Source organism: Mytilus galloprovincialis, chromosome 11 (genome assembly GCF_965363235.1).
Source record: "Mytilus galloprovincialis chromosome 11, xbMytGall1.hap1.1, whole genome shotgun sequence".
Classification (NCBI taxonomy): Eukaryota; Metazoa; Mollusca; class Bivalvia; order Mytilida; family Mytilidae; genus Mytilus; species Mytilus galloprovincialis.
This window is the reverse complement of record NC_134848.1, coordinates 81,224,846-81,296,934: the sequence shown is the minus strand read 5'-3', so window position 1 is coordinate 81,296,934 and position 72,089 is coordinate 81,224,846. Positions and strand designations below refer to the sequence as shown.

General features: G+C 33.9%; 3 protein-coding genes across 7 annotated transcripts; 1 reads left to right on the top strand and 2 right to left on the bottom strand.

Moving 5' to 3' along the window:
• Nucleotides 1–21,454: 21,454 nt before the first annotated feature.
• On the bottom strand, nucleotides 21,455–30,655 carry LOC143051428 (uncharacterized). Its single transcript, XM_076224330.1, has 3 exons — nucleotides 30,122–30,655; nucleotides 25,903–26,089; nucleotides 21,455–23,550 (listed from the first exon to the last, which is right to left on the bottom strand). Exons 1-3 carry the CDS (start codon nucleotides 30,513–30,515, stop codon nucleotides 21,525–21,527), a joined length of 2,607 nt encoding a protein of 868 aa, XP_076080445.1. The 5' UTR covers nucleotides 30,516–30,655; the 3' UTR covers nucleotides 21,455–21,524.
• Nucleotides 30,656–31,315: 660 nt separating this feature from the next.
• On the bottom strand, nucleotides 31,316–40,342 carry LOC143051427 (perlucin-like protein). Its single transcript, XM_076224329.1, has 4 exons — nucleotides 40,073–40,342; nucleotides 38,651–38,745; nucleotides 37,036–37,123; nucleotides 31,316–31,600 (listed from the first exon to the last, which is right to left on the bottom strand). The coding sequence occupies exons 1-4, from the start codon at nucleotides 40,293–40,295 to the stop codon at nucleotides 31,383–31,385; spliced, it is 624 nt and encodes a 207-aa protein (XP_076080444.1). The 5' UTR covers nucleotides 40,296–40,342; the 3' UTR covers nucleotides 31,316–31,382.
• A 7,719-nt stretch (nucleotides 40,343–48,061) lies between these two features.
• Nucleotides 48,062–71,812, top strand: LOC143052887 (atos homolog protein A-like). 5 transcript variants are annotated; one of them, XM_076226045.1, is made up of 12 exons: nucleotides 48,062–48,400; nucleotides 51,461–51,630; nucleotides 52,362–52,558; nucleotides 53,343–53,477; nucleotides 54,996–57,006; nucleotides 57,580–57,696; nucleotides 59,225–59,301; nucleotides 60,765–60,885; nucleotides 61,324–61,482; nucleotides 62,852–62,920; nucleotides 65,267–65,433; nucleotides 67,027–67,092. In XM_076226045.1, exons 1-12 carry the CDS (start codon nucleotides 48,385–48,387, stop codon nucleotides 67,070–67,072), a joined length of 3,285 nt encoding a protein of 1,094 aa, XP_076082160.1. In that variant the 5' UTR covers nucleotides 48,062–48,384; the 3' UTR covers nucleotides 67,073–67,092. The 5 variants fall into 5 exon arrangements, with proteins under 5 accessions (XP_076082160.1, XP_076082161.1, XP_076082162.1 ...); XM_076226046.1 differs by lacking the exon at nucleotides 67,027–67,092 and adding an exon at nucleotides 66,947–66,994; XM_076226047.1 differs by lacking the exon at nucleotides 67,027–67,092 and adding an exon at nucleotides 66,387–66,847.
• Nucleotides 71,813–72,089: the final 277 nt, after the last annotated feature.

Below are 72,089 nucleotides of genomic sequence, written 5' to 3'. Positions count from 1 at the left end.
CTTTGACCTTTTGACCTTTGTCAAGGTCATTAGTCCCCAATGTCATTGCTGAAGACCCCATGGGTCTAGGACCTTTGGTTATATAGTAAAAGCTGATTTTGTCTTTTCAGAAACCTAAAACAGGATTTATGCCCCTTAAAAAAAGGTCAAATCTCTTCTGTCAAAATATAACAAAGTTGCGCCGTAATGACCCAAACATTTTCCACTATTTAAAACTTCTGTAAGTATAATGGTTTTTGAGTTGTTCTGATAACAAGGTGTTAGGTCAAAGGTCAAGGTCAACATACACATTTGACCTTGAGGTATTTTTGAAAGTCTCATGAATTGTTGATGAATGGTGAAGATCCTAGGTCTCTACGATTTACGGTTTCTGAGTTTTGGTGGTCCACCGACACCGGTTAATTTTCAAAGGGGCATAACCCTACCAATGAGTCGTTGAATCTTTTCGAATCAAATGTAACGAAGAACCGGGGTCTGGTCCTGAACAAATTTCACCCTTCGTTTTTTTTCTATCTATTACGGTTACGGTGTTGGAACGATAACAAGGTTTTTTGGTTTCGGAGGGATTACTCCGAACCGACAAAATATTTCGACTAACAGGGTGAGTTCCGGATAGGTATTCATGACACCGATACAAAGTGAGAACATGAAAGCGACACGTCTTACGGTTTAGGCTGCTAACTTCGTCAAAGTTTGGCGGAAAAAGAATAATAATTAAAATGTCAATTGTTCTTGAACAATTGAGAGGTCTTTCCTTTTGTAATGTAAAATACATGTTCCAATAGACGTAGAATGTATTGAAAAGCTTTAAAACACACTGAATATCTTTTAAATAAGGTAAAAAAAACATAATTTGCTATATGGGACATGACCTTGACCTTTGACCTTTTGACCTTTGTTAAGATCATTAGTCCCCAATGTCATTGCTGAAGACCCCATGGGTCTAGGACCTTTGGTTATACAGTAAAAGCTGATTTTGCCTTTTCAGAAATCTAAAACAAGGGTTATGCCCCTTATAGAAAGGTCAAATCTCTTCGGTCAAATGTCAAAAAGTTGCGCCTCATCCACCTCAACGCGTTTTTCACTATTTACTATTTCTGTAAGTACAATCGTTTTTGAGATATCGACTTAAAAGTTTTAAGGTCAAAGGTCAAGGTCAACCTTAAACAGCTTTAAAACACACTGAAAATCTTTAAAACACATTGAAAATCCCTTAAATAAGGTTAAAATCACTAAATTCGCTATCTGGTACATGACCTTGACCTTTGACCTTTTGACCTTTGTCAAGGTCATTGGTCCCCAATGTCATTGCTGAAGACCCCATGGGTCTAGGACCTTTGGTTATATAGTAAATGCTGATTTTGTCTTTTCAGAAACCTAAAACAGGGGTTATGCCCCTTACAAAAAGGTCAAATCTCTTCGGTCAAAATGTAACAAAGTTGCCCCGTAATGACCCAAACATTTTCCACTATTTAAAACTTCTGTAAGTATAATGGTTTCTGAGTTGTTCTGATAACAAGGTGTTAGGTCAAAGGTCAAGGTCAACATACACATTTGACCTTGAGGTATTTTTCAAAGTCACATGAATTGATGATGAATGGTGAAGATCCTAGGTCTCTACGACTTACGGTTTTTGAGTTTTGGTTGTCCACCGACACCGGTTAATTTTCATAGGGGCATAACCCTACCAATGAGTCGTTGAATCTTTTCGATCCAAATGTAACGAAGAACCGGGGTCTGGTCCTGAACAAATTTCACCCTTCGTTTATTTTCTACCTATTACGGTTACGGTGTTGGAACGATAACAAGGTTTTTTGGTTTCGGAGGAATTACTCCGAACCGACAAAATATTTCGACTAACAGGGTGAGTTCTAGATAGGTATATATGACACCGATACAAAGTGTGAACATGAAAGCGACACGTCTTACGGTTAAGGCTGCTAACTTCGTCAAAGTTTGGCGGAAAAAGAATAATAAACAGAAGAAATACAGTAAGGTCTTTCCCTTTTGTAAAAGGAAAGACCTTAATAAACAAAAGAAATACAGTAAGGTCTTTCCCTTTAGTAAAAGGAAAGACCTTAATAATAAACAGAAGAAATACAGTAAGGTCTTTCCCTTTTGTAAAAGGAAAGACCTTAATTAAACTGTCAATTGTTCTTGAACAATTGAGAGGTCTTTCCTTTTGTAATGTAAAATGCATGTTCCAACAGACGTAGAATGTATCGAAAAGGTCGGGTCAACCTTAAAAAGCTCGAAAACACACTAAAAATCCTTTATATAAGGTTAAAAACACTAATTTCGCTATCTGGGACATGACCTTGACCTTTGACCTTTTGACCTTTGTCAAGGTCATTAGTTCCCAATGCCATTACTGAAGACCCCAAGGGTCTAGGACCTTTGGTTAAATAGTAAAAGCTGATTTTGTCTTTTCAGAAACCTAAAACAGGGGTTATGCCCCTTAAAGAAAGGTCAAATCTCTTTGGTCAAAATGTAACAAAGTTGCGCCGTAATGACCCAAACATTTTCCACTATTTAAAACTTCTGTAAGTATAATGGTTTCTGAGATTATCCCATAACAAGGTGTTAGGTCAAAGGTCAAGGTCAACATACAAATTTGACCTTGAGGTATTTTTTAAAGATACATGAATTGATGATGATTGGTGAAGATCCTAGGTGTCTACGACTTATGGTTTCTGAGTTTTGGTGGCCAACCGACACCGGTTAATTTTCATAGGGGCATAACCCTACCAATGAGTCGTTGAATCTTTTCGATCCAAATGTAACGAAGAACCGGGGTCTGGTCCTGAACAAATTTCACCCTTCATTATTTTTCTACCTGTTACGGTTACGGTGTTGGAACGATAACAAGGTTTTTTGGTTTCGGAGGGATTACTCCGAACCGACAAAATATTTCGACTCACAGGGTGAGTTCCAAATAGGTATTTATGACACCGATACAAAGTGTGAACATGAAAGCAATATGGTTTACGGTTACGGAGGGAAATTTTGTCAAAGTTTGGCGGAACAAGAAGAATAATAATCAGAAGAAATACAGTAAGGTCTTTCCCTTTAGTAAAAGGAAAGACCTTAATTAAACTGTCAATTGTTCTTGAACAATTGAGAGGTCTTTCTTTCCTTTTGTAATGTAAAATAAATGTTCAAAAAGACGTAGAATGTATTGAAAAGCTTTTAAAACACACTGAAAATCCTTTAAATCAGGTTAAAAACACTAAATTCGCTATATGGGACATGACCTTGACCTTTGACCTTTTGACCTTTGTCAAGGTCATTAGTCCCCAATGTCATTGCTGAAGACCCCATGGGTCTAGGACCTTTGGTTATATAGAAAAAGCTGATTTAGTCTTTTCAGAAACCTAAAACAGGCTTTATGCCCCTTAAAAAAAGGTCAAATCTCTCCGGTCAAAATGTAACAAAGTTGCGACACCGGTTAATTTTCATAGGGGCATACCCCTACCAATGAGTCGTTGAATCTTTTCGATCCAAATGTAACGAAGAACCGGGGTCTGGTCCTGAACAAATTTCACCCTTCATTATTTTTCTACCTATTACGGTTACGGTGTTGGAACGATAACAAGGTTTTGGGGTTTTGGAGGGATTACTCCGAACCGACAAAATATTTCGACTCACAGGGTGAGTTCCGGATAGGTATTTATGACACCGATACAAAGTGTGAACATGAAAGCGACATGGTTTACGGTTACGAAGGTTTATTTTGTCGCAACTAACAATTTAGTAAAAATAATTTGTTGATATCTTATAAGGTTAATGAAAATGAGTGAAAATAAGCTAAAATCAAAATTTAGAATATGACCTTGACCTCTGACCTTGACCTAATTTTCATTTTTTTGGACCAAGGATCTTAAATCAAAAGACCCTAGGTCTCTATCACTTATGGTTTACCAGTTAAAAATGCATATTCTTATATCAAACATAAAAGGGGGGAAAACTCTCATATGGAATCTATATACGGCTTCGGTCAAAATAAAACAGAACATCCTGAGGATATAACGAGCAATTTGGAAAAATAAATTTGTCGGTTTCTAATACAGTTACGAAGCCTTAGAGATAACAAGAAAAACAGTGTTTGGGGAGATAACTCTTATATGGGAAAGTATTCGGTTAAGCAGAGTTGGTTTCAAAAGCGTATAAACTGTTCGATATCATATTCCAAAAATCTAAGCGACATCTTGCGAAACAAAAAAACAGCGAAGGAAAAAAATTAGGCGGAAGAAAAAAAAAAAAAAAATAATAATAATCAGAAGAAATCCAATAGGTCTTTCCACGGAAAAGTGGAAAGACCTAATTAAAATGTCAATTGTTTTTGAACAATTGAGAGGTCTTTCCTTTTCGTAATGTAAGATACATGTTCCAATAGTCGTAGAATGCATTGAAAAGCTCTCAAACACACATAAAACCGTTAAAAAATGACAAAAACAACAAATTCGATAATTTGGACATGACCTTGACTTTTGACCTTGTAACTTTTGTGAAGGTCATTGGTCCACAATGTCATTGTAAAAGACCCCATGGGTCTAGGACTTTTCGTTCAAGAGTTAAAGCTAATTTTACCTTTTCAGAAACCGTTAACGGCGGTTATGCCCCTTAAGAATATGTCAAATCCTTTCGGTCAAAATGTAGAAAAGTTGTGCCTCAGTCACCCAAACATTTTTAACTGTTTACTATTTCTGTAAAAGTAACCGTTTTTGAGATATCGACTAAACAGTTGAAAGGTCAAAGGTCAAGGTCAACCTTAAAAACATTGAAAACACACTAAAAATCCTTAAAATAAGGTCAAAAACACAATTCGCTATCTGGGACATGACCTTGACCTTTGACCTTGTGACCTTTTCAAGGTCATTAGTCCCCAATGTCATTGTTGAAGACCCCATGGGTCTAGGACCTTTGGTTATATAGTAAAAGCTGATTTTGTCTTGTCAGAGACCTAAATCAGGGGTTATGACCCTTACAGAAAGGTCAAATCTCTTCGGTCAAAATGTAACAAAGTTGCGCCTTAATGACCCAAACATTTTCCACTATTCAAAACTTCTGTAAGTATAATGGTTTCTGAGATTATCCCATAACAAGGTGTTAGGTCAAAGGTCAAGGTCAACATACAAATTTGACCTTGAGGTATTTTTCAAAGGTACATGAATTGATGATGATTGGTGAAGATCCTAGGTGTCTACGACTTACGGTTTCTGAGTTTTGGTGGCCAACCGACACCGGTTAATTTTCATAGGGGCATACCCCTACCAATGAGTCGTTGAATCTTTTCGATCCAAATGTAACGAAGAACCGGGGTCTGGTCCTGAACAAATTTCACCCTTTGTTTTTTTTCTACCTATTACGGTTACGGTGTTGGAACGATAACAAGGTTTTTGGGTTTCGGAGGGATTACTCCGAACCGACAAAATATTTCGACTCACAGGGTGAGTTCCGGATAGGTATTCATGACACCGATACAAAGTGTGAACATGAAAGCAACACTTCTTACGGTTAACGCGGATAAATTTGTCAAAATTTGGCGGAAGAATAATAATAATAAACAGAAGAAATACAGTAAGGTCTTTCCCTTTTGTAAAAGGAAAGACCTTAATAATAATTAAAAACCAATTGTTCAGAGAACCATTGATGGTCTTTCCACCAGTAATGATTTTTTTTATATGAAAATATTAAAATTTGGTTTTAAATGTCAATTTCAGCGTCAAATGACAACTTATTGTACACTGATTCCAAAAATATAAGGTTTCTATACAATAAAATATAAATAAGGGAGATAATTTTTTACATCCGGTTCAAAATATGTTACTTCCGGTACTGTCTTACAGTTTACTTGACGCTGATTCCAAAAATATATGGTTTTACATACTTTTCAAATAATTTTTTATTACAAAAATTAGCTACTTCCGGTTTACAAAAGGTCACTTCCGGTTAGCTTTTTCAACGTCATACTGCTTGCAACCTAATGCAAAAAGTCTTAATAGCTTTAACATGAATACATATAAGGTAAAAGCAAAGGTCAAAATCTAGAACGTTAAATTAACATATGACCTTGAGCTCAATTTCAAGGTCATGAACCAAGCACCTCAAATCAAAAGACTCTAGGTCTTTACTTTATATTGTTAATGAGTTATATTACCATACGACTTTTATTAGATATAAAAGGGGGAAAAACTCGCAGCGAATGTTTATGTACGCTTTCGACTAAAATTTATGTGTAACTACATGTCGCGACTATCAATTATGTGAAAATATTTTTTCGATATCTTATAAGATTTCTGAAAATAAGAGATAACAAGCCAAAATCAAAAATTTAATCATGACCTTGACCTTTGACCTTGACCTCATTTTCATTTTTTTGGACCAAGGACCTCAAATCAAAAGACCCTAGGCCTCTAACACTTATGGTTTTCCAGTTAAAAATGCATATCACTTATATCAAATATAAAAGGGGAAATAACTCTCATATGGAGTCTCCGGATAGCTTCGGTCAAAATAAATCAATTCATCCTGAGGATGTAACGAGCAATTTGGTAAAATAAATTTGTCGGTTTCTTATACGGTTGCGAATATTAAGCGATCACAAGAAAAACAGTGTTCGGGGAGATAACTCTTACATTGAAAAGATTTTGGTTACGCGGTGTCAGTTACAAAAGCGTAATAACTGTACGATATCATATACCATATGTCTAAGCGACATCTTGCGAAACAAAAAAATTGCGAAGGAACAAAAAGTTGGCGGAAGAAAAAAAATAATAATAATAATAATCAGAAGAAAACCAATAGGTCTTTCCACGGAAAAGTGGAAAGACCTAATAATAAACAGAAGAAATACAGTAAGGTCTTTCCCTTTTGTAAAAGGAAAGACCTTAATAATAATAATCAGAAGAAAACCAATAGGTCTTTCCACGGAAAAGTGGAAAGACCTAATAATAATCAGAACAAACCCTATAGGTCTTTCACCTGAAAGGTTGAAAGACCTAATAATAATAATCAGAAGAAATCCAATAGGTCTTTCCACGGAAAAGTGGAAAGACCTAATAATAATCAGAAGAAATCCAATAGGTCTTTCCACGGAAAAGTGGAAAGACCTAATTAAGTCTATTTTACAAATCAAAATATTACCCCCAAAAAATGTTCATCGAACGCCATCTTTGTTTCATAATTTCAACATGTAAAATATATATATAAATCCGGAAAACCAATTTAAAGCAATATTCAGACAGCAGTTGATCATATATCGTACTTATAATTTAAATACTTTTGTATATAATACACACAATGACACACATATGTTGTCTTTATTCAAGTCACAGCTAGATTTTTTCAGTTGTAATTATAGTTACTGTTTACTTAAAATCAAAAGTACAAAATGTTAAAACTATTAGAAAGGTTCTCATAGATTAGGAGTAAGCACATAATATATACTAGGGTGTAAGACACTTGTTTCGTATTGAAATCACTAATCAGTGACGTATGAATCAAAAAACGGATTTTGAAGACCCCCTCCCCTTCCTTCCCATAAATAAACATGTTAACTAGAATAGAAAGAATCGTAATAACCTCAATATGCCCCCCTTTTTTTTGAAACCAAACAAAACCAAACGAAGAAACGAAGCAAAACTAAAATAAAATAGAAAAACAAAACTATGAATCGTTAGTATATATATTGATTTTATTTGTTCGATTCATATTTATGGTGTGTAATAGAAACTTTCAAAAGCGTGCATTTTCGTGCAGTCTTTCCGTTTCACTACTCTAAATTTTATATAAAAGAGGGACAAAAGATACCAGAGGGACAGTCAAATGGTGCTTTTAAGTATTTTTGTGTCTTTTTATCTTGTTGTCAAGGTGTCTTTATCTTTGACACCTTTAGTGAAGGTAAATGCAGAAATAGTTCAAATTTTATGATTTGTACGTAAACGCAAAATTACATACATAGGAAAGCACGTATGTTGAAGGGCTGGTGAGTTTTTTCTAATAAATTGTCAATCGTTTGAAACGATTTAAATTGAATATCTCTTCACAGCTGATTCATTCTATCAAATATGCCATTTTCTTTTAAAGAAGGAAATGTCTAGCTGTCAACTGTTATAAAAATATATATAAAAAAGACTCAGTTAGCTTTACTACCAGGGTTTGACCCATCATTTTCTTCGTGAAATGCCTTAACCGACATAGGAATATGACAGTTAATTTTCATTCGCTCAGTTGATTTTAAACGTTTGATAACGTCAGTTTTTATAAACTTCCCTCTTTTGAATTTACCTTGGAACTTGAAGCATTAGTTATACTTGTTTACTTACCATTTCTGATAACTTTTTACGAAATTATTACAAACAAAGGCATCACACCAATTAACCATTTAAAACGGAATCGGTAGCGATTGATTAAAACTAAACAAATTTGAAATTTTTCACAACTTTATACTTTCAAATGTGTTGTCCACTTTCATAACATTTTTGTTCTGAATCCATTGTAAACAAAGTACACAAAGTTAGGAGAGGGCTTTCGGATTCGTTTACAATGATTGTTGTATGCATGAACATGAAAAGGGACGTGTTAGAGACTTTGATAAACGGTTTAGAGACTCTCAGTTTTAATGATCTGAGACCAAAACGTAGAATGTTATCTGTGTTTTTAAAATTGTTGATGCTAATTTAATGCATTGTCTACGTAAGTAAGTACATAACACTTTAATTTAATATTCATATTGACAAACATTTTGAATTTAAATCATTATGAAAAGCACAACTATTCGTTTGTTAAAAACAAAGGATATGGGGTATTCATTCACACACTAAATCAGTACATACAATGCAAAAAATAAAACACCACACACACAAAATATACATAAGCATAAATATCATGATATAGAGTAAAACTATTACAATGTATTACATTTTTGTAGTAGCCGAAATGTGAAATTTAAATTGCAATAGTGAATACAAAATATTTTCTGGAAAAATACTATTTAAACATGTATCAAATTACCTGCAAGCAGAGCAAAAACAATCAGAACCATTACAGTTATTGAGTTAGTCCATATTATTATGACGTCGTCATAACATTTATTTAAACAAGCCTTTTAGTACCGTCATAATCAGGATAATTATTTGGAATATTGTGTAAATTATTGTATGAATTTAAAGATTATATATTCGTTACAAATATTCGTCACTTTTGTGATGCCCTATGCTGTCGTTAATGGATGATGTTCGTTGCTATTCTGCGGTTTCAATGTTGTAACGACTGTGGTATTGTTTATTTGTAAGTTTCTCTGTGCTGACTATTCTTGGGTTTGTTTGTGCTGTATTTCTTCCACGTAGTATTGTCATTTTAGCGATCTTTTTTAATTATTGTCATATAACCGGGAGATTTAGCTTGCCATAAAACCCGGTTCTACCCACCGTTTTTCTGAAACATGTACTGTACCAAGTCAGGAATATTGCATTTGTTATCAAATAGTTCGTTTCTATGTATCATTTGTGTATATTGACGCTTGTTTTTGCTACACTTCAGTGTTTCTGTTGTTCCGTTGTTATCCTCTTAACGTTGATGTGTTTCCCTCAGTTTTAGTTTGTAACCTTGATTTGTTTTCTCTCAATCTATCCATGACATAAACAGTGGTATACTACTGTTGCCTATTTATATCACATACTGAACACTGCTTATACACTAGCCTTATGTTTTGGATTAAGTTATCCAACTTTTTTAATAAGATAATTAAGTATGAAATATTTTCAGAGTGGATAAATTCACCGAAAACAAGATAAGGCAACTTAGTAGTATTCAATGTGTGTTATAAAAATAGAAAATTTAATATTCAGTGCAAATGAAGAAAAATGGTCTCCAAATTCTGTACTCAGGTGCCTGTGATTTTAACGTGCAAATTAATACAAATGAAAGAAAAATGGCGATGACAATATTTATTACTAAATAAATTCGAATTTAAGTGCAGATCCATAGTTCATGGACAGGGGTAAAATGGTAAAAAAATATAGCAACGCCGTTTTTTGGAGGATGTTATTGCCCAAACTATATAAAAAAAAATCCGAGTTGTTGTAAAATAAACTACGTGTATACGGATAAACAGTTCAACAACCGTGAGTTCACAGTTCAAGGAACTCTGGTTGTCAAATTCACGTATATTCGTTTGACTTCGTTTTTATGTTGAAAAGATTTTTTCGTCATAGGATGTTAAAATATTTTTACAGTTTATTTTTCTTTAAGATATCTGTTATTGTTAGTATCAATTTATTACGAAAAGTGTTCACGTGACCTCTGGGCAAGCCTCGGATAAAACGTGTCAAAAAACCTCAAAATATTAGAAGTCTATATGAATTTTAGAACCATTGAAAAGATCCCGCACCCGGATGCGCTCCTCGGCTGGCCCCTGAAGAAAATTGTGCTTATTAGGGTTTTGATTGAGCACATGTTGCTCAGTCTTTAGTTTTCTGTGTTGTGTATTGCCTGTATCACATCAGTAATATGACAGTTGTTATCGATTCGTTTGGTTCGTTTGAGCTTTTGATTTTGAATTTTCCTCGGGGTTCTGTATTTTTGTTATCTTACTTATAAAGTATATAAAGCTATTTGCATTTTTTTTTTGGAGGGGACGGTGTCATAACATTGTCTGTTTAATTACGCTTTCTGAGTTGAAATATTATTTTGTTATCATAAGCATCTCTTTAATCCCATTGACACAACCAATTTCATTACTTTTTGGTGTTTATGCGATTTTCAACTTTTGTTTATTACCTTGATTTGTCTCATCTTAATCTATTTATAGATTACTGTCGGCTATGTCTCATTTTAAAAAAATTGTAAAAGTCCAATTGGAAAAGGCTTGATAACCCCCGAGCGTAATACTTCTTTCGTGTTTGTAAAGGCGATCAGAAAGTAACCTGTAGTCCATTTTTCTCAGTCATCAAGAAATAATGACAACCAGATATGCCGAACATAACCACAGAAGAATACAGTCATGTGCTTACGACAAATAACATATATCACAGAATATAGCTTTTCTCGTAATCTTTTTTCATTCGCGCACTTCTAAAAATCACTTTAACAAACAGAAAAGTAAGCAATATCTCTATGAGTATGTTTGTGTGTGTTTGTTCACGAATATCATACGTTGCACTTTTTAAAGTTGGCAGGGATATAAAACACTCGTTTAATAGAAATTTAGCAGTTGTTTTGAAAATCTAAGAGCTGTTTTCGGCACACAATGAATTTGATATCAAATATATTTCAAATAATATGTTTCTTTACACTTTATACTAGGTCTGCAAAAAAGAACGATCACCACTTTGCTTTTCCATGAGTCCAGTGCAGCGTCCACGACCGACATACCAAAAACATCGAAGGAAACTATCTCTACTGAATGGAATCGACAGGTAAAAGCTTGGTGAAAGAGTTACTATAAAACTTATCATTCTTAAATCGCCCTGTTTCAACAACAAAACTTTGTTCAGATTCAAATACAAAATATATCTATTATTCCGAGAAAATATTTGTACAGCTGAACTGGTTTACTTGGAAATGCAAAGAATAATAATACATCAGTGGGAACCAAACAAACACGAAACACGAGGTTAAAAGTAAAAGTATGCTGCATGAACAAATAGGAAAACGACGAAGATACAAACACTAAATCAACAAACATGTAGATAGGGCAATACACAAAAGACTTTGAAAAATAAAGATCTCCAAAATGAATTAAAAAAGGGGATATACATTTAAACTGATAAATAATTTAATTAACGGAACAAATGAAAATTTCTGATTTTGTACTGGCATTTTTGACAATAAGGGTGTGTTAAACATGGTTTTATTTTTGTAAACCTGGATTATATTCTAAAGGATCCCATTAAAGCTAAATGGTGGATATCTCTTGTTTGGTGCTTCCAAAGTGATGAAAGCATGTGCTTTGGTATGGAAAGCAGTATATGTATCTGTTATTTAAGGCTAGCATTACAGATTTACATAATCTTCATATGTTTTTTCATTATGCAGTACTGACTGATCATAACGATTGCCCTGTAGTTCACACTATTAATAGTTCTGTTTTATGCTTACATCTCGGCATTTAAGGGATGTTTTGTGAGTATCAATATTATCGGTTTTATTTTAAACTATTTAAGATCGATAGATTTGCATTAGGCCTATGCTATTTCCAAAATCATTATATTTTGGCTTGGGTTTTTTTGGTTTTGTTTCTTGGTTTTTTGGGGTTTTTTGTCATAAAAATTGGTAATAAATTGTGAAGACTTACTGTACCAAAAGAAATCTTCTATGTGATCAAAAATGACGACGGATATGTTCAAACTGCTGTTACAACAATCCCGTTTTATTTTCCTCGAAGGTGACAAACCGTATTTTTTTACAGATGTTGTACTTAAATTAGCATCACAATTGGGGCCACATGTGGAGCAGGATCTTCTAACCCTTACAGAGAACCTGCAATCACCGTCAGTTTTTGTGGGGATCGTGTTGCACTGTCTTTAATGATGTGCATTGTTGTTTGTCATGGCATTGGCAATTTATTTTCGATTTTTGAGTTAAAATGCTTCTTTGGTATTTATTTCACCTCTCTTTTGTATGTTTTAGATTTTCAAAATGCGAAGCCTGCTTTTTCATTTTATTCCTTAGTGCATACAACCCTAAAACAGTAAACTGCCACTGAAGACCAGTCAGGTATTAAATTTCCCAACTTATTCGATATTCACGAGCTTGCAGCTCCTACTCAGACTTTGTAAAACGTCATCAGTGTCTGAGGAGAAAGTTGATGAATCAGGCATATGTCAAAAAACTTCTCGTCCTTTTAAAACAGATCATCGGAAGGTACCAAGACCTTGTTGATAAATATTCCGTATCAACTTCACAAATAATACATGATGGTCTTGATGTATAGATTTTGTGTACTTGTGTTGTTTATCATCTTAACAACGTGTTACATTGTTTTTTCATTTGTCTTTGTTCTATTGATAATATTACTTTTGCTGTTGGATTGTTTTAAGTGAAATCCATTTAACGTGGCTCGGTGTTCAAACATCCCGTCAATGTGTTTTATTATCTTTCATTTTTTGCTGGTGTGTTTTGTATATGCGACTTTTTGTGTTTCTTTGGTTCGAATTATGTGACTCCGTACTTTAAAAGATCTCGTCAGTATGATATTGTTCTATTATATATCATTATGATATACTTCTATTATGAATTAGAAAATACGTTGAACCACAAACATCAAAATTATTCAATCGCGTAGTGGAATGAACTATTTGTGGATTCTTATAAATTCTATAGAGCTTTTGGACTATTTTAAATATCGGTCTATTTCTGTTATTGATTCTTACATACTTTTATTTTTTTAACCCTGTATGCTAACATTTCCCATGTGAAATTTTAAAATTATTTGTATAACCATTTTACGACAAAAATATGTGACGTATGAAATTTTCTGAAGTCAGACACGCGAATCAATGAATGTGTTTGTAGATATATGTTTTTGTGTTCTGTTTAATTGTTCCTTTTAAAATTGTTACACGATGATGACTGCTGTACCCATATTTTGACTATTTTATTTATTATGTCTGTTTAATTTACGCATCATTGTAAATATAATGGAATTTGATGAGACTGTCAACAAAGTGAGAGGTTTAGCGCTAGAAAACCAGGTTTATTCCACCATTTTCTATATTTGAAAATGCCTGTACCAAGTCAGGAATATGACAATTCTTGTTCATTCGTTTTTGATGTGTTTTGTCATTTGTTTTTGCCATGTGATTATGGACTTTCCGATTAGATTTTTGAGTTCAGTATTTTTGTGATTTTACTTTTTACCAACTTTACTTCAAAATATAGATATTGTAGAACGCTAATTTCAAATATAAATGTGAACTAATTGAATGTTGAAATAAAATAAGAATCACAAACTTCAAAAAATTCATTTCCAGCATCTGCAAAATCTGTAATGCAATATTGCCGGATATGCAATGAAAACATGTTTAAGATTGAAAATGTTTGGTTTGGCGCAACCTATATCTGCATATGTTTCCATGTTTGAAATACAATTGCAAGCTGTTGTATGTCAAGATAGTTTCTTTCCTGTATTTCGCTTGCAAGTTCAGTTGAATATGTTTTGAGATTTATTTCCACTGTTTGGCTACTCGTAAGATTTATACATGTATACACATGTTTGTTTAACATGCATTATGTTGCTGTACCCCTATTTTTGACATTTTTACCTATTATGTCTGTCTGTTTTGTTCACACATCGTTGTCAATATAATGGAATTGTATGCGACTGTCATACAGTGAGAGTTTTAGCTAGTTATAAACAGAGGTTTTATCTACCATTTTCGACATCAGAAAATGCCTGTAGCAAGTCTATATATGAATATGACAGTTCTTATTTATTCGTTTGATGTTTAAGCTTTTATTTTTGCAATTCGCTTAGGGACTGCCCGTCAAAAATTTTCTTCCGAATTCGGTATTTTTGTTATTTTACTTTTTACATACAAAGATAAAAGAAGAATGTACAATAAAACTAAGTTCAGAAAGCACTTATTTCTGTATATTTGTAGAGAGAACAAAAGCACATTATTTAAGTAAAAGAAAATGTACAGTATCAAAACATTTTCGAATATAATTTCGGTATATTCAAAAGTTCTAATAAATCCTTGGCTTTCAAATTTGGGGTGGACATTCCAGAGCATGGTTTTTTGTGTGTTGTATTGTTTTTGTATTTTTAGGATTATCCTACAGAAAAAGGATAATATATTCAACCGGGATTACCATATTTTTCATTATGTTCGCATTTTTGACAGTAGCACTTGTGTACTTATACAAACGCAGATCAAACAGTTCAAAGACCTTTGTGGTGCAGTTAGAACCATCTAATATCGTTGGTGAATCTGAAGATCAACAGAGCAATGGAGAGAATGTTTACAATGTTATAGATGATAGTGAGATTTACGATGACAACATCTTACCAAATATGTGTTGTCGTGATAATCATTCCGAATTTATACCTGATAAGTAGATGAATGTGGTTCCAGATATCTAAAACCTATTGCTTGTACAAACCTAAATAGAGAACCACATCCCTGTATATCTAGTGTAAAACGCAGAGACTCGGGATATTTGCATTCTTATCATTCCATTTTACTCCATCTTAGGGGAAAACCAGCCATTTATTCCAAATGCGAAATAGATTTATATTTGGAAGTACTACCTGATGTAGAGTCTGAATCAACGGAAGATGCAGCCCTTCAAAACATAGACATTTTATAAATTAACATTCATACAAGCTAAAATTAAAACCTATAGAGTTTACTGTAGCAAATTAAGTTTAAAATGGGATGTGTAACGTAGTCAGCTCAACTAAAGCAATTAAATTCTGCTGTACAAAGATGCACCTACCGTGTTTGATTACGGCGAGAAACTGAAAAACGATAATTAGCATTATGTAATGAAAAGATGTCGAGGATCCGCATTCTATTTGATTTAAACTGCATAAGAACTGTCGAATTTGATCTGAGAAATATTAAGATTGAAATGAGCATGAAAACTGTCCTTAGCGATTGACATTTTCCTAAAGGATGAACGTCACCATTCAATGGTGGACTTATGTCAGAATTGACGACACATATCTTCCACATAGAATGGAAATGGGGAATGTGTCAAAGTTGACATTTCTCCCTTTTAAATTCGCATTTCCCATTTCTAGCATGGCATTTCTTAGTTCTAAATTGACATTAACAGTGCTAACAGATTAAAGTCGATCTGTGAAATGTGAAGGGTATATTCCTTATAGGACATTTCCAGTGGCGGATCCGGGAGGTGTATGGTGCTTACGCCTCCCCCCTTACATATTTCTCTCTCCTTTTTATCTATATTTTTTTCCCCGATATATACATTCCTATCCTCAGCCTTGGCTCAAACCATCACGAACAGGAAGCTAAGCTACGAAGTGCCACAAGTTTGTTATGCGTCTTTATAACAAAATCACTGACACCAGACAATACTGTTGGATCTTGAAATGACTTACTTCAGTAAAAAATAGAATTATTTGTAGTTTATCTGTACAGGGCTAATATTAGACCATAACTATGGCAAGCCGTTGTGGAATTTATTCCCTATTTATTAATATTAATAAATCATTTATTAATATTAAAAAATGATTTTTTAATATTACAAAATCATTTTTTAATATTAATAAATCGATTTTTTAATATTAAATAATACGCCGATTTTTTAATATTAATAAATGAATATTTAATATTAAAAAATGATTTATTAATATTAATAAATAGGGAATAAATTCCACAACGGCTTGCCATACATAACTGCTAACAATTTCTACATAAAGTTCTTTATTTTTTCAGAAGTTATCACAGATAACAAAACAGTGAATCCACCCCATGACCTTCTTCATCTACATGATATATTTATATGTTATACATACACAAAGATAAACAAAACAAAATGCTATTACGCTACATTTGTACAAGATTACACACACACACACATATATATATATATATAGAGAGAGAGAGAGAGAGAGAGAGAGAGAGAGAGAGAGAGAGAGAGAGAGAGAGAGAGTCTATAAGAATCTACCAACCAGTAAACTTAATAGGTATTGGATCATCAAAATTGACAATACTACACAAACAGGAAAAATTATATGAGTCTGAAAGATTGTGTAACAATACCGATAAATTTATAATTTATATCATCTGTTCAGTTTTTCCATCTTTGTGCAATGATATTCAACACTTTTTAGTGTTTTGTTTTCCATCTATTTATCGGTATTGTTACACAATCTTTCAGACTCATATATATATATATATATATATATATATATAGTACCGATGGCCATATACCACTGACATGTAAAAATATGACTACAGTAATAATGACTTAGTAACTGTTATAGTATTTTAACTATAAAAAAAATCTATTTTTATAAAGAGATAAGATAAACAGTTTGCTTTAGAGCTAATTTACACTTGGACTTTCTTTCAAATTTAAAGGCAAAGAATTCCACAAGGTTTCAGAATACTTAAAAGTTCTTTTACCATAATTAGCTCCACATCGTTGTACATTATTTTGGGTAGATTATCTTAATGCATATTTCTGCTCTTTCACAAATTATCTAAAAAAAAAATTTTTTGTTTTATTAAATTTTCAAAACTTTGATCTAACACAATGTATTTAGGCCAAAAACTGTCATACTGTAACCAAATGGTTTGTCATCATTATTTTGAAGAAACATTTATCTTTCTATACACAACTTACAAATGATGCAATGTCAACAAAATTAACCGTTTGCCAGAGCCATCATACAATGATAACCGCTTGTCAATAACAAAATAATCGTTTGGGCCGAGCCATCATACAATGATAACCACTTGTCAATAAAATTAACCGTTTACCCGAGCCATCTTACAATGATAACAGCTTGTCAATAAAATTAACCGTTTGCCAGAGCCATCATTCAACGATAACCGTTTGTCAATAAAATTAACCGTTTGCAAGAGACATCATACAACGATAACCGCTTGTCAATAAAATTCAACCGTTTACCAGAGCCATCATACAATGATAACCGCTTGTCAATAAAATTAACCGTTTGCCAGAGCCATCATTCAACGATAACCGTTTGTCAATAAAATTAACCGTTTGCAAGAGCCATCATACAACGATAACCGCTTGTCAATAAAAATCAACTGTATGCAAGAGCCACAATACAATGATAACCGCTTGTCAATAAATTAACCGTTTGCTAGAGCCATCATACAATGATAACCGTTTGTCAATAAATTAACCGTTTCCCAGAGCCATCATACAATGATTACCGCTTGTAAATAAAATTAACCGTTTGCAAGAGCCATCATACAATGATGACCGCTTGTCAATAAAATTACCCGTTTGCAAGAGCCATCATACAATGATGACCGCTTGTCAATAAAATTACCCGTTTGCAAGAGCCATCATACAATGATAACCGCTTGTCAATAAACATAAAGGGAAGGAAATGTTGGAGAAGTAAAAATCTGACTATAGTGTCGTTGAAATTAGAATGACAAAGTTCAATATTCTGTCAATGGGTGGAGACTGTAAGATGATATAGATGGACAAATCATTATCCCCATTCCTAAAAAAAATTATTGAAGTTCAACAGCCTATCATTTCATTTTATTATTTACTTTTTTAAATCAGTCCTGAAAATAAAATGCAAACATTTAGTTAATTAAAGACCAAACAGCCTATTCAATTCTACCAGTGATTTTTTCTTAAAATTTTGAGACAAGATGTTTCATTACATTTGGAACAAAATAGGATAAAAAAAAATTGGGGTCACCGACTTCGTTTTGTCTCCATAGCGACCTCAATTTCATGGCTTTTGCCAAATTGTCGATTGTTTCGTTTCTTTTTCAAGTGGCGATTATTCAATTAATATTGAAGCTAAAACCAAAATTTTTTTTCCACACATACCAGAAGATTTGTATCTATCAAATAAATACACTACATCATATCATCTAGTTTGCTTTAGTTTCTTAAATCGGGTTTTATTTCATTCCCGCCAAAACATATATGCCAAAGTAAAATGTTTTTCCGTTGTAAAAAAATATCTACCAGTGATTTTTGTAAAAAAAACACAGCAGTTGTAGTGCAATTTGTACTCATTAAAATAAGGTAAAAAAAAGTATATGTCACCGACCTTTAAAAAAAGATACGAGTTATATTACGTTCATTTTTTCATTTGTTTTCAAGAAAAGATTTATCTATCATCAGAACAATGACTCTGACGTCACAATATGAATTTGCCGCAAATTTTGATAAAGATTTTCGGTAATATCGCAAATTAGGATGTTTGACACATAAACAACTAGTTTTAAATAAAAACAAAATCCCGGAATGGGCTTTATTATTCGTTATTCGATAAAACTGGATTTGGTATTTGTATATAATATGTCGGTATTCAAACAGATATAATAAATCATCGGCTGCCCACAATTGGCTATCAGAAACACCGTTGAATCTTGTGATCAAAATTTACTCCTATGTAAGAGCGTACCTACTTATTTTTAAACTGTATACACGCTTTACGACAGAGGGTCTGGGCCGAATAATAATATAATATTTGAAGATTATTTTCTTCTATATATCAACAAATTTGTTATGACTTTTTGTCTGTGACTTTTTATCCGTTTACTAAACTTCTACTGGTAAACATAAAATCTGTTACTAATGCATGAATGCCGAAATACTGCACTACATTTATCTGACAATATCTTTCAACCAGGCTTTGAACGAAATAGCAATAAAAACATTCATGAGAAAAAAATCATAATTACGATCAAATTTCCATCGAAAAAAGATGCTTCAAAATGGTCTGCACACACTTTCTTTTTTGCAGGATCTGGGAAAGTGTGTAAGCTTATGCCATGGGAACTCCGAGTTGAACATCCGTACGCTTGACAAGTCATTTTGATACTGAATATACGATATGCCATGCTTGTTTTTTCGCTTTGTGGTATTCAGATATTTTATTCAAATATACTCACCACGTAACAATTTGTATCGGTGATGCCGTCAAAATGGCGATAAATCGAGAAGTGATAGTGGGATTTTGATTTTGATTTTAATCACTTATCTAGAAGAATTGAACAATAATTTTAACAAATCTGTGATTATTCATATCAAATAAACATAATATAAAATTTTCATTTTTTTGCGAAGTTTCCCTTTAAGGAAACGGTTTTTAGCATTTTTAGTTGCAAATGTCGTGTGCAAAAAGCATTAAAGTTACAGGTATTTTTTTCCTAAAAATATACGTGAAAGGAAGCTCGAAGAAAATCTATAATTGAACAAAAAAAAAAGCATCTGACTGAAGAATTACCAAAGAAAAATTGGAAATCTAAAAAATAATTACAAAATGCATTGCCCAGTGTAGCCCTTTTAACCAGCAATTTCCATTATCTTTTTATTTGTGGTAGAGGATAATTGATTATACGCCAGTTAATAGATTAGGAACTACCCTTCGTAAAAAAGGCATGTAAACACTGAGACTTCTTTATGATATATACACAATACTATCATTTGGCTTAGGCATTCACCATTCGTCTGTTGATACTTCAACTTTCATGCTCCTGTAAGCTGGATTATGTGCTAAACGTCCAGTGGCAAAGAGTTCATGCATGTTCAGGACAAAAACGAAATGATAGATACATATAGGTCCTTTAATCACGCGCTCATTACGTGTCATCATGACTTTCCTGTAAAAGGGGTGTCCATAATGAATGCTGGGACTTTGGAAATGTCATTGTAAAATACTAATTTAATGTAAACGTGAAAAGTGAATCATGTTATGCTTGTGACAAATAAACTTCTGTATGCATACCATATGTGACCTAAACATATATGGCTTGTTTGAAATGTCCGTATTTTTGCTGTTATCATTCCCTAAGGCTATGAGGCTTATATGTTTATAATCACATGTATATTCGTTCTAGATGTGTGATTGATTTATATGCTGAGGACAAACACCGATTTCGATTGTTGCTGAATATTATATTTGTTCTTCGTTTTTTAAAATTTTGAACATAAACTTTCTCGTAAACTTACATACGTAATTTCGGATTCTGCTATAGCTTGTAATGAATAAGGTTTTTTGTTCTCATTGTTGAAGGTCTTCCGATAACAAATAATTGCTAACTTTTATGTCAAGTGGTCTGGTGGGGACTTGTCTTATTGGCAATTGTACCACATCTTCTAACTTTTTTTTATAATACTTTATCCAATGAACGTTTTGTCAATGTTCTAATATAAATATCCCACTAGGAACATTATCGGTTGTGGCAAAGTATAAAATATTTTGTGATACAAATATCATGAATGCATATGATCTTATCTGTTAATGCTCATTAAAACGAAGCAGCAGTAATAAGTATTCAGGATTGAAATAAATTTATTACATATGCAGTAATAGATTACAGTATTGATAGACTGGTCAATCTAAAACAATAATACAAATGACACCATATTTTGTTTAAACTGAGATTTTAATAACACTTCATCATATATTATAAATAAAATGCTCCTCCCCCACCTTATTACAAGTAAAGTGTTCCGTCCGTTTAGACATTTCATTACTTACAAAAGGAAGCAAAAAGTATAATAAATTTTCCATATTTTTATTACAAAAAGTGTTTAATAACATGGCTGTTATAAAAAGGAAGTAAAATAATGAATGTGCCGTATGTTGCAGCGAGATTGTGTTCGATTAAAAAAACCTTAATGAATACAAAGTTATAGCTTACCTAGCCAAATTATGAGTACACAACTCACCTCACAGTTATCATAACTGTACATGTACATGTATTTTTATGTAAATTTCTATAGGTATATACAATCTATTTGTTGTAGTTTTTGTTTCTGCAAAGTAATACATCCTATATAGCAATTACACTCAATTCAATTCTTCAAACAAAGTTCTAATTTCTATCCATTAAATTTGCAATACAATCTCTTATTTTCTTCGCGGTACACTTGTGTGCTGTTACCCTGACTTGTCCGTCATGTCTTTTCTCAGACAGTACACTTTGTATACCCATTTCAGGGTCTCGGTTGTACGCTAGGCATAGTTGGTTGAAGTCTAAACCACTGTCGGCAATTCTCTTCAATATTACTGATGACACAATTTTGTCTTGAAGCAATTGCTTTAAAGATGTATATCGAATAGCTGACAACTTAGAGTGCTTGCAAAGTTCTATACATGATTCAGTACAAAATGAATGGGCAATAACTTCGTCATGTGACGCGTCAGAAGCATTTATAAGTTTTTGTAATATTTTCACATCATCTGAAGCATTATGGGCATTGTAAGTGCTCTTGAGAATAGTATGTGCTAGTTGCTCTTGTTTGTGACTCTTTAAATCTGGAAACTTTGCGCGGAACAAAGGCAGAGTATCTGTGAAACCAGAGACCTTTTCAGAAAATGAAGCTGCAAGATGGTATTGCTGTAAAGTATTCACTAGTCTTGGCATGTCAAATCGCCTGCAGTTATGTCCAAATAAGATTAATTTATGAGACGGAATATTGTGTAACCAGAAGATGAAGTTTTGGAGAGCTTGTTGTGGTAGACATGAATCGACTCTGTGCCCGTTGTAACATAAAAAGTTGTGAGAAACAGTTAAACCGGTGACTTCTGATGCATATTTATTTATAGATTTAGTTGGAGTTACATATTGGTTAAACAAATTGTCATTGTAAATAGCAGAAATTTGTAAGATATCACAGTCCATAGTCAATGAGCTGGTCTCTAAGTCAAAGAAGACTCTAGCATATGCTCCATCATCAACGTTGATGCTGTTTAGAATTGGGATAGTAATTGGAGCTGATATCATTGTAATGTCAGCTGCAGAAGTTGGTAGTATATCAACTGCAGTTTGGTAAGTCACTCCTTCACGAACTTCTCCAACAACCTGCTTCTGCCTTTGAACATTCAATTTTAGGATCTTCTTTCTTTTAAATTCTGTTGTTCCCTTCAATGTATTTTGAAGTTTTCTCTTTCTCGTCAAATTTTGTGAAGTTTTTGTTGTGTGTTTACCGGGTGACAAACCACACTCCTCGTTTATTTGCGTAATATAATCAAAATTAAGATTTTTCTGGGCTGCTGCACACATAACTCTACTTTCTAGGCTTTCTGATGCACAGAAATGTTTGTTTTTCGGCGCTTTATGTGCTACCATGTTGTTAAAGGATTCGTTATCTTTGGTTGATCCACATGGTGCCAATTTGTTTACATTTTTTTCCTCAACATATTTCATGAAAACAGATTCCAGTTCAACTTTTAAGTTTTGATTGTTTAACTTAATCGTAGGTCTGTACTTGTCTGGATTTTGAAGATATTTACACCAGCTTTCATTGCATTGATTATGACAGTTAAAACTATGGGGAATTATTGCTGAAATGTTTTCTGCTATGGATTTGGGGTCATTCTTGTGAGATTGTATCGCATACATGAAACATTTTTGAAGATGAGCGATATCATCGGCAGTAAAGTCTTTTTTGTATTTTTCCTTTATTTTGTATAATTTATTTCCTAGTTGCACTCGAGTATGGCCCATATCACTCCATTTGTCCACTTCGTGGTCTATTTGGCTTCGTATTCTAGCTATGGTTGTCGTATCGTCGTCCATAATTACGTTTGCTACTGTACAGCCTTTCTCTTCAATATTCTGTACTAAACTTAGCCCAACATCTGGTTCCATGGCTTTAGAGGTGCCGTACCAATTTCGAGTACAGTTGTGCTTAGGTTGTTCTTTTCCCTTGCCTTCCCAATAAGAGCAAATTCTACAGTCTGTCGACCTTAAGTCCAAATCAATTAATTTCCCGGTTAAATGACCAATCATACTTCCGACTCCTGATTTTGAGTTGTATTTTCGTCCACTCCCCCTCTTCTGCCATCCCATGTCGTATTTAACTGACACTGGTACATTATCCCCACTATTTGAAACACTGAAAAATAAAAATTTCTTAACTTTTGAAATTCAATTTGGTATAGACACAACATTGTTTTGTGTATATTATTTGAAACAATCAATATCGGATCTAACACTTTACCCTCTTTCAGTTCGCATAGAACGTGTTACATGTAAACACAAAAAAGCAGAATACAAAACTCACTCACCCACCCACTAACTCACTCACTCACGAACCCATGAACTCACTCATTCACTCTCTCAAGAACACATGAACTCACGAACGAACGCACTCACGAACGAACGAACGACTCTTTTCGTTTGCATAGTACAAAAAAAGAAGAATTTACTCACTCACAAACGAACAAACTCACGAACGAACAAACAAACTCACGAACTCAATAATGAACGAAGGAACGAACGAAGGAACAAACGATTAAACAAACGAACGTACCAACGAACGAACGAACGAACGCACTCACTCACTCACTTACGAACGAACTAACGAACAAACGAACGCACTCAATCACTCACAAACGAACGATCAAACAATCAAAGGAAGGAAAGAAACGAACTAAAACTTTACCCTATTTTCGTTTGCATAGAACAAAAAAAAAGAAAAATATTCCACTCACTCACAAACTCACGAATGAACGAACAAACTCATTCACAAACTAATTCACGAACTCATTAATTCAAAAAATCCCGGACGCACGCACTCACTCACTCAATTACGAACGGACTAGCAAACGAACAATGGAAGGAACGAACAAACTAACACTTAACCCTCTTTTTGTTCGCATTGAACAAAAAAAAGAATATTTCACTTACTCACAAACGAACGAATTCACGAACGAACGAACTAACACACTCACGAACTCATTAACTCACTCACGAAGGAAGGAAGGAACGAACGAACGAACGTTTCAGGGTTTTCAATCATTAAACTCGAACGAACAAACGAACGAACGAACGAACGAACGATTGAACGAACCAGGGTTTTCGATTATCAAACTATTAAAATTAAATAACGAGAATATTCTATCTCAACCTGAAAAAGATTGGCTCATTTGCTTCAAGCAATGATTATCGTGTGTTAGATGTATTATCAATGGTATTTATAAACTCATAGTAACAATTTAAATAATTGGTATAATATACAAAACAAAATCATCTCATCCAAATTCTTCATAAGATAATGCGAAATATCATATATCATCATGACATGCTATCATAAGTTATATGGTTCGTTACTGACCCCGTACGGATCCATAGAGGGTGAGTAAAATCCATAGGGGGTGAGGCCGGAGGCCGAGTCCCCTATGAATTTTATTCACCCTCTATGGATCCGTAGGGGGTCAGTAGTTAACCGTATAACGAATTTATCGGACGCTGGACTTTTTCTGCGTCGTTTTGTTGAAAAATCAACAACGAAACGCAACAAAATTAATAGATGACGTCGCCATTAACGCGTCACGAACCCCCTATGAAACATACTAACCCCCTACGGTCTCATAGGGGGTCACCACGTGGCGGGGTTTAACCAATCACAACGTGATATTTCATCTATGGTCCGATAATGAGTTTTAAGAAAAGAAGAACACCCAACAAATCGCATATCAAAATTGAAAATCAAACTGATTATATTGACCTCTAAAATTATATACACATACAACAAGTACTTAGTCTCTTAAAAGAACGCCCGGTCATATAAAACGCGCACTGGACATGACTGTTTTATTTCTATTTAGACTTTCCACATTTTATCAACCGTTTGAGAACTTATTTGGATGATCACGAGTCCTGCTTCATTGCACATATAACGCAAAATAAATTGCTATTTTTTGTTTTGTTTGGAAACTGCAGTGTGTCATATTAGCTTTAATAATGCTTTCTGAAGGTATTTGATGGAACGCATGCAAATTCATGAGGGCGTGACAAATTGTTACTAATGTCCAATCAGCTTTTCTGTTGTACAAAGTTTGACGTGTGTTGATGTATATGAAATTGTCATAGTTTTATAAGATTGACTTTTAGCTTGAAAGGATATTTACTATAATATATAATATTGTAGGGTTATGACATCGCTGACGACAACGACTGAATCGATGATCGCTTTATATGTCGAATTTTTTTTTTAAAGCTTTTGAAAAAAAAAGTTTGGAAGTAATACAGTTCAAATAAACCTCCTTCTTAACAAACTTTAGGTATTGCTTTCTGAGTTATTTTATTTCGATTTCTTTTATTTCGTTCTCTCTCCTCCAATTTTTGTACATAAAGGTCCCAAAGCAAGTACAAAATTTGGAGTGGCCTAATGAAAACTATAATTGTTTTCTAAGAATTGTTTTAAAGTTGTAGAGGAAATATATAGCAAGCGCATGTTAAATACCTCAATCGTTCTGATGCCTTCTTTTCTTCTTCCAACGAGTCATCCAAAGACCTCTTTGCAACTTGCTTAATCGGTTCAAACACCTCCCGTTCTCTCTTTTTCAATGATGTTTGGGAAATTCCGGGTAAATTGATGTTGGTGAAAAATCTGTTGACCTGATGTGGACCAAGTCCAGTATCATACATAGCTGAAAGATACAATTCAGTATTTAGTTCAGGATCCCATTCATATTTTGTGATATATTGATTGGATTACTAATCATGGTTATATTTATTTTTTTCCGAAAATGTTATTAAAACACCTTTATTCAGAATGACTCTTAAATGTAGATGGCGCATTATTTTTATATGTGCAGATTTGGTCGTGATTTTAAAAAAAATGCATTGTGATTTGATTTTGAAATTATAATTAGTGAGTACACGGCCGACACTTGGCTAACCGAGAGATTGGTCGGTTAATCTATATTGAGTATGCGGCTATATCGGCGGCTGGTCTGTTAATCGGGTTGGCTAAAGTCTGTTAATCAGGTGTTATCGAGAAAATCATAGAAAGTTCAGCATGTTTCATTGTATAACTTTCTAAATATATTTTCATCATAAAAAGTATTCATGTCTAACAAAACAATTCAAGGTACTGAATTCAATGGTGTAATTATTATTTTTCTAGCTTCGATGTACGATCTATAAAATGAAAAGGCGGGTTACTCATCAATAAATTTATACACATTTTACACACATAAAATGTACACAAAATGACACATCGGTTAAATTTACTTGCATTCAATATTTTGAACATCGAAAAAAGAAAGGCATTATGTTTGTTAACCATATTGATATCATTGTGTGAAAAATCTACACGAAAATCTGTATTGTGGTGACATAAATCAATCTTTATTTAAAACCTGGTCTGTTAATGGGTCGGATGTATAAAACCCGGTCTGTTAATTGGTCTGTTAAGAGTTATAAATGGCAATAAAAGTATAATTTTATTGCTATATGGGGTGTTAACGGATCAAATGAGTAGGCTCAAGAAGAGCGGCTAAAATATACGAAAACAACACATGAGCAATGAAACATAACATATACGGAAATAACACATGAAATTGAAAATTGATAAAAATGGTTTCAAAAAGTGTAATATTAAAGTAATATTAATTTCATCCAAGAATGATCGCATATATCATGTTGATTCTGTTTAATTGTCATGAATGACACAAATGTGTCATCTACATTGGTAACCAGTATATAAATCAGAGATAAACGTCGTAATGTAACTAAAAATCAGTAAGTAAAATATATTGGGATGACAAAATATGAAAAATAAAGAAAAAATAATGAGTAAGATAAATAAAATGTAGAAAAAAATGACAATTTAAAGAATACAGAAATAAACAATACCCCAAATCCGGACCCTCATGGTATACACGATAATCTGGATGGAAACGCAAAATATAGAATAATACATAAGGACAGTAGAGAGTGATACATTGCTAAAAACGAGAGAAAATTAATACTTGTTTAAGAATACACACATGGAACACCAATGGCTGTTGAAACAGTAACGGATTGCGATGTTCTTATATTGGTGACAAATTCTAGAAGTTTACATGCGGAAAACTATGGTGGCAGGTTAATGCCATTTTGCGTTTTAGCGTTTTAGCGTTTTCGCCTTACATATTCTATATGGCGAAAACGTGAAATTGCGAAGTCGAAAACGCGAAACCGATTTCTCGTTTTCGACTTTGCGTTTTCGCGTTTTCGACTTCGCGATTTCGCCTTTTCGCGATTTCGCGTTTTCGCCCTATAGAATATGAAAAGGCGAAATCGCGGAAACGCGAAATGGACTTCACCGGCAACCATAGACAACTGTAGTTCTCCTCTGCATTTATGTAGAAAGTAACTAAACGGAATAAAATGAATTGAAACTTAAAATAACCAAATGTAGCTGCATTCGCTCCTTTCCGTTTACTTCTTTAGAGTGATTTGTAAACAACATATGATTAAGTAATAGAAGAAAAGAACCAATGGATGATGATCACGAATAAGGATTTAACGTCCAGTGACAAATATCATGTTCATATGTGAACGAGAACACGTTATATGTACCCTGTGTTGTATTAGAAAGACAATCTCAGTCGGAATTGAGAACGTGCTACTTCGAACAGACACAAAAACTAAGGCTGATCGAAAACGTCAATAAAAAATCATGCATATTCCAGAGGCCAATCCATATCACGCTATATTGAAGTGACACACCCTTCAATAAAATGCAAAGAAAGTCAAAATAAAAATGCTCTTTCTAGGATACTGTGGCACCGTACTGTCATTTTTATTTACTCACGAATATCTCATTCTTAAATTTTTCAAGGGGAAAATATAAAGCTAGCAAAATTATTGTCGTGGCTAAATAACTCTTAACTGACACAATTTCAATTGTCCAACCCATTAACAGACTTTATTCCCATAATTTTCACTAAAACGTGGTATTATTCACGTTATTTTACAATTATGAAATATTTACTTATGTCAATTTATTTTTTAGAACCAAACTACTATTTTGTGTCCTTTAAATGATATCTAAATTTGTTTGTTTCGCCTTTTATTAAAAAAATTGCTATGCGTATAAGCATACATGTAAATACTACATACTTGCGCGACGCCTTTTAGTTTTACTGAAAACTGCGCAGACTAAGAAATGTATTTACAAGTGCAAAATGTTCTATGATAGATATCATTTTGTCAGACACTTTTCTTTTTTTGATTTGGATCTTATAACATGCCAAAAATCTGTATATTTAATAGAGTTTAACATTAAATTAAGCGTTTTACTCTTAACAGACGTATAACCAACCCGATTAACAGACCAATCGCCCATATAGCCGCATACTCAATATAGATTAACCGACCAATCTCTCGGTTAGCCGAGTGTCGGCCGTGGAGTACAGAGTGTGCCTGATGTTGCTAAACAGTCATTGTTAATGTCTATGAACTAGCAAACAGTAACTGTGAGTACTATTATTTCAGTAAAATGTTCTTATTCATTTTATGCACATGGTGTTTTTGTTTTTGCAGTTTACGATTTTTTTAATTTAGGAAAATTGTATTTGTTTTAATAGTTTTTCACAGGTTAGGACAAATTTGGCAATGCACTTATGCACGTACTCGCATGTTTTATCCCCGCCACATTCTTTATGTGTTTGAAGTCGCGAGTCCGTAGTTCAATGCAAGTCGGTCATATTTTAGTACTAGTAAACTGTTTTGTCATATGCCTTTAGTTTTCATTAATGGATGGTTTCAATTTTGCCTGTAGTGTTTTCGTCATGCCGGCCATACGGCGTAGGTTTTTCTCATTGATGATTGCGATATGGCTGTCCATAATTGCTAACATTAACTTCATTTGAAGTCTTGTGGATCTTGGCAATAATACTAAATCTCCTTACTTTCTATATAAAAAGATTACCCCCATCACCTAAAAAAATATCTACTAATTGAGATTATTGAGTTGAAGTAACCCTGGGTCCGTCTTTTTTTCGGGCGAATTCATGTTATATTCACTATAAACATGATTTTTTTTAAAATAAATTTATATGTAATTCTGTCAATGTACGATGTATCATAATGAAAAGGGAAAAAAGGAAAACAAACAGAACCATGATTTTGAAAAAAGGGGTACATTAACCATTATAATACTAGACTATATAACTCCATCATTTTGTATATTTTATAACGCTATGTTAGATTTTTATGCTTTTGAAAAGACTGATTTTCAAAATTGAACAAGAAATGATCAGGAATCGTAAGTATCTGGGACGTCAGCATATTTCGTTGTTTGAAAGGGAACCTTATAAATTGTGACGTCATTGGTATTTGTTGTTGACGTCAGGATACTTTCAACGTTATTGTTTGAATTTTTTGACATTATCACACAATGAAATTTATTAAATGACAGGGTTATTTTTGTCAATACTTGTAATTTATGTTATTACAAGTAATTTCTTTTATCTATAAATCTATTTTATGGCAATTTTATTCGTTCTGTGTGGGTTTTTTTTGTCATTATTTGTTTTTTTTTCCTTACGGGGCGACATACTGTACGATCCTGAATATTGGTACGTGTACATTGAAAGCCTAATTTGAATTTTGTTGTTCGTGTTTCCGCATTTTTCCAGTTTTGCTTTTGATAATAATTATTTTCATTGTTAAACACTCTTGTGAATTACCTATAGCAATCTTTGTATTGATGTCAAATATTGGTCTTGTTCTCTGTTTTCCTTTTTCATGATGAACTTTCCCTGAATTGATTTTGTTAAGCATTCCACAATCACAAGTTATATAAATTATAGATCCCATGGCACATACTGTTTCTGAGACAACTCTAGTGAATCTAAGTTCTTCACCGCAAAATTCGCAACCGTCCATCAATCTTTGTTGGAGTTCTGCTGGTTCAAAAACTCTCCTCTCTCCAGGACTCCACACTTCCGGAATTGTTGTATCTACCAGCAAACTGTTACATGATGTTGTGGTTGAATTAAGCTGGCTTAATCTATCACTTGCTTTTCGGCGACGCGATTTTTCGGTATCCTTAACAAAACGTCCTTTGATGCGGGACGCCATGTTGAAATCTGCTAATTTCGCATAATGGAACGTGATAGTTTGCCGTTTTAGTATAGGGGCCGAAAAGACAACGTCATAGACCTTTTATCTCACAATACCCGTTGCGCTAGATAATGCGCATAAACAATAGGCTGTTTGGTCTTTAATGTGCTAACATGCAGCATGTATAATCAATGACATCCTCCGGTTTATCTACAGCGTAGCTGCGGAACCGTAGCTCTTGGGTCCTTATGTTATTTTTTTAATATTTGTTGATGGTCCACAAATAGTCAAAACATAACACAAGGACCTAAGAGCTATGGTTCCGAAGCTATCTACAGGATGCAATGCTAGGTCCCATACTTTTCCTTATTTACATAAATGATCTTGAATCATCGATCTTGATTTTTTTAAAGAAAAGTGTCAAGGTCAAGACATTTAAGAGAAATCAATGGACTACTCATTAGTGAATTTTGAAAGAACGAAGATATCCCTTAAATCTGTTTTTAAATTCTAAAAATTAATACCCAATTCAAATCATTACAACCTTTTATAAATAACTAAAACATCCTTTATAAAACTATAATTTGCTTATTATTTGAGATAAACTCTAAGAGCCGCTGAATAACACTAAAGCAATGTTCTGAAATCTAGCCAATGCATCGACCATTTTAAGGACTACCATTTGATATTCTGGGGAAGAGGATTTTATCATGTTTCACATTTATTTACACATGTTGCTACGCACTCTTTAGTTTCAAGCATTTATGTAGCATGATCTTTATTTTCATCCTGAATGGGCTCAGTTCTTACTCAACATGTAAGTTATTTATTTTTTAAATCCTCCTGTCACTCCAGAACATTAAATTGTCGCTCCCTGTCTGATATCTATAAACGTTTTTCACAGATGTAACCGCCTCTCTTTGAGTAACATTCCCCGTCATTCCACTTAAATGATTTTGAATACATCATCATGCATTGCTCGCCGTTCGAACTTGGGTTACCAGGGGACCAGTTTTTGTAATTCAACTCTGTGAAATCAGAAATCCACATCCAAGTATTTCTTCCAGTTGGATCATTTCCACCTAACCAAATCTGTGTTTTACCTACAATTAAAAGGCTATATTTTGTACGATGTGTTGTATAAACAATATGATATTAAACGTAACTAAAGTAAAAAAAAATGTCAATGTATGCCGAAAAAAATCAGGGAATAACCAAGGATTCGAGAAAAGTCGGGACGGCGTATTTGTCGGTAATGGTTAAACAAATATTTGCAATCAAAGCATGTGGCGACACCTTCAACACCCCCCCAAATCCGTCACTGGTAACAGTCCTGATTATCAATCAGTCGTTTTGATTGAACATGCGTTGGAGACACCTGAACCAACACACCAATGACATCTATCAAAATGGCCAAAAATAGCATTTCTGTTGGTATTATTCGTATTGAGAATATCTGGAATTCTTAAAAATTCTACAAATAAATCACAACTTCTTGTAAGATCAAGACGTAAGCAAACAGGCCTAGTAAAAAGAAAGGTAAACGATACCAAAGGGACATTCAAACACACAATTCCCAAACAAACTGACAATGCCATTTCTAAAGTAGAAAAAGAACAACAGATAAACTATACAACAAAGTAAACTTAAGACTGAGTAACATTGGTCTTATAGAGGTACTCCGGAAGGGTAAACATATCCGGCTCCACATGTGGCAACCATCGTTTTGCTCATTTTAGTGCAAACCCTGTGATAAGTCTGATTTGGTAGGTCACATTTCGGGAAAATAAGACGGCTTTTTAGTTCAGACAATTGTAACATATCAGTTTATTAAGTCTGTTGAAAACAAATGTACGATCAACAATTAACAACGTCAGGTTATCATCGCTAGCATTACTGCATATTGATCGGGATTTCAGTGTGAATGTTGACAAAGTAATAGAGAAGTTCGTTTCTGCTTAGACCCGAAGAGCAGATTTTTGTCAATGTTGAGTAAATTCTGTAATTCAAAAATGTGTTGTTTATGTATTAAATTAACCATGATTTACTCTATTCAGAAGATTCAAGTATTAATAGTTTTACGTTCATAAATTGTTTATAAGTCCTATCTACATGTAGCTCCTCTTTAAACCGTCCTATGACCGAAAACCGAAAAAAAAAAAAAAAACATTCTGCATTAAAGGGTCCCAAATTTTGGGCAGCAGTTGTCCTTTTCTAGATTTAGACATTTCAAACTTCATACTAAAATTTACGACAAAAGAGACGATTTTTCATTTCCTATTGTTAATTTTCCTTTTTTAGACGGCGATGTGCCTTTGGCTCCATCATACGGTGTTTATATATCCCAACTCGTTCGGATGTCGTAGATTTTAACGAACGTAATCAATGCATGACTGGGAAATTGTTGTGTCAGGGATTTCGATACCATAAATTACTTAAAACTTTTACTAAATTCGTTCATAGATACAAAGATTTGATTAGTAAATGTGGCTATACCTGTAGAAAACTTAATAAAAATGGTATTTCACATCCTAAATTTTATGGTAATATTGTACGTTAAGCGAGGAAATCACTATGTGATCCGTGTAAACTCATCGAACCTTTAAACACACTTATAAGTAAGGGTTATCGTACCAATATTGTACTTGGATCTCTGAATATAGTTTATATTGGCACTAATATCGATTTTGTCATTAGAAAATTAAAACATAACTAAATTGTATCTTCTTTTTGAGGCGGGATGTATAGAGACACAGACACGTTAATTTTTTTATCTTTATAGAAGTCGCTCCTCACTATCCTACTACCTGTCGATACATTTATGTTTGGCATTGCACAAGTCATGTCTTCTCTGACTGTTCATGACGTTAAAATACTAAATCCCTGGGATGTGTTTTAGTTGATTTTAGTCTCTGATGCATGATTTTTTTTATTATTAATTGTTTTTGGTTTTTAACTAGCTGTCAGTAACTGCGAGTACTCTCAAATCGTATTTTCTTGTTAATTCGACCTGTTGATACTGTTTATAATGCTTTTTGTTATTATATATTTATATGGATCTTGTCTATATACCAGCGTTTTCTGTACGTCCGGTGGCAAATATGTTATATGCATTTTCAGAACGAGAACCAATTATCAATTGATACAGTAAGTAGGTTGAACATGGACGGTGATGTCCCTTTGACACCAGTTAACGGTGTCTGTATGTCAAAACTTGTTCGATGTTAACTTGTCTGTGGTGACGTATTACTTATGTATTGTTAAATCAGGGATTTCGCTTCAACACGTTACTTGAAACCTTTTTCTAAATTCGTCCATAGATAAAAAAAAAAAAAAAAAAAAAAAAAAAAAAAAAAAAATGGTTCGGAATTTAGCTGTTTCCATAGAAAACTTGTACATTTAACATGGAAACACATCTTTTTTATGATGATGTTGTTTACCGAGTCCAAAAATTAGATACGATCCCGGTAAACTTATCGATCATTTACATAAATATTGAAAAAAGTTATCTTTGTATCGATCTAATAAGTTCAGCCTTTTTCATCTGATTTTTATATATTTTTTTATGCAGGATTGTTACGCCATTGTCCCAGTGCTGGGTAGGGTTTTAACCACACTACATTCTGTATGTGCCTAACCCAGGTCTCGTGCCTGTAGTTACGTGGTTGTCGTTAGTTTGTGTCTCTCCTATTTGTTTATCGTTAATTGTTTTTCTATACATGAGGGTACCATTTTACGATATATAAAAAAGGAGATGTGGTATGATTGCCAATGAGACAACTATCCCCAAAAGACCAAAATGACACAGACATTAACAACTATAGGTCACCGTACGATATGCCCATTTCAACAATTACATTTTTCTTTCTGTTCTAGGCTAAAATATATTTGAAAATCAAATACAATCAATAACTCAATTCAGGGGCGTAGCTTACGTTGAGGCAACCGAGGCAAGTAAAAAAAACACAAAAAAATATTTTCCTTCACTGTATTTTCTTTTAAATGATTGTCGCAGCAAACTGGCTACTAAACAATAAGATAACAACTTGTTATGTATTGTTGGCGCGGTTATTGATTCATACCCTTTACGAATTATTCAAGACTTATGGGAACATTTGAATTAATGTTCCCTCCTCTATTTAGACAAACCCTGTACGGTAGTTTTCTGTAATTCAAGTTTGTCAGAGTAAAAGGAAATCGACAACAGAGTTATTTTGTCCTACCCCATTGCAAGCGAAAAGATGAGGATCCAATTCACGAGTCACCCGATCAAATCACTTTACCATTGAATTAGGTAAATTATTTAATTTTGTATCAGAATAATTTCTAGTATATAAGGGTCTGGGTGAGGATTTTAAGAAAACAGAAAAATCGGCCCTGAAATTAAGTTAAATTTAAAAGAATATGGATTTAAAATAGTGCTTAATTATAAAATAAAGGAAAATCAAATTATGGGCGACAATGATTAAAAAATAAATATTTGATAATCCCATTCTAAGCATTCAAACCCTCATTTAAAACCGTTGACATGTTCCCCTACGACTATGTTCATTGACTCTGGTACCAAACAAAACAAAATATGCATCTATATATCATAGTGCACAGAAAATAACTTATATAATTATGTTGTGGTTCTCAAGTTTTATTCTCGCTATTTTAAATTCATAGTACGTTTTCACAAGCAGGGAATTTAAGATATTTAAAGGAATCACTAATTCCAGAGAAATATGTCTGACTGTTAGTTAATACATAATGTCAGTTTATATATAAAAAAAATCAACCAAATACTGTTCATTTATAATGAAGACTCTAGAATAAAGTAAATGTTAGCTATTCGCCGGTTGTCATGTTCATCATGAATGAAAAAAAAGTAAAAAAATCATTCAATATATAATTACAAGACCTTCGAAGGAATACACCACTAAAACAAGTACCGTGCTACACTCTACATGTAGCATATGTTTTTCTCCTAGTTTATCCTGAAATTCGTTTGTTCAATCCAGCTGTCATTTTGTGGTGATTATCTATAATTCGTTGATTCGTGACCTACGACCAAATAAATGATCGTCACAACACTTATTAGAAATAAACCTTAATATTTACGTTTTTTTTTCTGTATTGAACATTTTGTACAGGTTTCTTCTATCCACCGAGCAAGGTCATGATTTCTTGTGATATGACGTGTGAGGTACAGCCAACTATATTAGAGTTTTCTACGGCTTGGAAATATATTGGGAACCATTAGGCATTTGAGCTGGCTTTCTGTTGGGAACAGTATGTCAATATATATGTTCCTGCTTTCTGTAACTGCTAGCAAGTCACGAAACTGACTTTTCATTGGTTGTCTAATGTGATACCTTCACGTATTTTGTTATTTTTATAGCTTTGAGTATAGATAGTAAGGCATATAATTAACATTATTATGATGAAAGAAAAACAGCAACTATTTTTAACGATTCTTTCTTGTTCAAATTGTAAAAACCTCGATAGCTACGCCCCCCCCCCCCTGACCCCCTGCCTCGGTATAAACAGAAGGCAAGCTACGCCACTGCAATTTTATTAAATAAAACGTCCACAATTCATCCGAATGTGACACCGTTTTTATACGGTACTGATTGTTTTTCTGTACCAGATGCGCATTTCGGCAATCAATGTCTCTTTAGTGATACTGAAGGCCAAAACATTTGAAAATTCAAACACCAAGGGTGTGATTGTGATCAGACACATACAGTAGAATATCCATAAACACACGTACTCAAAAAGGTATAGTTAAGAGAGCTACCATTTGATTTTTAAGGTATGAAAAAGTTTGTCCTGAATTTTTTGTTGGTTGTAATCTGTCCTGCATCTTTTCATTTTTCACTCCATTCGGTCATGCATTAGTTTATCTTGACTCATTTATATATAAATTGTCATTCCGATTAATTTTTTTTTGCCAAGTGCTCATTCTGACTATTTCTTTTCTTTCAAATTTCATCCTAGCCCCCCCCCCCCCCCCACCCTAAAAAATGAAATGGTACGTCCCTAAAGACTATAGTGAAGAGGGGGGATAACTTTTATTATCACGGCTCACAACACACTTCTTGGACAAATCATTATTGAATTCCCAAATGAATTGAACGCTTTATTGGCTGCCATGAACGTGACTGGAAAAGACTCTGCCTAGACATACTGACCAGGTGACAATTCGGTTAACATGGAACAAGGCTAAAGAACTAGAGGCATAGAGGCATCCTCCAGTAAACACAAGCCGGCCCTGAAAAAGAACAAAACACCATCCACCAGAAGAAGGGAAGCCAAGCGTTATGACCAGTGGGTGTTGGCCAAAAGCTCTGCTGTAACCGCCGCTGAAGTAATACCATCATGTGACACCGCCAGCGTAGACCAGAACCATCAGACAGAAGCCAGAACATCACAAGAGGGAATCGGAGAGATAACACCTACCAAATGCCAAGATGGACCTGAGGGGGTCCGATAGGTAGATGAAAGTCCGCGATATATTCTCGGATAGGGTTAGGGTTAGGGTTATCTAACTCACCTGCATTTGTAATTTTGGTGCCTAACCATCGATTTTCATCTGCGTCGTATATTTTTACCAAGTTACTTTTCTTTGATTTACACATATCCTTTAAAACAGAATAAGTACTATTTACAACATTTAATTTGTTATCCAGGATATGATTAAATATTGTCAACATTTTTTTTTCTTTTTCTTTTTTCATTTAATCTTAATCACGAAAAATCGGGGGAAAATATCGTTTATAAAGCAGTACTGGCCCATATCAACTATTAAATCCACTGTTCGTGAATACTATTGTGTGCAATCGTCGAGGACATTAAAAAAAACTTTATTGGCGCCCTGTGGGGAACATTTACCAAACATGACCGACGTTCAGCGGAGAACGTTACAGAATACGAAGTGGGATTATTTGGACGATACTTGGTGTTCAGTATTCTTATCTTCGTGTCCCCGTTTATCGAATTTCTTAAAAGACACTTGACTTGCGAAAGGCTATGAGATATTATACAAAAATATAAAACTTTGTTTATAATAACTTAAGGATGTACTGAGGTGATCTAAGGTAAAATTAAATAAATCAGCAACTCAAAATTGATACTTTCAGCTGGGAGAGTATAAGTTAAGGATAAAAATAAGCTTAAAATATTGATAGGTCATGGAACTCCTTTTCGATGTATTCGATTAATAAATATGGCGGGAAAAGGCTGACTCGGACTTTTACTTTATATTTGCATTGGTATTATTTGGGTCTCAAATCAAAATTAGAAAATCAAGAATCTAATTAAATTTTTTCAAATGACCTTTTATCTTGATATAATACATCTAGAAATTGACTATGAGGGTCGATTGAAAACAAAACTTTACGACAAAAGAGATGATTTCAGCTTTCCAATTGTGAACTTTCCATTTCTAAGTAGCAACATTCCAGCAGCACCCGCATACGGTGTATATCTATCTCCCAATTGATACGATATTCCCGTGCTTGCATTTCCTATCATGATTTTCTTGATAGCGGGTTGTTCCTCACAAGGAAGCTATTAAATCAAGAGTTCCAAATTGTGAAGTTGAAATCATCAATCATTACGGACGCCATCACGAATTGGTTGATCGTTATGGAATAACCGTTTCACAAATGATATCGGATATGTTCCTTACGTCGTAACTACAATTCCCTTGCCTTTCATGAATGTGACCTACTGAATAAGACTATTTACCGGATTTGTTATCTCATAAGCACCACGACAGGTGTCACATGTGGGGTTAGATCTGCGTACCCTTCCGGAGCACCTGAAATCACCTCTAGTTTTTTGGTGGGGTTCGTGTTGTTTATTCTTTTTTTTTCTATGTTGTGTCATGTGTACTTTTGTTTGTCTGTTTGTCTTTTTCCAATTTTAGCCAAAGCGTTGTCAGTTTATTTTCGTTTGAGTTTGACTGACCCTCTAGTATCTTTCGTCCCTCTTTTATGAGCCATTAAGTCTTATGTTAAAAGATACATAGATGTTATGGGGGGAAATATTTTACCTTGTATTATATGGGAAAAAACCCAAGGAGTCCGAACATTGGAATCTTACTTGGTTAGTATTCCAAAACCTCACCTAAGTACATCCGTAAGTATGAAATAGAGAATATTTACCCTTGCATGGTCCCATGTTACACTGGTGTATGTAAATAAATAGCAGTTATTCCTGAATTGAAACCATCCGTGGTCACAAAGCTTTTTGGTCGTATCTACATAAATATAGAAAAAAAGTTTATTTGGTATTCTTATTTATATATGGCCTAAAATACAACATTGTTTGTTTCCCCAATCCCAACCGACCCTGGAAAATTGGTGCTACTCATAAAATTTTATTGTCAAATTTAAGTCAAATATTATTTTATTCATTTCTAATTTTCAGCCTTGCAGGATCGTCCAATGTTGTTCAAGCTTTTTGGAAAACAAAAAATTATTTCCCTACCTTCCGACCCACTTGGCTTGGTAGGGTCGGGATTAGGGAAACAAACAATATATTAATTTAGGCCTTTATGCTCTAACGTTCAAGCACTCGTTTCTTTTTTCATCATTCCGATGTTAGTTCTGTAGCTGATTTTGATGATAATCTGACATTTATATTTGCAATAGTAAAACAGATAATTTGGGGTATCCATCCATGGCACATCATCACAGTACATGTGCAGCAAATAAACAGAAAAAAGGGAATTTACAGACTTAGTTCGTGGTTTGGTGCGGGTGAATGATATATACATGTTTACGGTTCTTAGATCAAATTTCATGAAATTGTTCGTGACCATTTTTTCAGTATGTCTGTTCCTTATTATAAATTGCTAGAAATAATGTAGTTTAATAGAATGTCTGCATTAAGCTACAGCATGGGATTCTGCTACGAACAATTTTCATTGAAGTTCTAGTCAGTTTGTTCTGGTCAGGGTCTTCCTTTACTTGTATGGCTTTACTTGTGAAATAATATGTGATATACAGCAGTATTAAACTGCATACTATATCATTTCTAAAATCTGCATATACGACATACCAATATCGTTTAATAGTTTTGTCTGAAAGTGTTGTTATCTATAATATCGTTATTTTAGAGTTAAATCGCAATCGTTATGTACAATGACGATTCAATTCAGCTATAGTAAACACTCTGACATCATACTCGGGTTTCTTTTGGACAGGTTTACTGTGCCTATTTTTGTGTGTTTGTTTTTTCTATATAAGCTAGAGGTATAGTGGGAGAGTTGATATATCATAAAACATGTTTAACCCCGCCGCATTTTTACGCCTGTCCAAAGTCAGGAGCGTCTGGCCTTTCTTAATTTTGAATGAATTTTTAATTTTAGTTTCTTGTGTATATTTCGGACTTTAGTATGACGTCCATTGTTACTGAACTAGTAAACATTTTTGTTTAGGGGCCAGCCGAAGCACGCCTCCGGGTTTCTCGCTGCATTGAAGACCCATTGGTGGGCTTCGGCTGTTATCTGCTCTATGGTCGGGTTGTTGTCTCATTGACACATTCCCCCATTTCCATTCTAAGTTGTATCTGGATTATCTTACCTTTTAAAAGTCTAACGTCTGCCTGTAAACCATTTAGTTTACTTTTAATTTCAGTATTCTCCTGTTGAATCTTATCCATTTTTGTGTCAAGTTTTTCTACTTTGTTAAGGAAGTACCATAGTAATTGATTACCACTCCCGGCATTCAATTGCCCACTTCTTTGTTTCAAGGACATAGCAAGGACAATACAGAACACTTCCAGAAGTATTATTACGATCTTCATTTTAGTCTTACAAATGGCGCCAAATGATTTCGTCTGCTCCTTCTTCTTTGGAATATGTGTACGTGTCAGAAATCGATTTCAATAATTTAAATGTTGCGTGTTTGACTGGAAATTTCTACATACATGTAATGTTTTATACCGCCAAAATATAACTGACAGTTTCTACTTTGTTGTTTTTACGTTATTTGAAAAATATATATTAAAGTATATAAGAGATGTGGTTTATTTGCCGATCAGACAACTTCCCACCTGAAACCGTTGGAATGACGTGTATAGAAGTCAGCATATATATATTTTATCGAACGCAATCATAGGTTTAAACGTAATTTTCAATTTAGACTTGTATATAAACGCCTTAAAAGTGTACAAACACAACATCAATAATAAAAAAAAAACATCGTAAGAGTTCCGCGGAACCAGTGTCTCGCCGACTTTTGCTGTTAATCGCAGGTTTAACAAAAAGAGATTTTTTTTTTTAATACAAATGTTCCTCTTGATACTATCTTTTGATCGTAAGAAGCTTCTCTGTCCAAGTTTGGTAAAAATCCAGGATAGTTTATGAATCTAATAAATGATTTAAAAACTAACTATGCAATGTTAACTGGAAGAAAAACTAACTCCATTTATAAGTTAAATACGAAAAAAGCGGGTACAAAATTTTAACCAAATTTCCTTCAAGATACTAGCTTTTGATCGTAGACAAGCTTTTGTCTAAGTATGGAAGAAATCCAGGATAGTTTTATAAAGTTATTAAAATTTCAAAAACTTTAACCACAGAGTATATGTAATGTTTCGTGGCAGAAAAAATGGAAAAAATTATTTCTGGATAGATACTATCTTATGTTCAGAAACAAGCTTCTATCCATTTTGGTAGAAATCCAGGATAGTTTAAGAAAGTTATTAAAATTTTAAAAACTTTAACAACAGAGTGAATATAATGTTTCATGACAAAAAAAAAAACTAAGTCCATTTATAAGTAAAATACAGAAAAAATGTTGTTTATTTACTTGGGATAGGCACATCATACAGAATGTGACGGTGGGAAACATGTCACACGTTAGCGGGATCCCAACCCTCCCCTTACCCGAGACAGTGGTGTAACAGTACAGCATGAAAACGAGCTATAAAAATCATTTGGAAAAGGTTTAACTCATCAGATGGATACAAATAGAAATACATCAAACAAAAACACAGAGCGAACGTGGCCGGGTACTTGTACATCCCAACCACTTAAAGACATATAAGTACAGCTCTATCTGAGAGTACCCGGAGTAACACCGAGCGAACGTGGCTGGGTACTTGTACATCTTAACCACGTGAAGACATATAAGTACAGCTCTGAGAGTACCCGGAGTAATACAGAGCGAACATGGCCGGGTACTTGTACATCCCAACCACTAAAAGACATATAGGTACAGCTCTGAGAGTACCCGGAGTAACACAGAGCGAACGTGGCCGGGTACGTGTACACCCCAATCACTTAAAGACATATAAGTAAAGCTCTATCTGAGAGTACCCGGAGTAACACAGAGCGAACGTGGACGGGTACTTGTATATCCCAACCACTAAAAGACATATAAGTACAGCTCTGAGAGTACCCGGAGTAATACAGAGCGAACGTGGCCGGGTACTTGTACACCCCAACCACTTAAAGACATATAAGTACAGCTCTGAGAGTACTTGGAGTAACACAGAGCGAACGTGGCCGGGTACTTGTACATCCCAACCACTTACAGACATATAAGTACAGCTCTGAGAGTACTCGGGGTAACACAGTGTGAACTTGGCCGGGTACTTGTACATCCCAACCACTAAAATACATATAAGTACAGCTCTGAGAGTACCCGGAGTAACACAGAGCGAACGTGGCCGGGTACGTGTACACCCCAATCACTTAAAGACATATAAGTAGAGCTCTATCTGAGAGTACCCGGAGTAATACAGAGCGAACGTGGACGGGTACTTGTATATCCCAACCACTAAAAGACATATAAGTACAGCTCTGAGAGTACCCGGAGTAATACAGAGCGAACGTGGCCGGGTACTTGTACACCCCAACCACTTACAGACATATAAGTACAGCTCTGAGAGTACTCGGGGTAACACAGAGCGAACGTGGCCGGGTACTTGTACATCCCAACCACTTACAGACATATAAGTACAGCTCTGAGAGTACTCGGGGTAACACAGAGTGAACTTGGCCGGGTACTTGTACATCCCAACCACTAAAAGACATATAGGTACAGCTCTGAGAGTACCCTGAGTAACACAGAGCGAACGTGGCCGGGTACGTGTACACCCCAATCACTTAAAGACATATAAGTAGAGCTCTATCTGAGAGTGCCCGGAGTAACACAGAGCGAACGTGGACGGGTACTTGTATATCCCAACCACTAAAAGACATATAAGTACAGCTCTGAGAGTACCCGGAGTAACACAGAGCGAACGTGGCCGGGTACTTGTACATCCCAACCACTAAAAGACATATAAGTACAGCTCTGAGAGTACTCGGGGTAACACAGTGTGAACTTGGCCGGGTACTTGTACATCCCAACCACTAAAAGACATATAAGTACAGCTCTGAGAGTACTCGGGGTAACACAGTGTGAACGTGGCCGGGTACTTGTACATCCCAACCACTTACAGACATATAAGTACAGCTCTGAGAGTACTCGGGGTAACACAGTGTGAACTTGGCCGGGTACTTGTACATCCCAACCACTAAAAGACATATAAGTACAGCTCTGAGAGTACCCGGAGTAACACAGAGCGAACGTGGCCGGGTACGTGTACACCCCAATCACTTAAAGACATATAAGTAGAGCTCTATCTGAGAGTATCCGGAGTAATACAGAGCGAACGTGGACGGGTACTTGTATATCCCAACCACTAAAAGACATATAAGTACAGCTCTGAGAGTACCCGGAGTAATACAGAGCGAACGTGGCCGGGTACTTGTACACCCCCACCACTAAAGACATATAAGTACAGCTGTGAGAGTACTTGGAGTAACACAGAGCGAACGTGGCCGGGTACTTGTACATCTTAACCACGTGAAGACATATAAGTACAGCTCTGAGAGTACCCGGAGTAACACAGAGCGAACATAGCCGGGTACTTGTACATCCCAACCACTAAAAGACATATAGGTACAGCTCTGAGAGTACCCGGAGTAACACAGAGCGAACATGGCCGGGTACTTGTACATCCCAACCACTAAAAGACATATAGGTACAGCTCTGAGAGTACCCGGAGTAACACAGAGCGAACGTGGCCGGGTACTTGTACATCCCAACCACTAAAAGACATATAAGTACAGCTCTGAGAGTACTTTGAGTAACACAGAGCGAACGTGGCCGGGTACTTGTACATCCCAACCACTTACAGACATATAAGTACAGCTCTGAGAGTACTCGGGGTAACACAGAGCGAACTTGGCCGGGTACTTGTACATCCCAACCACTAAAAGACATATAGGTACAGCTCTGAGAGTACCCGGAGTAACACAGAGCGAACTTGGCCGGGTACTTGTACATCCCAATCACTTAAAGACATATAGGTACAGCTCTGAGAGTACCCGGAGTAACACAGAGTGAACGTGGACGGGTACTTGTACATCCCAACCACTTACAGACATATAAGTACAGCTCTGAGAGTACTCGGGGTAACACAGAGCGAACTTGGCCGGGTACTTGTACATCCCAACCACTAAAAGACATATAGGTACAGCTCTGAGAGTACCCGGAGTAACACAGAGCGAACTTGGCCGGGTACTTGTACATCCCAACCACTTAAAGACATATAAGTACAGCTCTGAGAGTACTTGGAGTAACACAGAGCGAACGTGGCCGGGTACTTGTACATCCCAACCACTTAAAGACATATAAGTACAGCTCTGAGAGTACTCGGGGTAACACAGAGCGAACTTGGCCGGGTACTTGTACATCCCAACCACTTACAGACATATAAGTACAGCTCTGAGAGTACCCGGAGTAACACAGAGCGAACGTGGCCGGGTACTTGTACATCCAATCACTTAAAGACATATAAGTACAGCAAGGCCGTAACTTCATTGAGGCAAATGAGGCAAATGCCTCATGTTAGAAATTTAAAAAAAAACTGAAACAAAAGATTGTCTTCATATCAAATTGTTTTCACGGAAAGTGTCTTGCAAGAAACAAGTTCTCTTCACTCTTTGGTGTCGCCCCTGCATGTTTTTTTCGTGATCCATGTTTCTATTTTTCTTTTAGTTTTCAGAATTGATGGTCTTTTGTTTGTACTTCTGTGTCCCGGGTTTGTCTTTTGTTCATTTGTTGTCCTACTTTATGACTATAGTCTGAGTGTTGATTTTCATTTGTAAACGTTTGAAAAAAAAACAATGTATTGCCTTATGACCTTTTACATTGACTAGTTAAACTTGCATTAAGTCGTGTTCAGACCCTTAAACAGAAAATAAAGGAATATGGAGTAAACGTGCACGGGATCTAATTGCACACAAAATCTATGCATATAGAACAAATACAAATGATCAATGGTCAAAGTTTTTATTCCTGTTCTTCATCTTGATAGTTGCTGGAGGATCTTCAACAATAAAAGAATCATTATTACCGTTAAACAAGATCAAGATGGTCCCTAGTGTTGACTAGACTGGGACTTCTCTTACACTGAGATTTACTGTGCGTATTGTTGTGCGTTTGTTTTTTCTACATTGGCTAGAGGTATAGCGGGAGGGTTGAGATGTCAAAAACATGTTTAATCCCGCCGCAATTTTGCGCCTGTCCCTAGTCAGGAGCCTCTGATCTTTGTAAGTCTTGTAGGAATTTTTAATTTTAGTTTTTTGTGTATAATTCGAAGTTTAGTATGACGTCCATTATCACTGAACTAGTATACACATATGTCTAGGGGCCAGCTGAAGGACGCCACCAGGTGCGGTAGTTTTCGTTACATTGAAGACCCGTTGGTGGCCTTCGGTTGTTGTCTGCTCTATGGTCGGGTTGTTGGCGCTTTGACACATTCCCCATTTCCATTCTCAATTTTATTAAGCAGTACTAGTACTTTAAGTATAATACTACACTGTCACTATATTTAAATCTAGTCATAAAAAAATCACCAAAGTCTTAACACAAGAAAGACAAGAACAGACAGACAGACAGACAGACAGACAGGTCCGGTATTAATGATTATGAGAATTACGATTTTTTCTTTATCCTATACATATCGGTCTGTTAATGTTGTTCCTAAAACCTAAAAGTCTTAAATTACAATCATGTTTTTGATTTGAGACCAGAATATTGACGAAAAAAATAGCTAAAATTTAATTGCGTTTCAATGTAAGAAAGGGTCCAGGAAACGCTCAGAATGCACGATTTTGCGTTAATGTTCTCAGAGCTTCTGGGGGACCTTAGGCGGCCCCCAGACCGCTCTGCAAAAACATTTTGCCTAACTATTAAAAGAGGCTAGTTACAGCCCTGTACAGCTCTGGGCTCGGAGTAACACACAGTGAACGTGGCCGGGTACTTATACATCCCAACCACTTACAGACATAGAAGTACAGCTCTGAGACTACCCGGAGCTCGAGACCCGGAGTAACTGCATGATAGCTAGTTCAAAGTCAAACAAGAAAAATCATTCATTAAAAACCAGAATCAAAAGTGTGTTCTACTACCTAGATTCGTTTATTAAGATGAAGGTTAGATTAACAACCTATATATTCAATATTCAGCTGTCCATGAGTACATTTTGTTCTATACTATATTGTTTACCCTTATATATATTTTATACAAACAAATCCATTCATACATCTCTTCAACATCTTTTTTGTTTATGTATATTTCCCAAGTGAGTGTTTCTCGAGAACACCTTCATGATGTTGACATGAATTTAATGTATTATTATAAATTATATATTGAAAAAGACGCCATGTGTGTTAAATTTCGCTATAACTGACATATTAATATCAACTTATTATTTGATTTTCGCGTTAGTTTAGTGAATTGCAATTGTGTCCCCTAGACTTTGTTTCTGAGTTAAATAAGTCAATATTAAGCATTATTTTACTAAATTTTAAAAGTCCATCTGAATTTTCTTTAGAAAATTACAACTTCCAAAGCTAGAAAAAGTTAGTTGTCTTGAATTTACTGTTTACGGAAAAAAGTATTCTAGTTAGGCCAACTAAAATTAATTAGTAGATTTTCATCCAAATTTTTTAAAAACATTGGGCGGGTGGGAGGATTTTATTTTTTAAATTTTATTTCATATGAAACCCTTGTCACAAGTTCTTCATACCGCGGGGTATATGCTAGTGGAGAACAAGCTTGTATAATGTATGTACATGTTGTATAAGGAATCTGACACTATTTTTTAAACTCTTTAATAAAAATCCCTGATTGGCAACCACTGTTATACATGTAATTGCCGCTTTAGAAACCTATTTATAGTATACATCAAAGGGAAGATAAATGCTCTCTTCAGTTGGACTAGACCTACACCAAATTTATTTTACTTTCTAAGCAATGGTTTGTAGTCCACATAAAATCAATAAAATATATTGGTACAATTGTATGCAACACAAGTATTATGAGTACAAAATAAAATGTAAACTCAGTGTGGAAAGTAATTATGATGTAAAACATGAACTTAACCAAAAAGTAGTTGTTGTTTAATGACCAAATTGAGGGTATTGGGACAGTTACAGAGGGTGTTTGCTGTTTGTCAACAAAAACAACAGCCATGGGTTAATATAAGGGATACCCGAATTAAAATGTGTGTTTGTCGACTTTTTTTTCTCAATATACGGTCATAAATCAAACAAATTCGTGCTTGTGTCAATTTCTTTAATCCAGTCATGTTTTTTGTACCAATTTGTTCTACGATTCTTGCGCTTTGGATATCATTCACAGTCCAAATTTCCTGACACAAAGTCATCGTATAAATAAAGAAAAAACACATTTTTCGATTCACTTATGACTACCGCAACTTGCGTTAAATGACAAGGCGTTTTACTCGTTACTCGAATATTTCATGCCCTTCTCGTTATCAATCTCTATTCTCGGTAGATGTTGTCATCATAGAGCAGCAGAATATGTCGACTCAATCATATCGTTATTAGATTACTCGGAGAAATACAAAAACAAAATTTGAAACAGGAAGTGTTGAATGAAACGAAATTATCGATGGTTCCTGGTAACGGACATGATAAAATCCGAAAATCGTATTTTTGTTAAATAAAAAAAATCGGGGCGGGACGATTTCAGAGGGGCGGGCGGGGATGAAAATCTAGCAATTAATTTTAATTGGCCTTATCAAAGTTTGTTTAACTTGAAAAATTAAAATTACTAGAACCTCCCTGTTATTTTACTTTCAGAAGATATCATTTTGAAAATTAATTTAAAGAATTTAGACTTTTAGTATTCTAGTTATCAAAGTTTTTTTTAACTTGAAAAAATAAAATTACTAGAACCTCCCTGTTGTTTTACTTTCAGAAGAGATCATTTTAAAAATTAATTTAAAGAATTTAGACTTTTAGAACTTTAAAAAGCGCGCGCTTTTATATTGACTTTGGGTTAACTCCCTTTTATTCGTAAGTTGCTTATCAAACTTCTGTTCGTTTTACAAAGAAAAAAATATGTACTTTCTCCTTTCTTTAATTCTAGCTAAATTTCAATTTTAAGTTTCCACAAAATAAACCGGTTACCTTTTACGGATATACGTTTCTACGGGTAAAAGTTCAACAACAGCGAGGTCAAAGTTCAATGAACTCTGGTTGTCAAAATCACCTGTATTCGTTTGACTTTGATCGTTTATTTGTCGAAAAGATTTTTCGTTATAGGATGTGAAATTATCTACAAAGTTAATTTTTCTACAAGATAGCCGTTATTTTTAAGTATCAAGTTATAATTCTCAATGTTTACGGAAAAGTGTTCACGTGACCTCCGGACGAAGTAAACACAACAGATGTCTCGGACGAAACACGTCAAAAACCCTCGAAATATCGAAAATTTAGATGAATTTAAGACCCGTTTTCATGCAGATAAGGAAATGAAGGATAGAGCTATGAGATAATAAAAGTTTTTTGGTGATAAGGCGGAAGATGAAGCCAGAGACAGGTTTGTAGCTCAACCCGGGGAGGGTCGTCATTTCCTGCATAACAAATGGGTCCGTACAAAACAGCTGTTTTTACAGCAATTAAAACCAATCAACCGGAAAAAGGTTTTTGTTCTATTTAAGCTATCTTTTTTGAAGAGGAAAACACTATGGTTTCAAATTATAATCACATTAAAAACAAAAGAACACATATATTTTCGTAAAACCCTGTTTTTCTGTGATTTAAAAAAAATGTGACTCAAAAGTGTACATGAGTCAGTTAACAACATGACAACTCAACTTACATTGTACTATAATTAGAACTCTTTGTTTTCATCATTATTTCATAGTTATATCCTGATTGATATTTTTGAATCAACAATGTTATTGAAAAAAAACCAGGTGAGAACAAATTTCTAGTTTAGAGTAAGAAAATTAGATAAGCTAGATTTTATTTATGTATATTCATGGTATTGTGATACCCACTGGGACTTGTTTAAAAAAAAAAAGCATGATAATCATACACACTTGGACTTAAAAATTATTCTGTATTTAACATGATGTCTGGTTACAAGTGATTCTTTTTCATTGATAAAGTTTTCCGTTTTTATGATGATTTATTTTTGACAAATGATATCATAATAGTCTATTTGTTTAGGGGCCAGCTGAAGGACGTCTCCGGGTGCGGGAATTTCTCACTACATTGAAGACCTGTTGGTGACCTTCTGCTGTTGTTTTTTTCTATGGTCGGGTTGTTGTCTCTTTGACACATTCCCCATTTCCATTTTATAATTTTATTACAATGTACCCAAAAAAACTTCAGGTTAAATGTGTTTCTCTTCTTACATAAAGGAAAAGAACCAGTGGAATTTAGAGGAGAGTCCAAATCTTGAAAATATACATGGTTCATTGGATCAATTCATGTATATAAGTCTCCAGGACACAGTTATGTGGCTTCGTCATCAATCCTGATCTTGATTCAACTAGACCCTTAATGTTTGCATGTTTCTCCATGGAATATACCTTCACAGTACTCATAACATGAAACAAATCAAAAATGAATAGAACGAGTTGTGAAGCAATACATGCAATAGCCAAATTTCATATATCTGACTTATGAATCATTACAAACTGGAAAACTTAATGATCTAATTTATATAATAAAAAGTTTGTTTTAGACATCATAGTTGAAGACTGTTTGTTGACTGAGCAAGGAAACGTTGGTTTGCCAGTTTGAATAGTATTACATTAGTCATTTTTGGGGCCCATTATTGCTTGCTGATCGGTGTGAGCCAAGGCTCTGTGTTGAAGACCGTACATTGACCTATAAAGGTTTACTTTTATAAATTGTGACTTGGATGGAGAGTTGTCGCATTGGTGCTCATACCACATCTTCTTATATCTATTTACGTTTTGGTTTGTGGTCATATCAACATAAAAATGTGATATTGTGAGCAGGCATTTCATCTGTATGACAAATGGACACATATATATTCTTGTTTATATCTGGATCAATAAAACTGTTAACCCTCTTGCTGACGGGGGAAACATGTGTCTATGTTTTAATTCATGCAAGCTTCTAATCATAGCTTTACCTTTTTCAAATAAAAGACTGAAGATTAAACAGTGTTATGGTTTTCTTCAATGGCTCCCAAATTTAACGGTCATTCTAATATGACATGCTTCTTTCGCTTTGTAAACAACACCGTGATAAAATTCTCGATATATCTATACTTAGCGCAGACTCCAAGATGTACACAAATGGCTGTTTAAATATGCCTCCCACGTAAATCCACATGTATCGTAACCTATGTGTAAACGGTTGTGGATTTCGCTGTGTTAACATTACAATTGAATAAAACAATATAGAACATTTATTCTGATTCTGACGCATAACAAAAAGAATTTACACATTAGAGAACGGAAAAATGGACAAAAACAAAATAAATTAAAATTCCGCGAAATTCCAGTAATGATTTTGGCGCATTAACGTCATTTCAAAACATGACGTCATACGAATGAAAACGTCAAAGCTGAAGGTTTTTCTATTGCGTTTACCTTCTAAACTCGGATACAATTGCATTAAAATAAAGTATTGAGGTAGGTGTTGCTTGTTTTCTGTTCTATTGCATTATTCGCACATTTACTGATTTCAGCAAGTCAACATGGCGGCTCCTTGGTTACAACATGTCAACAGTGAATTTGACGGTAGCTTACGATAAAAAATGTAAATTTAAAATTGCAAATGTTGGGTTTACTAAGAAGTAAATAAAGTAATCACATTTTTTTTCTAGCGGTTAGTTAAGAAATCATTCATGCATGTTTATTAGATTTGTTTTACATTTATCAAACAGTGGGTAAAATAGAACAGCCACACACACGGTATTACCATCATCGCTTCAGTTTTTTAATGATCATATTTGTCCTATTAGAATCGTAATAATTCATGGAAGCCATAGATTTGTTGTAAATTTACACATGGCCTGGGCCGTGATATTCGTTAATTTTATCCCTCGCTAACGCTCAGGATAAAATTCGAATATCACGACCCAGGCCATGTGTAAATTTCCAACAAATCTATGGCTTCCATGAATTATTTCTTAATTAGTGCATGATGTCATAATGTTGGGCACTTGATGTCCCAAACATAGCGCAGTCATATTTTCTGGCACACAAAATGCAACCTTGAAAAATAACTCTCAGCAAGAGAGTAAAAGGTTATCCATGTAGAGGTTAAAAAGCAGATTTATGGGACAGCCAAAAAGACCCATTGTATATTTTTCAAGTGTAGTAGGATATATATTGTTAAATTTGGGTAAAAAGAAGAATATTCTATTTTATTGCATAGCAATATAATATTTCCCACAGAAAATAACCAAAAGTTAGCGTGCAATAAATTCAAATATTGCACTAGTGCAATAAATCTTCAGAATTCATGACGTCATCAACGACAAAATCTTAGTTTAAACCATTTTTTACCTTCAAATATTATATTGCTATACAATAAAAGGGTTATTGCATGAATATTGGTGAATATTGTCCAATATTCATGCAATATCCCTATATTATGTTTCTATTTTTAGCATCAGAAGACATGGAAGACTGTGTTTGCGACCCGATTGATTTGTTTGTTGATATTGGAATGTTGATAACAGAAGGCAGGATACCAGATCTATCTCCTAAGAGGAGAGTTGAAGGTCCACATTGTCCTAGCCTTGATCAGAGCCACAGTTGTGATAGACATAGAGAGCAGGTAAGGTGATGAAAGTGTATCATGGTGTTTTGAGTTTGTGAATTAGGTCACTTATTTATGCCCCACACACTTGGCACCATCCGTACATCTGGAAAAATAGCCACCCTAAACCAAATGTCAACAGGACCAATGATACTTTCAAAAGAACTTCACCTGCACAGCTCCAAAGTTGTATTCAGACCATACTCTTCATATGTATACATGAGATGAAATATTTTCCATCAATAAGCCATGTGTGGACTCTTGAATTGACAAATAGGCAAGGTGCTGTTAAAGCCTAATCAGAATGGATACTTACAAAGTTTACCACAAAATTGTTTCTCTGTGTGTATTGCTGTGTTTTTCTTTATTTTATATGGCTAGAGGATAATAGGGGAGGGTTGAGATCTCACAAAACATATTTAACCCTACCGCGTCTGGCCTTTGTAGTCTTGGATGTTTTTTAAAATTTTTGTTCATTTATATGTTTTAGAGTTTAGTGTGACGTCCATCTTCACTGAACTATAACACATTTTTATTTAGGGTCAGGTGATCTCTGGTTACAGGATTTTTTCGCTGCGTTGAAGACCCATTGGTAGCCTACAGCAAGAGGGTTGTTGCTGCTTTGACATATTCCCCATTTCCATTCTAAATTTTATTATCGTCAGTGTCAGGGCAGTGTGTGAAGCTAGGTTTATGACCAGCATGTTTAATCAGGTTAATTCCATTTATAAATATTTCAATCATTTCAGTGTCGAAAAGCAGACCAGCTCAGGAAACAAATGCTGATGATGTGTAGAAACAAAATTCCAATGCGAGTGGATGTTTTACTACTCCCCAAATGTAATCATGGTCAGTTGGAGGCTTCAACAGTAGAGGGAGCCACTGTATCATGCCAGGATACAGCATTGCTGCTAGAAAGATGGGATGTACAAATAATCTCTAAAAGGTATAAACACTATTAGAGCTGTAACTATTGAGAAATATCAGGTATAAACACTATTAGAGCTGTAACTAAGGAGAAATAACAGGTATTATCTCTATTCTGTGCATTTTTCCTTTGATCTTTTTTTGTGATCATTTTTCATATCATGCTACTGGCTTGAGATGGAAAATTATCGCTAGAAACTTAGGAGGCACATGGTGTTGCTAATGAAATTGACATGAAATTGACAACATCATCATAGGTAAAATCAGATTATCATTGGTCATCTCAATTCGATTGCTTTTCTGGCTGTGGCCATACCAGGTCAAGCTAGAAATCTCGTTGAGATGATCAATGAAAATCTATAATTATTACATTGGTTGCAATGAATTACTTGGATTTCCAATTGAAATAAAAACTAATTATTTTTTTGCTCCTTTGACCTTGCATCAAAACAAATTTTAAATGCCTAAAAAAGTCTATAAGTTTCTTCTTTTACCATTTAGGGATATTTGATTGATTGCTTTCATAGTAACAAACAACTCATATATAGTTATAAGAAGATGTGGTTGACAATGAGACAACTCTCCATCCAAGTCACAACTTGTAAAAGTAAACCATTATAGGTCAAAGCACAGTCTTCAACACAGAGCCTTGGCTCACACAGAACAGAGCTATAAAGGGCCTCAAAAATGACATGTGTAAAACCATTCAAACATGAAAACCAACGGTCTAATCTATATAAAAAATGAGAAACAAAAAACACTTATAAACCACAAACAACTGATATATTTATTTCTATTTATAGAATGGAGAAAACTGAATCTGGCTGTGTTACAGGAAGATTTCTCCTGCAGGCCATCAGATCATATCTACATTTTTCACAACTGAGTTCCTGGATGATTTCCAGTAAAGATTGTCTCCCTTTTGAAGTTATTTACAGGTATAGGAGTTATTGCCCTTAAATGACAGCTTTTGTCATTGTTATGTACCCATTGTAGCTAAAGGGGAATTAAGTTGTTACCCCTTGTCCATATATCCCAAAATAGATTTGCATTCTCTAACTAAACTTTGCCTCAACTAAACTTTTTGAAATGTATACACAATGCTTATTACCGCATTACTCAGATCATGTTTGAATTTTGGTAGCGTCACTTTTACCATTCTTGAGTTATGTCCCTATTTAATGTTGTATGTTAAATGCTCGCAAAATTTTCTGAATTACAATTTACTGTACTGGGCAGCTGTAATGAATCATATGTAGATATAAGAAAATGGGGTGCCTATAAAGTGCGAAATGAAATAGAAACGAAAAGAAACAAAAAGAGACGAAAGGAAACAAAAAAAAGGAAATCAACATAAAACAAAACGAAATAGGAACCAACAAAAAGAAAAGAAACTATAATTTTTTTTTTTATCAATTTAAAAACAAAACTTAAAAAAGATCATGGAATACTTAGACATATACAATATTGTATTACTAGTGTATGTGCCTTATATATATATCTTTTGAAACTATTTGCTATTGATTTTAAAAATACTTCTTTGGTTGAAATTATACTGATTTACTTTGATGGTTACCGGCACTTCAAAACTCAATATACCAATTCAGACATGTCAGATCCAGGCTCTTTGCTTCAAACATAGATCAATCAAAAAACTGTTTGATGCAAGTTTGATTTACGACCTTGCTTTTCAAATCACTTCAAAAAATTTCGTTTTGTTTCGTTTTGTTTCGTTTTGTTTCGTTTCGTTTCAATTTCGTTTCGCACTTCAACACGGAGCCTTGGCTCACACAGAACAGCAAGTTATAAAATGTGGTATGAGTGCCAATGAGACAAGTCTCCATCCAAGTCACAATTTGTAAAAGTAAACCATTATAGGTAAAAAAAAAACAGGATCTTCATCAGAAAGCCTTGGCTCACACAGAAGAGGAAGCTGTAAAGAGCCGCAAAAATGACTAGTAAAAAATCATTCAAACAGGAAAACCAATGGTCTAATCAATATATATTAAAAAAAATGAGAAACACTTATGAACCACATCAACAAACGACATCATATATAAATATAAGAAGATGTGGTTTGAGAGCCAAATAGACAAGTCTCCATCCAAGTCACAATTTGTAGGGAGACACCATTATAGGTCAAAGTACGCATGATATGCATGATGACATTGTGAAGATATGACCACCTTATAAATAATTATCAAAAGTACCAGGATTATAATTTAGTACACCAGACGTGCGTTTCATCCACATAAGACTTATCAGTGACGCTCATATCTAAATATTTATAAAGCTAAACAAGTACAAAGTTGAAGAGCATTGAGGATCCCAAATTCCAAAAATTTGTGCCAAATACGACTAAGGTAATCTATGCCTGGAATATCCTTAGTTATCCTTAAATAAGCTTGTCTCAAAACAATGTGACTTGATGATCTGTAGGCATGGTATATTTGTAGGTTGTATGCACCAGGAGAGACTGTCAATTACAGCTTTAAAGTCATTCCAAATGTCCACCATTTTCCGCAATCAGATATGACACATGCCACAATGAAAGTATCGGTGGCATCACTGCCGCGCCCTCAGGATATGCCACATCTTACTTGTATAGAATGTGGTAAAGGTCGACAAAAGAAACAGGACAAGTTTACGAAAGCAAGAACCCCACATAGAACTTCAACAAATGTGCCCCTGTCAGAAAGACCACACTCCTCAAAGTCTTTAGGATTAGATCAGTATAGCTTAAAATCATTGGAGAGTCATCACAGACGTAAAAAATCTGACCAATCAGATCACAGACATACAAAATCTGACCAATCAGATTACAAACATAAAAAATCAGACCTATCAGATAATGGACATGCAAAATCTGACCAGTCAGATAACAGACATAAAAAATCTGACCAATCAGATAACAGACATAAAAAATCTGACCAATCAGACCAAACAAAAAATAAAAAGTCTGAAAAATTAGATAATAATGTGTGTCTGCCTTCTCGACCTAAATCTCCTAAAGTTTCCGATGAAGATGATGGATGTACAGAATCAATCCCAAGGTCAAAGTTAGGTCAGCAATCAAGTGAAGGACAAGTTGTACCTGATCAAAAATTGTTTTATCACAAACCTCCATCTGGAAGAAAATTGAAAACAAATGAAGAGGATAAAACTTGTAACTCCTCAGTTGCCATGGGAACAGATCTCAAGAAAGAGTCAAACATTTCTATGCAAACAGTCAGCCCCGGTGCTAGCAGTAACCAATCCCAGGGTGCTTCACATTTTTGTTATGCAAAAAAACTTTTGAAGGAGAGTCTGAAGGTCAAACCCCTTTCATTTAAAGGAGACTCACATTCCAAACATCCTACTGATCCAGATACACTGATTAAACGTCTTCCAAGCCCTAAAGTCTTGTTCACAACAAATTCCAAAAGTCAGAACCCGACTTACAAAAAACGTAAGATTGACCTCAGTGACCTTGCAGAGAATGTAGAAGATAAGATAATGTATTCTGATTTGTCAGATCTAATGAAACCCCTCCATTCCGAGGAGTTAGAGTCGTACCTCGCAAGTCTTTCTCACAGAGTACCGGACAAGGTCATCCACGACAGTATTGGTTCAATACCTCTAACCAAATGTAAATTCTTCATAGGTGAACATTTAAATGACATTGAGGCTAGTGATAGGAAATCAAGTTGTGATAAAATTGATAATCAAAAGGATGTTACTGTAGTTGAAAAAAAGGATTTTGTTACGGACATTGATCATGTTGATGACGGGATTATATCTGAGAAGGACAGAACTAGTGATAGTGGAGGAAATACAAATTCTTCTACATTCCACAAAACACAGGAAAAACAAAAAGTCTTTCAAGAAAAAGTTAGTCCGATATTGCATGATGAAATTATAAAATTATCGGTACAAAAATCTAGTCTAGATATTACAGACAAATGTGATAGACCTAAGTCAGGGTCTCGTGGTCGAGAAACTGTGGCAAAACGTTTGTTTAAAAGTCTTTCTGAACCTGGACCAGATTTTGAAAAACTTTCGCTATCTCTTGTTAATGATGGACACCATAATAGTAGATCACATGATGGTAACCATGGTTGCAGGTCACATGACGGGTCTCCTAATGGTTTGTCATTGACAGACGATGAATCTAGTGATAACTCTACTCCAACCAATAGTCTTTCTGAATGTAATGCCAATCATTTTAAAAATGAAAAACAATTTACCCATAATGCATCACCATCTATCAATGATGTGAAACCTACCTCAAATAGTGATGGAGATCTTAATGATTCTTTGGAAGAGGAAATAGCCAAACTGCATCTTTCTGATAATAAATGTGTTGGGATGGTACAGAATAACTCTGTCACAATGGTAACCTCAGAAAAGAAGAAAGAAGATAAACTAGCGCTAGGGAAGACATTGTGTAAACATTTAATGACAAAGGAACTCAACAAAATGGGAAGGGTAAGTCTCGTTTAAATTCTGTCTCCTTAATGTCAAGGTCTTAGAATGCTTGGCTATTTGTAATTGTAAAGAAATGTTTCAAATAAGAAAAAAGAAGGAAGAAAAAAAACAAACAAGAACACGTAGTTATTTCATGTTAAAAAGGTATTTCTGTTATTGCACAAGATTTGATTGATTGTACTTTCAGTTTCTTGACTATATCATCAGATAATGGCTGACAGGTTTCCACGCAAAAATCTTGACGTAAATAGAATAGATACATTTGTAAATATTGAACCACTTACCAAAATTCATATACTATCACTTATCGTGCTTATGGCAATTAGCTCCCATTAATGAAATTACATTTCTTTGTTTCTTGAATAATAGAATTCACATCAAAAATAAACTTGTTAAAATTAGTTATAATATAAAAAAGAAGATGTTGTATGATTGCCAATGAGACACCTGTCCACAAGAGACCAAAATGACACAGACATCAACAACTATAGGTCACACACAGTACGGCCTTCAACAATGAGCAAAGCCCACACCCCTATAGTAGTCAGCTATAAAAGTCTTTTTGTTTTACAGCCTGAAGATATTTCTATGCCAAACCAAGAAGAAATCATGATATTCCAGAGAAATCTGGGAAAGAGTACCAGTATGATGTTCAGCACAGCAACAGGTCTTCCAACAAGGTCTAGTCCGGTAAGTATCCATGGTAACAAATAATAGGGCCTCCAACAAGGTCTAGTCCGGTAAGTATCCATGGAAACAAATAACAGGGCCTCCAACAAGGTCTAGTCCGGTAAGTATCCATGGTAACAAATAACAGGGCCTCCAACAAGGTCTAGTCCAGTAATTATCCATGGTAACAAATAACAGGTCTTCCAACAAGGTCTAGTCTGGTAAGTATCCATGGTAACAAATAACAGGGCCTCCAACAAGGTCTAGTCCAGTAAGTATCCATGGTAACACAGCAACAGGGCTTCTAACAAGGTATAGTCCAGTAAGTAGCCATGGTAATATGGTTGCTGTCTGTTCAGTACTTTTAACCAATTGTTATCTGATCGGTATTTATTATACAAAATGAAGTCTAAAGGGTTTTCAACTATAACATTTTAACTTGGTAAAAAAATTCATGGATGGTAAAAAAGTATTAGTGTTTCCATGGTAACAAAGGGTTAGTGTCTCATTGTGTCTGTAAAATCTAGCTATAGGCTTCAAAAAGAATTATTCACAAGTCTTATTATATAGATATAAGAATATGTGGTATGTCATGCCAATGAGACAACTCTCCATCCAAGTCACAGTTTGTAAAAGTCAACCATTATAGGTCAAAGTACGATTTTCAACAAGGAGCCTTAAATGTTCAAAGTTTAGGATATGGACAGAGGACACTATCACCTACCTTATACTAATTGCACATCTTGACCAATACACATACAATTTGATTTAAAATACAGATTTTGTGGCAATGCTCTCTTCTATTTTCTGTATTTGTCATAATGATCACACCTTAAAATTTTCTTGCTTTCTCCTGGTTTGGCATTGTTACATCTAGAAAAGTGGTGACCTTAGAAAGATTTTGCGGATCATAGAGTCAAAACAAAAAGAAGTTTGCCATACATATCATCTATTAAAGAGATTCAATGAATCAATTGAAAAAGAAAAGCAAAAATATCAAAAGTACATTCAAAGTCCCAAAACAAATTGCCAACGCATGGCAAAAAATGAAAAAAACGACAAACAAACAACAGTATTCAAAGCACAACTGCTCTAGAATTTTACACTACTGGCAATATCTCAATTTATGTCTATATATATATAATTTAATTTTGGATGTAACGCGTCTTCTGATTGGCTGACATTATTTTGTTATCAGCCCATAGACATAGATTAGTCATGTGACCGTGACATCATCAACGTTTTTTTCATGGTTTTCTACGGTTTAAAATGGAATTTAGAATTGAATTATAAGAATTGACTGTAATATTTTTTCTGTCTATTCGAAATAACATAAAAAATGTGGTGCACACTGTTAAATAACCCACTACGCGCGTTATTCAGTCTGTACCAATTTTTTTATGTTATTTCTTTATAGACAGAAAAAATATTACAGTCATTCCTTAAATACATGATATATTGTAATCTATATTTACCTAATGACATCAAACTAGCATTTACATATGTTTTATGGTGTTAATGCAAATACCATTTAATTTAATTTTTACAGGCACCAACAAAGAGAAAATCTTCAGGTGGCAGATTTGATTACGACAATACTCTAATTAGTACCAAAGCTATCAAAAAGTAAGTTTACACCAAAAACACAAGAAATAAAGGTATACAAGCCATGGTTCAAAAAACAATATTCTTTCTAAGATATATAATCCATGTCTAGATGTTAAAAGTCCACACAGCTGGATATATAGAATAATTGTCAGGTGTCCAGTCCAAGAGGGACGAAAGATACCAGAGGGATAGTCAAACTCATAGATTGAAAATAAACTGACAACGCCATGGCTAAAAAAATAAAAAGACAAACAGACAAACAATTGTACAGAAGACACAACATAGAAAACTAAAGACTAAGCAACACGAATCTCACCAAACACTGAGGGTGATGTCAGGTGCTCCGGAAGGGTAAGCAGATCCTGCTCTACATGTGGCACCCGTTGTGACAAGATTCATCTGGCTTATAATTATTTAATTGTTTATGATAATGTGGATTCATTATTATTCTTTAATTTCCAACTTTTGTGGATTTCGTGGATAAAGGTGAGCAACTAAATCAAATGTTCAACAAATGACAAATTTTCTTAAGGCTTGTTTAAAGACTTCAGCAAAACTACAAAATTGAATATTCAGGAACATGCAAGTTTTCCTTCATCCACAAAAATAAATGAATCCACAGTCCTTGATTTAAGTTTTTTTGTCTGTCAACCCAATACTAAAATACTGAACACTATAATATATATATATATATAAACAAGTCTAAATTGAAAACTAGGTTCAAACCTATGATTGCGTTGGATAAAAACAGCAATTTTTTTATTCGTGTGCATGTAAAACAAATTTTGTTGTAGAAGGGTCTAAATACATCACAAACAACATTTTCTAAAAGACCAAAAAAGTGAAGAAATATATTTAAACAAAATGCATTTGACTAACAGGTCAAACAACTGATGTTCTTAAACCCTGCTCACTGCCATTGGCAATTGCCAAATAAAATTGATCACGGGATGTAACAAAATGGATCTTAATATAAATTTAATACTAAACAGAAAACGATAAACATATATATATATATATATCAATTTTTAACTGGTATTTATCAGGTCAAGCTTCTAATCTTTACACCACAGTTTTGTTGGCTATGAACAAATTATTGCCAGACAAGAACATAAGTATTTCAACTGTTGTATTTAACTATTTTTTGTTTCACTTAGGCAAAGATGACCTTGGAGGAAGTTGTCTTTTTATTTTATGTGCCTTTTGATCATATAAATCCTCGTATATTCATGTTACTGTGCATCCTGGGTTTCAAACGCTTGAATTTAAGCATTTTTGACGAAGGTAGATCCAGAAAAGAGCTTCAGAAACATAAACTTTATTTAGTGTTATTTTCGTTAATATTGTGTATTCTAACGTTAAGAACTATTTTTACCCTACCACATAATTACCACATCAGGTGTTGGTTCACTTGATAGACTTATAATTTAGAACTATTGTTAAAGTTATTAGATTTGTTTTACTGACTTGTATCTTTTCAGTGCTTTATCCTGCTCAAAATTAGCCTTGCAGTCTGAGAGCTCTACTGACCATGAAGAATCTCAGAAAGTTCTCAGTACAAGTGCACCTGCTTCAACAAATTGCCTTCTGGGAAATTTTGAGGTAATAGTTCAAGAAAATACTTAGCGTTTTCAAAATCTGATAAGATATCACGTTTTATAATTTTTTTTAATTTAAATTATAAGTTTGTTGTGACTGACCAGGAATGACCTTGGTGTCAAACAGATGACCTTGGTGTCAAACAGATGACCTTGGTGTTTACAGATTGATCTAATAAATGCATGTTTGGACTTTTACAATTTCAGGAAATTTCAAGTGTCGACAGATGTTGGTTTAAAGCTTAGTTGAGCTTATGTTATATCCATCTTTATATATATTTTGCAGACTCTACATAAAACTGGTTATTGTTGTTCTTATGAGTCCAAAACTCATGGAATTTTCTTTGTGAGAAACCTGATTGAATTTTTCTCATGATAAAAACATCTAAAACAATTTTGTATTAACAGTACATTTATATAACGTAATATGTCCTTATTTCAGGAATCTGTGTTGAATGGTAGAATAGAACCAATTGGAGTGGTCGAAGGATTCACTGCAGAGATTGGTGCTGGTGGAAGCTTCTGTCCAAAACATATCACACTGCCGGTCACAGCTTACTTCTTCCAGTTGTCAGATGACAATGCTCCCTCACCATATTTAGTAAGTACATGTAACAGTATTATTGGTATTTCTGTACAATGAAAATTAAATGTCAACTGGTGTGACTAGTTCCTATATACAACTGGAGATGGAGGGTAGGAGGGGTTCTGATCCCGAAATCCCAGGCTTAAAAGCACGAAATCACGAAATCCTGGCTTAAAAACACGAAATCCCAAGGTCCTGAAATTCGAAAAAAAGAATTCCCAGATCCCGAAAGGGTCAATCCCAAAATCCCGAGCTTAAAAACACCCGATCCCGGAGTCCCGATAAAGGTCCTATCCCACCTCACTGGAGATTGGGTGTATGATTGATGTTCATGAGACAAAATTAAATGGAAAATGAATGAGCCTTTCATATAAGATCAATGTAGTGAAGTACAATCCATCCTCAATTTCATTTTCATTTGTTATCTACAAATAAATAAAATTTCATTGAGTATACTGATAAATTTGTATTAAATTTTTGTATTTGTAGTACAGTAGTCTCCCCTTATTAAAATAGATATTGTTATATTATATCAAAACACTAGTTGTATTAAATTTTCGTATTTGTAGTACTGTAGACTCCCCCTATTAAAATAAATATTGTTATATTATATCAAAACACTAGTTAAGGACCACCTCCAGATGAAGGATTTTCTTGCTGCGTTGAAGACCCATTGGTTGCCTTCTGTTGTTGTCTGCTCTTTCGTTGGGTTGTTGTCTCTTTGACATATTCTCCATTTCTGTTTTCAATTTTTTTTACTAAACCCTTTACTTTTAAATTAAATGTAAATTTTTCAAGTTAACCATTATCTGATATAAGAATATATTTACAAAATAGAATAGGGATATTAATGAAAATCTGTCATAACCATGCACAATAGGCTATTTGCCAATTCCCTCCCTTTTTGAGGGACATTAAAGTCACATTATTTTTTATTTACAATGGGGAGATACCAGAAAGAGAAAATTTACCTGTGCGTAATGTGAGCAGTCTTTAAGGTTTTCAAATCTTTTAATTACATTAATTTGTTGTTAAGCTAAATACTTTTGTCATCAGAAAGTGTTTTTCATGAAAAATTAGTTGAACCGCCAATACACCACTTTCAATTTGCTATGCTTTGCATTGGTAAAACCAAATTTGTCCGGTATTGTCCAGTCTACAATTCACAAAGGGAAGTTATTAATTTAAAAGTGTGTAATAACAGAATCAAATCAGTAATTGGCAAATGGACTATTGGATATTGTTAATGTTTTTCACTCACCAAAATTACTACCAATAAAAATCAACAGCACATTGAAATCAGTGGCGGATCCAGGGGGAGGGTTCCGGGGTTAACTAGAATAACTAGGATAGATCTTAATATAATTGTATGTTTATTTTTCAGGGTCACATTAACCTAGAATCCCTAGGAAAGAAAGGCTATAAGATCCCCACCTGCGGAACAGTACAAGTTGTAAGTTTATACAGGATTTTTTAAAGGAGTTTGTTGCTGTATTGAAGACCAATTGTGAGTGTCTTCCTCGAATGCCAACATTTTTTATGTTACCTATTCCTTGAATGCCAACAAAAATATTTCTATAGTTGTTTATATAATATCAATAGGGGTTTTATTAGTATTTAACTGTTAAAATAATTAGTGTACCTGATGAAATATCAGATTTTGAGGTTAGAATTAATATGAATTTTAAAGAAATAAAGAAAATTTATAAACATTTTTAATACTTTTTATTAAAAAAAAAAGATATTTTTGGAATTGAAATGTTTATTTACCTAAAACATAAATTATTAGAAAAAATATTTTTAGTTAAATACAATTTTTTCAAACTCAAAATTTCTATTAGAGATTTATTTTATAAAATTCCATATCATTTAAAATACTTTATTGGTTAATATGAACTATATAAGCGAATTGTTTAAACTGGCGGCATCTGTTTGCATATGTTCTCTGTCAGGAACTTGATGTTCAGTGGTTGTCGTGTGCTGATGTGGTTCATAAATGTTTCTGGTTTCTCGGTTCTTGTTTTCTAGATGTTTCACATGATTTCAAAATACTGATCTTTGCTTCTTGAAGACATATTAATTTTTTTTTTCAACAATGAGCAACTCAAATTGTACAGTAACCCATTAGAGGCCCCAAATAAGTAATGTTAAACAATCAATTTACAATATTAATTTTAGATAGTTATAATGCATCTATCTGTTGATAAAATCTTGCTGTTTCCTGTACCAAAAATAGGCTTTGCCATAGCTTTAAAAATAAGACCAAATAAAAAAGTATGTGTGGTTCCAGTTACATCTGACAAAAAGTTAGGGTAGGTAGGTAGGGATTTTTTTTTTTAATTTTATGTTGTTTTTTTTACATTGAGTCTATGGGAGCAACATTCTGACTTTAACAGTGCTTAATGAAAAATGACAATAAAATCTTTAGGGTAGGCTATTTTCAAGCCGAAAAAGTAGGGACGGTAGTGTTACTGGAACCACACATATATTTTTATTTGGCCTAATTAAAAAAAATAATATTTACAAACTCTGCTTAACCCTTTCACCGATTGCTGCCCAGACTGAAGCTACTCTGAGACGATGGCTTCCCTGGCTACTATTACTTAAGTGGGAGATCTTCATAATAAATGACAATAAAAACTTGTTTGTAGTTATTTGTTTATTTATATCATTCACTAACACTATGTTCACAGTTTTTGTTCATGTTTTGATAATTTTTTCTTCATAAAATATTCAAATTTTCAAATTTTCGGCATTATCTAGGTGAAATTCTCAAAATTCTGCTCTTTGACCCCAAATCGTAATTTTTTAACCCAAAACGGCAAAATTTTGAAAAATTTTACGAGGCTGTACAAATTCCTCACACTGAACGATGTCCATTCCAAGTGTTTTGTACATAAAACAACATTTTTTGTCAAAAAAGTAAACTAGTTTGGCTTCAATTCTTCCATTTTCTTTAAAAAAAAAATGTTCCCTCATTTCAAATTCTCGTAAATTCCGTAAATTTCCTCTGATTTTGACACGGTTTTCAACAAACAGAAGCGCCATGTTTACACTTTCATCCGGGTATTCATCAAAGAAAGATAACTCATGTTTGCACTGTTTTGAGCGGGAAATATAAAAGAAGTATTCCGATCCCGGTAAACCGGGACTCATCGGCGAAAGGGTTAAAGTCATATGAAATGAGTGACTGGTGAAAGATAATATTTATCCAATTCCTGAACCAATGCATTTATATATCATAAACTTAGTCTTCTGTGCACGATTTTATCATTTTTTACGCAAATGTATCGTGTAATCATCATTTTTTTTCTCTCCGTCTGTTATGAGGTGAAAAAATGGCAGCTTCTTAATTGTTGTGTTTTGAAGCCATAGTTTACCTAATGCCACCTTACAGTAAACAATCAACAAAGAAGCATGGATATTGAGAACATGTTTAACATGTACAATCAGATAATTGTTTATTTTAATAGTAAATCCATGCGTTCAGCATCACTGAATTTTTACGAGAAGGGTCACGCTAAGGTCACTTTGCATACAGAAAATATGTCAGCAAATTGCTTCCTGGAAGCAAGCAATTAAAAAAAAGTAAACTGCTTATAAAAAATGTAGAAAATTAAAGAATTAAAAGTTTATGTACATTATTAAGTTTTATAATGAAAACTATCCATTTAGTTATAAAAAACATATGCATAATGTTTTTTTTCTAATTTGAGGTTTCATATGACTTTAAATTTATTCTTGTTCATTCACAATAGTAAAACTCTGCCTATAACTTTTATATTTTTTTTCTTTCAAGACATTGTTCAATCCAAACAAGACAGTCGTTAAGATGTTTGTTGTTATGTATGATATGAGTGACATGCCAGCTAACTGTCAAACGTTTCTGAGACAAAGAACAGTTTATATGCCTGCAGACACAAACAGTACAGAACCAACTTTCTTACGTTATCTCATACATCTCAGGTAAAGTGCATTATGGGATATTTGTAAGATTAAACTAAAGTGTCAAAATGTTAAAGTTAAAACCTTTTTGCAGTAAAAATTTTGTGAGGGATTTTCAACCTACACTCTTGTATATATATAAGAAGGTGTGATGTGATGTGATTGCCATTGAGATGACTATTCACCATGTATGCAGCCGAAGGTTTTGGAAGCCATTCTACAATGAGGAAAACCAATATCCTAGACAACTTTACAAACAAGATAACACCAAAAGACTAATTACAACTAATATATAAGTCACATTTTTCCAAACAAAGAGATCTAACTCCATTGTTCATACTTTAATGAACTGGATATTTACAGACAAAAACAAAGTATTGAATGATATGCACTGTGTACTGTAATATCAGTTATTTAAGAATTCCTGAACTATTTGTTACTGCTCTGAACAAATTGAAGGAATCTGTGTTTAGTCTTGATTTATTTTTTTCAGATTTTAAAGGATTTTTAATCTCACATAGTCCTATGTATAATAACCTCTGTACCAATTTTTTACCAATCTTGAGCTGAATGATCCTTAGGGTATCTGATATATCTTTTTGTTCTTGTCAATCGCAAATGAATATGAGATTAAAATATTTAATTGTCATGACTGGTTCTGAAATTCCATTTTCAAGCTTTTTCTTAATTCTTCTTACTATCAAACTGACTAATTTTCATATAAGAAAAATAATCTTCTATGTGTATTGTGTTTTGTGTTTTCATTATCTACTGCTTTCAAAGGAAAGTAACACTTTGAAATTGTTGAGTCTCTAAATTAGGTGTATTACCTATCCCACAATATCCACATAATTGGTATCCTACAAATATTTGTGAATTCATATTATTATTTTTATCATGTATGAATTTTGACCTTGAGAATGTTTTTCTCAGTCTTGTGAGAACTTTGACCTTGACTCCTTTCTGTTTTACAGATTTGCCAGCAGTAGATCTGGGAAGATTTATCTCCACCTTGTATGAACTTTAACCTTGAATCTTACTTTCTGTTTTACAGATTTGCCTGCAGTAGATCTGGGAAGATTTATCTCCACCTTGTATGAACTTTAACCTTGAATCTTACTTTCTGTTTTACAGATTTGCCAGCAGTAGATCTGGGAAGATTTATCTCCACCTTGTATGAACTTTAACCTTGAATCTTACTTTCTGTTTTACAGATTTGCCAGCAGTAGATCTGGGAAGATTTATCTCCACCTTGTATGAACTTTAACCTTGAATCTTACTTTCTGTTTTACAGATTTGCCTGCAGTAGATCTGGGAAGATTTATCTCCACCTTGTATGAACTTTAACCTTGAATCTTACTTTCTGTTTTACAGATTTGCCAGCAGTAGATCTGGGAAGATTTATCTCCACCTTGTATGAACTTTAACCTTGAATCTTACTTTCTGTTTTACAGATTTGCCAGCAGTAGGTCTGGTAAGATTTATCTCCACCTTGTATGAACTTTAACCTTGAATCTTACTTTCTGTTTTACAGATTTGCCAGCAGTAGATCTGGCAAGATTTATCTCCACCTTGTATGAACTTTAACCTTGAATCTTACTTTCTGTTTTACAGATTTGCCAGCAGTAGATCTGGTAAGATTTATCTCCACCTTGTATGAACTTTAACCTTGAACCTTACTTTCTGTTTTACAGATTTGCCAGCAGTAGATCTGGTAAGATTTATCTCCACACAGATATCAGACTCATCTTTGCCAGAGACAAATTTGAATTTGACCCCAGGGTTGCGAACTACGAACTTCGATCTTTTACAGAAGGACCACAAAACCCAAAGTTCTCTCCGAAAAGATGATGAAGATTTTATTTAGTTTTCCTAGAATTTTTGTTGAATGGTTGTCAAAGAACATACAGGAATGACTGAGTGAATATTTGTTGATTTTATTGAGTTTTTATTTATATTTATTTATTTTATGAGAATGATAAAGTTATTGTCAGAAATATTTATTATATATATATATATATGCATTCTTTTTATATTGATCTGTAGAGGTCAAGGTTAAGCTAGAAAGGTCAAGGACATTATCACAAGAAGTCATGCTCTAATTTTGTTTACCCTGATTATTTAACCAAAATAGATGTTTTGTAAAAATACTGTCATTATTTTTTCAACCAAAGAGTAATAAAATGAAAATGTCAGTGTCTTAAAGATGGTACAAATCTTCATACAGAAAATTTATAGGTTTATAGGAGTATTTTGTTTGTATAGACTAATGGAAGTTAAACAGTAACTAGACCAAATATCAAAGAAGTTCTTAATCTGTAATTTTTGTTGAAAATCCATTATAATAATTGCAAGTTAAACAGTAACTAGACCAAATATAAAAGAAGATCTTAATCTGTATTTTTTGTTGAAAATCCATTATAATTGATATAGATATAAGCTAACTAGTCTTTTCTTAGTTAATAGGTCAAAATTGTGATAAGTTCTTATAATGAACGTGCGAGGTCTCTACCTTATGATAAGGCTTTAAATACTGGTTGTTCTGAACTCATAAAGAATTATAGCAGTAAATTGTTGGACTTAAAAAAATGTGGTCTTTTTCAATTAACCACAAGCCCAGGCCTTAAAAACAGTCAAACATGAAAATATATATTTAATAATAAGGAAAAGTGATTGCCTATAACACAACTTTCCACCAAAGTTGAAATAAAGTGTATGTAAGCATTTTAACTGTACAGCCATCACAACAATGTAAAACCATACCATACCATATAGGCTGCTATAAAAGCCATTCAAAACTAAACATTTTATTGTGAGTCAAAACGTTTTTAGCTAAGAATTTAAAAAGATGTTATATATGAAGAACTTGTTAATGGCCTTGACCTTTCACTTGACATTATATTTAATTTTCTGATAAATAGTATGGGAAATATGTTTAAGATGCTTGTTACTATGGTGATTGTTAATGAATACTTGTTAAGTTATTAGTGTGTTTTATTTTTGTTGACTGCTCAGAGTTATCTTCCTTGAATTGTGAATGAGTTTTGTGTTTAGGAAAAGTGTATAGATTTTTATACGACCGCAAAATTTGAAAATTTTTTCGTCGTATATTGCTATCACGTTGGCGTTGGCGTCGTCGTCGTCGTCGTCGTCGTCCGGCGTCCGAATACTTTTAGTTTTCGCACTCTAACTTTAGTAAAAGTGAATGGAATCTATGAAATTTTAACACAAGGTTTATGACCACAAAAGGAAGGTTGGTATTGATTTTGGGAGTTTTGGTCCCAACATTTTAGGAATTAGGGGCCAAAAAGGGCCCAAATAAGCATTTTCTTGGTTTTCGCACTATAACTTTAGTTTAAGTTAATAGAAATCTATGAAATTTTGACACAAGGTTTATGACCACAAAAGAACGGTTGGGATTGATTTTGGGAGTTAAGGTTTCAACAGTTTAGGAATTAGGGGCCAAAAAAGGGCCCAAATAAGCATTATTCTTGGTTTTCGCACCATAACGTTAGTATAAGTAAATAGAAATCTATGAAATTTAAACACAAGGTTTATGACCATAAAAGGAAGGTTGGTATTGATTTTGGGAGTTTTGGTCCCAACAGAATAAGGGGCCCAAAGGGTCCAAAATTAAACTTTGTTTGATTTCATCAAAATTGAATAATTGGGGTTCTTTGATATGCCGAATCTAACTGTCATGACTGTGTATGTAGATTCTTAACTTTTGGTCCCGTTTTCAAATTGGTCTACATTAAGGTCCAAAGGGTCCAAAATTAAACTTAGTTTGATTTTGACAAAAAATGAATCAGTTAGGTTCTTTGATATGCTGAATCTAAAAATGTACTTAGATTCTTGATTATTGGCCCAGTTTTCAAGTTGGTCCAAATCGGGGTCCAAAATTAAACTTTGTTTGATTTCATCAAAAATTGAATAAATGGGGTTCTTTGATATACCAAATCTAACTGTGTATGTAGATTCTTCATTTTTGGTCCTGTTTTCAAATTGGTCTACACTAAAGTCCAAAGGGTCCAAAATTAAACTTAGTCTGATTTCAACAAAAAATGAAATCTTGGGGTTCTTTGATATGCTGAATCCAAAAATGTACTTAGATTTTTTATTATGGGCCCAGTTTTCAAGTTGGTCCAAATCAGGATCTAAAATTATTATATTAAGTATTGTGCAATAGCAAGTCTTTTCAATTGCACAGTATTGTGCAATGGCAAGAAATATCTAATTGCACAATATTGTGAAATAGCAAATTTTTTTTTAATTAGAGTTATCTTTCTTTGTCCAGAATAGTAAGCAAGAAATATCTAATTGCAAAATATTGTGCAATAGCAAGATTTTTTTTTAATTGGAGTTATCTTTCTTTGTCCAGAATCAACTTAAATCTTTGTTATATACAATATACAATGTATATTCACTTTTTACTACCAACTGATAAATTATAATAAATAACATTCAGTGATAACAAGCAGTTTTTTTTACATCTTAATATTTTATGATGTATTTAAATGAGTAGTTATTGTTGCAAACTCCATTAGAAATTTTAATTGAGATTAATTTTGGAATAAGGGAAAGGGGGATGTGATTAAAAAAATTGGGTTCAATTTTTCTCATTTGAAATTTCATAAATAAAAAAGAAAATTTCTTCAAACATTTTTATGCCCCACCTACGATAGTAGGGGGGCATTATGTTTTCTGGTCTGTGCGTCCGTCTGTCCATTCGTTCGTCCGTCCGTTCGTCTGTCCGTCTGTCCCGCTTCAGGTTAAAGTTTTTGGTCAAGGTAGTTTTTGATGAAGTTTAAGTCCAATCGACTTCAAACTTAGTACACATGTCCCCTATGATATGATCTTTCTAATTTTAATGCCAAATTAGAGATTTTACCCCAATTTCACGGTCCACTGAACATGGAAAATGATAGTGCGAGTGGGGCATTCGTGTACTGAGGACACATTCTTGTTTTGAGAGGATTAATATTCAACAGCATAGTGAATTGCTCTAAGAGAAAACAAAAATTTTAAGTTCATTAGAACACATTCATTCTGTGTCAGAAACCTATGCTGTGTCAACTATTTAATCACAATCCAAATTTAGAGCTGAATCCAGCTTGAATGTTGTGTCCATACTTGCCCCAACCGTTCAGGGTTCAACCTCTGCGGTCGTATAAAGCTACGCCCTGCGGAGCATCTGGTTCATATTGGTAAAGAATTGATTATGATAGATATTGATACTTGGAGTGTGATTGTATAAGTATTCAAATATCTTCAATAAATTTGGTTAACCTTTTCCTCCATTGACATTTTTTTTTTGCATACTTGATTCGCATAGGATTTTTCAATAAAATGCTAAAAAAATGCTTTAAAGTATAAACAAATTGCGAAAAACAAATATTTCATCAAATAAATTCAAGTCAGATATATTCTTATGAATATCCTTTTCATATTGGATACAAATTTTATTAAGTCTGAAGCAGACACTTTGTAGTCAAAGTATTTCAACTGAGGTACTACACAGGCGTCAAAAGGCGTCATTATGGAGTAAAGGGGGTGGCATCAAAAGGCGTCACTATGGAGGAAAGAGTTAACTTCACTGTTTAAAGTATATTATTAATATTCTTATGATGTAAGTTATTTTAGTACTATTTGACAGTTGAAACCATGCAGTAGACGCTAAGAGAATAAAACATAAATTTCTTCAGTGTATAAAATGATTTTGTTATGATATTTTATGCTGTTTTCTATTCTAGTCCAGCATCTTTAAAAAAATTGAAGGATGTACTTAAATGAAATTTTAAAAATCTTGATTTTGAATTGATTTTGTAAGTCGAAAGAGCATTTGTTAAGGAACAAATTAAGCTAAAAATATTGATAGGTTATGGAGCTCCTTTCCGAGATATTTGAATTTTAAAATATAACAGGAAAAGGATGACTCCCAACTTTACCTTATACTTACATTGGTATTATTTGGGTCTCAAATCAAGGGAAAAAGATTCCAGAATCTGTTTAAATTTTGGTAAATAACTTTTTATGAGCTATTGAAGTCATATATGAAAAGAAAATGGGTGTTGTTTTTCAAAATATTTTACCCTGTATCCTAGGGAAAAAAAACCAAGGAGTCTAAACATTTGACACAAATTCCCAAACCTCACATAAGTACATCTTTAATTAAAAATTACGGGTATTGATATGGAATAAGTGTTGAAAAGTAAATGATTTTGAATTATTTGAAAATGTCAATTATTTAAAATAACCTATATATATTAAAGTGAAAGGTTTGAAAGAAAGACATTTTAAAAACACATTTAACAATCTAAGGAAGATAACTCTTGTTTTGCTTTTTAAGGTGTGTAGTTATAATATACCATATATACAAATAAATGATATAAAGAAAACTTGTATTCTTGTCTTTCTTTATCATTTGATTAGATCAGTGAAAACAATTAGCAAGTTAATTGATTGATGACAAACCTATTTGACTGATGAACTAAGTCTGGTAGTAGTACAAACCTATTTGACTGATGAACTAAATCTGGTAGTAGTACAAACCTATTTGACTGATGAACTAAGTCTGGTAGTAGTACAAACCTATTTGACTGATGAACTAAATCTGGTAGTAGTACAAACCTATTTGACTGATGAACTAAGTCTGGTAGTAGTACAAACCTATTTGA

Bases quoted from the DNA above. Each gene is read 5' to 3' on its own strand.
- LOC143052887 (XM_076226043.1), top strand. The intron at 53,478-54,995 runs GTATAGGAGTTA...GTATATTTGTAG, and splicing joins CCTTTTGAAGTTATTTACAG to GTTGTATGCACCAGGAGAGA. The intron at 57,007-57,579 runs GTAAGTCTCGTT...TTTGTTTTACAG, and splicing joins AACTCAACAAAATGGGAAGG to CCTGAAGATATTTCTATGCC.
- LOC143051428 (XM_076224330.1), bottom strand. From the start codon at position 30,515: ATGGCGTCCCGCATCAAAGGACGTTTTGTTAAGGATACCGAAAAATCG. The intron at 26,090-30,121 runs GTAATTCACAAG...TGTATCTTTCAG, and splicing joins CAATACAAAGATTGCTATAG to CTATGTATGATACTGGACTT. The intron at 23,551-25,902 runs GTATTTAACATG...TTTATTTTTCAG, and splicing joins AAGGCATCAGAACGATTGAG to TGTTTCAAATAGTGGGGATA.
- LOC143051427 (XM_076224329.1), bottom strand. From the start codon at position 40,295: ATGAAGATCGTAATAATACTTCTGGAAGTGTTCTGTATTGTCCTTGCT. The intron at 38,746-40,072 runs GTAAGATAATCC...ATATTTATGTAG, and splicing joins AGACGTTAGACTTTTAAAAG to ATACGACCAAAAAGCTTTGT. The intron at 37,124-38,650 runs GTAAATATTCTC...TCTGTTTTAAAG, and splicing joins TAACATGGGACCATGCAAGG to GATATGTGTAAATCAAAGAA.